At 46.9% G+C, this 60975-nt stretch overlaps 1 protein-coding gene, 1 long non-coding RNA gene and 1 other non-coding gene across 12 annotated transcripts; 1 reads left to right on the forward strand and 2 right to left on the reverse strand.

Moving 5' to 3' along the window:
* Positions 1-2640: 2640 nt before the first annotated feature.
* Positions 2641-22206, reverse strand: LOC131742494 (uncharacterized). 2 transcript variants are annotated; one of them, XR_010838052.1, is made up of 3 exons: positions 22064-22206; positions 5430-5592; positions 2641-3336 (listed from the first exon to the last, which is right to left on the reverse strand). It is a non-coding gene; the product is annotated as an uncharacterized lncRNA (long non-coding RNA). The 2 variants fall into 2 exon arrangements; XR_010838057.1 differs by lacking the exon at positions 22064-22206 and adding an exon at positions 7711-7746.
* A 408-nt stretch (positions 22207-22614) lies between these two features.
* DDX59 (DEAD-box helicase 59) lies at positions 22615-45247 on the forward strand. Of its 9 annotated transcripts, none has more exons than XM_059040192.2 (8): positions 22615-22833; positions 23977-24800; positions 25516-25683; positions 28776-28865; positions 37352-37603; positions 39071-39223; positions 39732-39860; positions 44746-45247. In XM_059040192.2, the coding sequence occupies exons 2-8, from the start codon at positions 23988-23990 to the stop codon at positions 45004-45006; spliced, it is 1866 nt and encodes a 621-aa protein (XP_058896175.1). In that variant the 5' UTR covers positions 22615-22833; positions 23977-23987; the 3' UTR covers positions 45007-45247. The 9 variants fall into 9 exon arrangements, with proteins under 9 accessions (XP_058896175.1, XP_058896234.1, XP_058896212.1 ...); XM_059040209.2 differs by lacking the exon at positions 22615-22833 and adding an exon at positions 23080-23253; XM_067027417.1 differs by lacking the exon at positions 22615-22833 and adding an exon at positions 23235-23740.
* A 12778-nt stretch (positions 45248-58025) lies between these two features.
* TRNAD-GUC (transfer RNA aspartic acid (anticodon GUC)) lies at positions 58026-58098 on the reverse strand. Its single transcript has one exon. It is a non-coding gene; the product is annotated as a tRNA-Asp (tRNA).
* Between the last annotated feature and the right edge of the window lie 2877 nt (positions 58099-60975).

Genomic DNA, 60975 nt, shown 5'->3' on the forward strand with positions numbered 1-60975 from the left:
CCCTCCAGCTGTGACAACCAAAAAAGTCTGCAGACATTGCCAAATGTCCCCTGGGGATAAAATCACCCCAGTTGAGAATGACTGGGTTAAAGGAGTTAAGATATTCAGCACAGGGCGAGAGATAAATTAGGAGTTTGGGGTTAACATGTATATATAGAATAGTTAAAAAACAAGGACCTACTGTATAGCACAGGGAACTATATTCAATATCTTATAATAACCTACAATGGAAAAGAATCTGAAAAAGACTACGTGTATATATACAATTGAAAATATATACAATTGAATATATATACAATTGAAAATATACATATACATCTATATATAAAACGGAATCACTTTGCTGTATACCTGAAACCAACATAACATTGTAGATTAACTACTTCCATTTAAAAATGGTTTTTAAAAAAGAAATCATAAAAAAGATATTCAGCACAAAGCAGAGCTTTTAATACAGGGTTCAAATACATGAAGGGGTCTCACACTGATGTCAGTAGCTTTCTAATTCCACTGAGGACAGAGGAATTTCAACCCAACGGATTTGGATAAAACACAGTTGATTAACTTCTTGTGAGGCTTGTTACGTAACCACATGGGTTACTAAAAAGGACAGGAATTCCCTCCTCTGCCCATTTTTAAAAAAATTAATTAATTTATTTATTTATTTTGGCTGCGTTGGGTCTTCGTTGCTGCCCGCGGGCTTTCTCTAGTTGCGGCGAGCGGGGGCCACTCTTCGTTGCAGTACAAGGGGCCACTCTTCGTTGCAGTACAAGGGCTTCTCTTTGCAGTGGCTTCTCTTGTTGGGGAGCACGGGCTCTAGGCGTGAGGGATTCAGTAGTTGTGGCGCGTGGGCTCAGTAGTTGTGGCTCGCGGGCTGTAGAGTGCAGGCTCAGTAGTTGTGGCGCATGGGCTTAGTTGCTCCGCGGCATGTGGGGGTCTTCCTGGACCAGGGCTCGAACCCGTGTCCCCTGCACTGGCAGGTGGACTCTTAACCGCTGCACCACCAGGGAAGTCCCTGCCCATCTTTAAGATGAGATAAGCCCTTTGTTTCTAAGGTAACTCTGCTGCGGTAGTTCGTTAGAGAAGATGTGATAGAACACCTTTCCGTTCCCCTCTGCCTGTGTCCCTTGATCTGGCACAAGGCAGGAGCCTTGCAGGGTTCGCGCACGTGCTACCAGCACCACCCTGTCGATCAAACGGGCCTTTGCCAAACAGACAATGTGAAGAATGGGTGTTGTTATTATTTTGACCTTATTAGGAAGAACAGAGGAATCCATAAAAGCGTCCTTCAGTGTTTTCTTTTGAAGATACATCTTAAAGGACTTGGAAGAAGTGTATCAGTTCTAAGTTCCACTGGGTATTATCTTACCCTGAATTATTTATTCACTGTAAGTGGTAAGAAGAAGTATTGTTGAAGTCTTTTAAGAACCACAGGGTGAGAACAAGAGGTCTGTGTAAAAGGAGAGTTTGACTTCCTAGAAAAGAAGCTGTTAGAAAGAGGAAGAAATGGCTTGATGCCTTTTAAACTTATTTATCTTCCCACATCGTTCCAGAAAGATTTAAGGCTGAATTCTTGATAATGACGGAGTTTTTAAGCTCTTAAATCTACAGTAATATTCGTTACTGAGCAATGTGTGACAAAGAGTTCTTGCAGCCTGCAATCAGACTAGGGCTTCACATTCTGGCAGGACAGTGTAGAACAACGACGCTTTGTAGATCTCTGCTCTGTAATAGCTCGTTCATGCAAATAGATGAACTAGTCAGATATTTTACTTGGTTTTTAATTATCTTATTAATTATTTTAATTGTTTATCGTGGAATTTTCCATTTAGGAGAGTTAGGAATCATCTCCAATGTATCAGTTCGGATTTTTTTCTATTGCAAGTTACAGAAAACCCACTACAAACTGGTGTGAGGAGGAAAACAAAACAGGGATGGAGAAGAGGATTTCCTGGACCTCGTGGCTAAGAGGCCCCGGTGGAGAGCAGACGCGAAACGCGGCTGGATCCTGGGCTTAAAAAAAGTTCTTTCACTGTCCTGCTCCCCATGGCAAGATGGCGGCAGAATTAAAGGCACCTGCTCTTCTAGCAGCTGGGATGAGTCACGTGCCAATCCCGACACAGTCGCGCTTGTCTAGGGCCTGCGGGGTTCTGAGAGCTTTGGCGATAGGTCGCCAGTGACCCCCGGGCTCCCCCTCAACCAGACGGGCCAAGAGGAAGACCAGATTCCCAAACAAAACCCGGACTGGTGACTGAACGGGTGTCAGTCAGCCAAGAACAAACGTCTTGCACACACGTTCCTTATATGTGAATATTTCAGTGAGACTCAGTTCAGGACGGTTACGCTGCAGCTTGTGATTCCTGCTCACCTGGTGGGAAACTCCTCGGATCCAGGCGTTGTTCAGCAGTCAAAGTGGAGTCACCACGGCCAAGGGCCTCTCACCGCCGTGGCCTCTCCCGTCGCGGAGCACAGGCTCAGCGGCCACGGCTCACGGGCCCAGCCGCTCCGCGGCACGTGGGATCCTCCCGGACCGGGGCGCGAACCCGCGTCCCCCGCATCGGCAGGCGGACTCTCCACCGCTGCGCCGCCAGGGAAGCCCAAGAGAGTGGTTTTAAAACCACTTTTAGGGACTTCCCTGGTGGTCCAGTGGTTAAGACTTTGCCTTCCAACGCAGGAGCTGTGGGTTCGATCCCCCACCCCCTGCACTGGGGGGTGAGCTAAGCTCCCACATGCCTTGTGGCCAACAAACCAAAACATGAAACAGAAGCAATATTGTAACAAATTCAATAAGGACTTAAAAAATGGTCCACGTCAAAACCGAAAAATCTTTAAAAAAATAAAAGCATTTTTAAAGATTTTAGCATACGTTCTTGCTTTCCAACCACTGAAATAAATGTTTCACCTCAACAGAGCATCACGGCGTCTGCGGAAAAGCCCCAGCTGCTAGTCTGGGCTGCTCCAAGGAGCTGATGTTGTCCAATAGGATGGCTGTCCCCTCACTTTCCCTAGACGCCGGGCAGGAATCACTGCCTCGGGGTGGCCATGAGAGCTCTGTCTCCGGGGCACACTGGCTCCTGGGGAGACAGCAGTGAAGCTTCATAACATGTGGCTGAGATCTCCTGCCCCTGGAGGTGTTGGTAGAGGGTGGATGGTTACCTACCAGGGGTGCCGTCGGAGGACCTCTCACCTTGGCTCTCACCTTTATTTGAACAGTGACGCCGTGGCGCGTGGCCCTGGGAGACCAGGAGACGGTCTTGCTGCTTTGGAATCAAAAGCACACCAAAGGGCTTCACTGGTTGGTTTGAAATATTTGCTCTTCTAAACTCTCGTTCATTCCTATTAAGACATACAGAAAAGAAAATTCCAAAGACAAAACAGACAAGAAATCGGAACATCACCACCTTCGCCAGGCCTGCTCCATCCCCCTTGACGAGCATATCACTTGCAATCAACTCTGAAGAGTCAAATGTGGAAAGACCAGGGAGCTCAGTACACACTCACGAAGCCGGTGATATTTGGTTTCTGAGTTTTCCCTTTTTTTTGTATGGTCGCCCCATTTCCAGGGACTTTTAGAAAAATCATCACCTTTGAGTTGTAGATGTTTCACTGACCCCTGCCCTTGGGAAACAAGCTCACGAACTCAGCAAAGTCTGAGAATCTGTGACTGGGGAGGTTTAATGTGCTGACTTGTAAAGGGTGTGAGCTCTGGACGAGAAGGCTGAACGAGAAGGTACGCCTCTTTAATTACAGGATTTACGCCAAGAAAAGTCAAAGACGGTGGGTGGGGTTTGTGACCCTGTCTTTGCCTTAAGTAGAGAAAGCCTTCTTGGTAGCTCTTGAATTTTTTTTTTTTTTTTTTTTTTTTTTTTTTTTTTTTTTGCGGTACGCGGGCCTCTCACTGTTGTGGCCTCTCCCGTTGCGGAGCACAGGCTCCGGACGCACAGGCCTAGCGGCCATGGCTCACGGGCTTAGTTGCTCCGCGGCATGTGGGATCTTCCCGGACCAGGGCTCAAACCCGTGTCCCCTGCATCGGCAGGCGGACTCTCAACCACTGCGCCACCAGGGAAGCCCCTGAATATTTTTTTTTTAACGACCAGTTTGTTTAAGTTAAGAGCCAAATAAGGGTCACGTGTTAACATTCAGTTTCTATGTCTCTTCTAAGCCATGGGTTCCTCCTCTGTTTCAGTCAGGCTCACTTTCTTTCTTTTCCTTGAAATGTATTTGTCATTTTTTCCTGGAAGTTTTCCCACAGTCGGAATCTTGCTAATTGCATGGCACTGATGTTGTTTAAAAGCCTCCCCTGTCTCTTATATTTTCTGTAAATTCGTACATCTAGAGGCTCAATCAGATTTAGGTTCAATTTTTTTGGCGTGGATACTGTGTAAGTGGTTCTGTGTGCTTCCTTCGGGAAGCGTGGAATATCTGTCTGTCTCTGTGTCGCTGGGATTGTTCAGAGGGCTCAGGCCCTGCCAGGCTGACTCATAACACTATAAAGTTCTGTCCATTTTTCACCTAATACTTCTAGCAGCCATCGGTGATCTTTGCTTACACCCGCTATTTCACTGGAGGCTGCAGCCCTGTGATATTTCTGGATCTATGAGACCTGCTTCGCTTCTTAGCTGGAATCTCTCTACAGAGGGAAACCATTTCATCAACTAATGGTTACCCTCAGGTACAGTTTGTACAGGAAGGCCAGACAAGTGTTTGATTCTTTCTTTTCATTTATAAGTTGTTAGAATGATAGGTTGGTTTCTAAAAGAAAAATATGACTTATATCTTCTACTCACAAAACTTCTGAGGCCAGATGTGTGGGATTTTCCGTCCCATTAAGCAATTCTGACACTAACTACCCAAAGTTAGTGCAGACGGGCTAGAGGCACAGTCCCACAAGAGCCTCCCCAGCTTGAGAGGCTAGCTGCAGATCCCGGGTACCTGTACTTCTGACCAACCAGCTATAAATCGGAGATACCCACAACCCCCCCGCCCCCTCAGCTTGATCATTTGCTCTCAGAAGTTAGGGAAGCACTTACTATCACCCATTTATGATAAAGGCCACAACTCAGGAACAGCCAAAGGGACAAGGTGCCCAGGTACGGGGGCAGGGGCGGAGCATCCATGCCCCCCACTCCCAGCACTCTGACGTGCTCACCAACCAGATGCTCTCCAAAACCTGTTGTTCAGGGTTTTTACGGAGGCTTCATTTCTCAGGCGCGATCGATTAAATCATCGGCCATTGGTGACTAAATCCATCTCCAGCCCCTCACCCCTCCCCTGAGGTCAGTGGCTGGCGCTGAAACGTCTGACCCTCTAATCACCCCAGCCTCCCCTCAGTCCCACGCTTAGGGTCTTTTCTAAGTCACCGCGTTAACATAAACTCAGGTGGGGTTGAAAGAGACTGGTTATAAATAAGCAAAGAGGCCTCATTTTACCCGATCACTCAAGAAATTCCAAGTGTTTCAGGAGCTCTGGCCAGGAAGCCAGTGTAGACACCAAATACACATTTCTTATTATGTCACAGTTCCCTGGCATCCTCCGTGGGTGACTCACGATTCCTTCTTTCCTTTTCTTTTTTTTGGTCATTATGAAATCCATCTACATAAAAGATAAACATAAGAAAGGCTAAGTAAAATGATTTATTACATTCCTTTTCCAATTTTTTACATTGTAAAAGGAAATCGATCCCACATCCTACTGTATAACATATTTAAGCTACTACGGTGTCTTAATCCGTTCCAGATGCTCTAACAAAATACCACAGACTGTTGTTCTGTAAACAAAAGAAATTTGTTTCTCATAATTCTGGAGGCTGGGAAGTCCAAGATCAACACCGTGCCAGCAATTCGGTGTCTGGCCAAAGTCCAGTTCCTCATTCATAGACGGTGCCTCCTCACCGTGTCCTCACATGATGGACGGGGCGAGGAAGCTCTGTGGGGCCTCTTGTATGAGAACACTAATCCCATTCATGAGGGCTCCACCTTTGTGACCTAAGCACCTCCCAGTCTCACCTCCTAAGACTACCAAGTTGGGAGTTAAGATTTCAACAGATGAATTTTGGGGCGACACAAACATTCAGATTATAGCATATGTTTTTTTTTTAAGTAACTGAAAGGTAAACTAAATACTGATTTTTTTTACTCACAAGATGAAAATTATAATTATAGACGTACAAATTGATACTTGGCTATTTATAGAAAGCAAGTGAGGTTAAGTTGCAGCAGCCATATTCATAGTGAAATTTTATTTGACTTAGGAAATGTAGCATCTTCACGTTTCTCAAAGTTGAATCCTAATCCAGAAATATCTGTAATGCTTTTTAGGAATAATCCAGGTGGCACACTTATCTAAATCTATTACCTTTCAGAGAAACAAGCTAACCAAGCTTGTGGTGCAAGCTTTTGTACGACCCACTCTTATAAAAAGGAGATACTGGGGCTTCCCTGGTGGTGCAGTGGTCAAGAATCCGCCTGCCGATGCAGGGGACACGGGTTCAATCTCTGCTCCGGGAAGACCCCACATGCCGCGGTGCAACTAAGCCCGTGCGCCACAACTACTGAGCCTGCGCTCTAGAGCCCACGAGCCACAACTACTGAGCCCACGTGCCACAACTACTGAAGCCCACATGCCTAGAGCCCATGCTCCGCAACAAGAGAAGCCACCACAGTGAGAAGCCCCGATGACGCAACGAAGAGTAGCCCCTGCTCGCCACAACTAGAGAAATCCCGTGAACAGCAACGAAGACCCAACGCAGACAAAAATAAATAAATAAATAAAATTTTAGAAATAAATAAATAAATAAAAAGGAGATACTCCAGGTGTAGGAACAAGAAAGTTTAAGGTGGAGAATATTAGGGGCCAGGAACTTCCTTTGGTTCTTATCTTACCCAATGAGAATCTGCAAACAGCTCCTGTTAGCAGCTCTCTCTACTCTGAGAGCCACCAATTACCTTAAACTGGAAAATAAATTCTCATCGTTTAGTTGGTAACTTGGTAGATTATTACATCCTTGTAAATCATTCAAATATTTTTGATGTGCCAAGGCCTACAAAGGTGTTGGTGACAAAAAGGGGGAAATTCAGGGTCTCTACCCTCAAGGAATTACAGCAGGTGAGGCAGACAGGAGACAGGCAGGCAATCTTAGCAAAGGGCTCTGATAAAGCCTCCGTGTGATTCTTTTTCCTCCAAAATAAGTATTACATAATAATCCTGAGTGGAAACGTGTATCTTGTATTTGACAGCATTTCTCTGACGCGCCCCGCCCGCTGGTCTTTTGCTTAAGCAACGTCTCCAAGGGGCACACACACAACTGCATCCTCAGCTCTTTGACACAAATCTGGGCTGTCGTGTAGCAAGCACTTCTGACAGCGGGTCCTAGCCCAGCTGCGGGTCTGCCTGCATCGCCACATAAGGGCTTTCCCTTTTCCACCTTAGAATTCAGGGGCAGGTCACAGCTGCACAGATGTAAACGTTAACTTAAGTGGTCACTGAAAACCAGCGTTGGTTTCCAAGCTTTTTTCCATTTTTTTTTTTAAACTCCAGACCCAGTATTTAAGTGAAATCACCCCTTGGTAGAAAACTGAAGGCTGCTACCCACATTCCCAATTTCCAGGCGCCTCTGCAGAACTCCGGCTGTTTTTCAGAACACGGACTTCAAGGATAAAAATTCAAACATAAGCAAAAACCTTAAACGTGAAATTTCTTGCAAAGGCTTACGTTCATGCTCTTCAAGAACATATATCTTCTTGCTTCACATAATAATAATAATTATTATTATTTCTATTTTATAGTGCTTTTAACTTTCGGAAATGTTTTTCTATGAATTATAGCAGATTTTTGTGGTCTGGTTCCCCCCCCCCTTTAAATGCAGTTTTTTCTAATTTCATGGCCTATGTCTAAGAAGAAAATTTGATATTATTACCTATTCATGGATTTTTCTCACTGTTTAAGCAATGTAGCCTTTTGACTAAGAAGATCTCTTTTAAGCAAGTATGACTTGAAACTTATTTTCCTTAAGCCCAGTTATTATCTGATACTGACCGATCCACCCACCTGCAAAAAAGAATTAATCAACATATTAACATACGCTATAATAAAGATAAAATCTCCAATTCTTTAAAAGACTTTTATATAATCTTTCAGACTATTTATAATCTATTTTAAAACGGTTATTTTAATTCCCACAGTATACGATTATACTATCAAATTGAAATTTAAGATTTTTTTTTTTTTTCAAAACTGTTGCATTTATCACTGTGGAGGGATTACCACCAAATGCTAACTGGTCATGGAGTAAGGGAGGGATGTGCTGAAGTGGATTAAAGTATTCAACCCAATTTGTGAAACCACACTGAATGTATTTCCATCGCAAATTAAGATTTTTAAAGTACAGAGGTTCTTGGGTTGTAGCAAACGATGAAAAGTCAAAAAGGGAAAGGGATTCAGCCTGCAATGAATCACCACACAAGATGAGAAAAGTAGAAACACCCACCAGATTTCATTATTTGATGGAAGAAAAGACACAACGTTCCTCTATTTTACAGTAGAGGACAATTAGAAGATGTAGGAATGGCTTGGTAGAATGGAGCAGTTTTCTTCTGAAGACAGTTATTTAACTTAAGGATGGTCTTAAAGCCAAGAACTTCTGTACTTAATTCTAAGAAGTCCCCTTGCTGAGACAAACCATTTAAACGAATAACCTTCTTTTTTTTTACGACTAGAAACGCTTGTTCGCTGCAGGGGATACAGATGAACGAAAAGATAAAAACCAACATAAGCTCACCTTCCAGGAAGAGCTACTATTAACACTTTAGAAAGCTTTCTTGAGATTCACATACCGTACAATTCACCCGTTTTAAGTGTATAATTAAATATTTTAAGATATAGGTACCGGGTTGTACAACCATCACCACAATATAATTTTACAACATTCCATTACCCCAAAAAGAAACCCATTAGCCATCATTTCTCATTTTCCCTCACCACACAGTTCCCCCCTACTCAGCCCTAGACAACCACTGATCTGCTTCCTGTCTCTGTAAATTTGCTTATTCTGGACCTTTCACGTAAGTGGAATCACGATATGTGGTCTTTTGTGACTGACCTCTTTCACGTAGCTTAATGTTTCCAAGATTCATCCAAATTGTAGCATGTATCAGTACTTAATTTTTTACTGCTGAATAATATTCCAATGTATGGATACGCGCCACTTCTAAAAATCCATTTATAACGCATTGCGTCGTTTCCACGTTCCGGTTGTCGGCAATAATGCTGCTATGGATATTCCTGTACAAGTTTTTGTCTGAACACCTGTTTTTGAGGCTCTTGGAGTGTAGGAGTAGAATTTCTGGTGAAATACATGGTGACTCTATGCTTAACACTTTGAGCAGCTGCCAGACTGTTTTCCAGAATGGCTGTGTACCACCGTACACTCCCACCAGCAATGTAAGAAGGTTCCAGTTTCTCCATATAACACTTTTTACTGTCTGTCATTTTTCTCTTTTAAATAGCAATCCTAGTTGGTGTGAAGTGGTATCTCCTTGTGGTTTTGATTTGTATTTCCCTAATAAATAATGGTATTGAGCGCTTTTTTCTTATGTTTATTGGTTATTTGTATATCTTCTATGAAGAAGTGTCTATTCAAACTGTTTGCCCTTTTAAAACTTGGGTTACTGGGCTTCCCTGGTGGCGCAGTGGTTGAGAATCCGCCTGCCGATGCAGGGGACACGGGTTCGTGCCCCGGTCCGGGAAGATCCCACATGCCGCAGAGCGGCTGGGCCCGTGAGCCATGGCCGCTGAGCCTGTGCGTCCGGAGCCTGTGCTCCGCAACGGGAGAGGCCACAACAGTGAGAGGCCCGCGTACCACAAAAACCCAAAAAAAAAAAAAAAAAAAAAAAAAAAAAAAAAAAAAAAAAAAACTTGGGTTACTTTGGGCTTCCCTGGTGGCACAGTGGTTGGGAGTCCGCCTGCCGATGCAGCGGACACAGGTTCGTGCCCCGGTCTGGGAGGATCCCACGTGCCGCGGAGCGGCTGGGCCCGTGAGCCGTGGCCGCTGAGCCTGCGCGTCCGGAGCCTGTGCTCCGCAACGGGAGAGGCCACGACAGTGAGAGGCCCGCGTACCGCAAAAAAATAATAATAATAAAAAAATAAAAATTGGGTTACTTTTCTTTTTATTGTTGGGTTGTCAGACTTCTTTATATACTCTGGATATAAGGCTCTTGTCAGATATATGAATTACAAATCACTTCTCCCAATCTGTGAGCTGTCTTTTCACTTTCTTGACATCATTTCTAGCACAAAAGTTTTAAACTGATCTATGTTTTTTTTCTTTTGTCCCTTGTGCTTTTGGTGTCATATCTAAGAAGGTTTTGCCTAACCCAAGGTCATGAAGATCACTCCTATGTTTTCTTCTAGGAGTTTTAAAATCTTAGCTCTTACATTTGAGTCTATCCATTTTGAGTGAATTTTTGTGTATGGTGTGAGGCAGGGACCCACTTTCATTTTTTGCATGTGGATATCTGGTCCCACCACCATTTGCTGAAAAGACTATTCTTTCCCCTATTGAATTTTCTTGGCACCCTTATTGAAAAACAGTTGACCATAAATGTAAGGATTTATTTCTGGACTTTCAATTTTATTCCACTGATCTAAATGTCTACTATTAATATTTGCCAAAACTCCTCCCTCTTTTTTTCTGGGTATTTATTAATATTTTTCAAAAACAATTGGATCGTACTAAATACAGTTTTTAACTTTTTTTTAAAGAAATCACTAACATCCTCTCATGTCATTAAATATTCAACATAACTTTTAATGGCTACCTTTAATTCCATTGTACAGATATACAATATTAATTTAATTATCTTTTGGTGACTATTTAGGCTGTTCCCACAACAACATTATAATCAAATGATGTAATAAAAAAATACGCCCCAAATACACCTTATGTGTGTCAGTAATTAGTTTATAAGGAAAAAACCTAGAGTGGGAATTGCTATGTAAGAATATTTTTAAGTCCTTGATACATACAAGAGCTTAAGCATCCCTCAGTATAGACGGAGGTGACTGTTGTGAAACCTTGACTAATTCTGAATTCACATTTTATCATAGACTTACACAAAGAGGGACATCTCAAAACTAATAGTTTTTGATAGCTTGACTTAAAGTCAAATAACCAACTCTTCCCCATGTCTTAAAAATTTCAGTTTAATGTTATTTTCTTCTCCTGTATGAAGTACTGATTTGTTTTGCTGCACTAGGTAAACTGCCACTGAAAGTGAACGTTTCAAATGAAGCAACTGAACGAAACCCCCAAGGTTTGTGGCAGGTGTGCTGAAGTTAACCCCACAGTACAGAATCTAAGTTGGATACGATGCGAAAGGAAGACAGAAGATGGCACACATGTTGGGAGAAAATAGAGAAATTAATAAACTAGTGGTCCCAGTGTGGTTGAAAAATGATCACGGCAGGAAAAGTAGGGCAGGGAAAGCTGGGAGGAAGGAAGATTATTGCCAGATAAAGGAATATCTGAATTGCCGCTCTCAATATGTCCACTGCTGAGAAATTTAGAGTTGCCTTGGAAAAACTTAAGATCTCTTGAGGGGACTTAGCTGGTGGTCCAGTGTTTAAGAACCTGCCTGCCAATGCAGGGGATGTGGCTTCGATCTCTGGCCCGGGAAGATCCGACATGCCGCGGAGCCACCAAGCCTGTGCACCACAACTACTGAGCCCACGTGCCCCAAGTACTGAAGTCCGTGCGCCCTAGAACCCGTGTGCCACAACTACTGAGCCTGTGTGCCGAAACTCCTGAAGCTCGCGTGCCTAGAGCCCATGCTCTGTGACAAGAGAAGCCACAATGAGAAGCCCGCACACCACACAACAAAGAGTAGCCTCTGCTCCCTGCAACTAGAGAAAGCCCGTGCAGCAACGAAGACCCAATGCAGCCAAAAAATAAATAAATATTTTAAAAAGAAAAAAAAAAAAAAGATCTCTTGAGAATATAATGTCCCAGAAACAGGCCTAATCTTGAAAGGGACAGTCCACGCAGCATCTTTCCCTCTGGAAAATGGACGCACACTGGAAGCAGGTTTCTAAGTGTTCCAACGGGCATGGCTCTTGTATGACGTCTTCAGAGTATACCAGCTTTGCAGTGTTTAATCTAATGAAAACTGTATGTACCTCCCTTCGCTAAGGTCTACATATGCAGACTTCATAGTGTAGGGGAGCAAAATTTCCACCCCAAAATGTCTCTTTGGGATATGGATTATTTTGAGCTGAAAACAATCAAGGCCCAAGAGACTCGGGAAGAAACTTTGACCTTCCCCCAGCTGTCTAAAAGAATCTCGATAGAGGGCCTGTTCCCCAGACAGAGCTATCGCCAGAGATCTCTGCAAAGAACACGGGCCGGGTGTGGTGGGGAAGCCGGTAGGGCCTGGAGACCAGAGTCTACTCTGTCCCATTGTGTCTGCTGGCTCAGCAAACACTCGCTCACCAAGCATTTGCTTTTCCATCTCCATGTAAATTGCCTTCCTCCCCCCCTTTGAGGTCCCAAACCACTACCCCCAACTTCCTCTCTTGTCTTTAGTTGAAGACGGTATTTAAGGTGAGGGCTTTGGCCGTTTGGGGGAGTTACTCAGTTTTTGTGGATCTCTCCCATTAAGACATGTTATGAAACTTTGCGTGATTTTCTCCTGTTAACGTTTCATGTCAATTTAATTCTTAGACCAGCCAGAAGAACCTAGAAGGGTAGAGGGAAATCTCTTCCTCCCTGACAATCGCTCAGTACCAGTCTATTTTTTCTAACCATCCAATGACTTTGTAAGTTCAAGTTGTTTTTTTTCTTTGATGTGGACCATTTTTTAAGTCTTTATTGAATTTGTTACAATATTGCTTCTGTTTTATGTTTTGGTTTTTTGGCCGCTGGGCATGTGGGATCTTAGCTCCCTGACCAGGGATCGAACCTGCACCCCCTGCATTGGAAGGCGAAGTCTTAACCACTGGACCGCCAGGGAAGTCCCATAAGTTCAAGTTTTAGGATGAAGTTTTAGATTTGTAACACACACCTACTTTTAAGTAGACATCTCCTAATTTGGCATCCCAGAAGCCTCACTGCCAAGAATTATGTAGTTCTGTGAATACATCTGTGCCAGGAGTTTGGGCGGAGGAATAATATGATTTAACTCTAAGATCACTAACTCTACAATGGGATCAAGATTAGGAGGAAGATGTTTCTAAAATTATTAACAATAAAATACTTATCATGCTATGGTGTGTATTAAATTCATCTCTATAAAAGCTTTAATCTTCCTGCTCTGCTCTATGGTTAGAATAAAGCAACTCGAGTGTCAACCATGGTTCCTTTCTTTCACCCTCCACATCCAGTCAACCAGGGCGAGCTAGTAAATCTACTTCTCATGCATTTCTTGACTCCGCCCACTCCTCTGTATCCCCATGGCCGCTACCTGGGTTCAGGCCACCATCTGCTCCAGCCTGAATTACTGCCTCAGCTTCCTCCCTCATTTTACCCCCAACAATCTTTCCTCCACATTGCAGCGTGAATGAGAAATAAACCACTGCTGCTGTGTGCCGCTGAGACGTGGGGTCACTTGTTACTGCAGCGTAACTTGGCCCAAGCAGATGATACCTAACTTCTTTCAGTTCCTTGGAGGTGCCATACTCTCACTTGGGGCCTTTCCTTCCTCCTCTTTTTCCTGTTTCAATTGTCCCAATTTATCTTTGGCCTTTCAGATCTCGGCTTAGATGTCATTTCCTCTGGAAGGCCTTCTCTTTCTCCCCATGTCTGGTTTGCGTTCCCATCCTACACACTCTTCTGACATTCTGTACGTCCCCTGTCACAGCACTTACTGTGTAATTATCGCCCCACCTCTACTGTGAGACAGAGACTGTTCTTTCTTGTTCATCATTGTATTCCTACGCTTGCCATGTGGTAGATGCCAGAAATCCCTTGAATGAGTAAATCAATTTTTAGAACTTGAAGATTTTGTCATAGTGTTTATGGGGAAAAGTCACCGAAGGCAGAAAGTAGTTGAGTCCAAGTTGTGGTCTGATTCATTGCGATGATACAAGTGAAAAAAATATCCATGGCAGCCAAATGCTACCAACCTGTGCTTTCCTGTCTTCCCCTCGATGTAAGTTATATGGGTTTCCAAGCCTCCCATACTAAAAGAATAAGGAGTAATATATATATATGTATAACTGAATCACTTTGCTGTACAACTGAAACAAACACAACATTGTAAATCAACTATACCCCAATTAAAAAAAAAAAGGAGTAGCTATAAACGAACAGGCGTGAGACTGAAGGTCCCCAGAATCAGAGAACGATAGGCATTATTGTTTCTGTACCTGTCTGAACAGCACATGAGGATAACATACAGGTCAGCTCACATTCTTGCAGCATTTCCGGTTCTAAGACACAGCCTAAGGCAAACTCTTAGCATGGTTACGCAGGATGTACGCATTCCACAGCTCTTGTCCAACTGAGTCACCCTGGATAGTTTCCTGTCCCTCCCTGCCATAAAGCATAAAGCACAAGAGCAATGCATTCATCACGCCATCTGTGATTCCCACGTGAACTACCATAGGTAAGGCTTTCCGCGGTCCCACAATTAAAAGACCATCCGAAAACCACGTCGGTGAAGACTTTTTGTGCAGAAAGCAGGAGTCGCAGCTTAGGTTAATTAGACTGTGCTTGGTGACACCCAAGAGGAAATCTGACTCTGAGCTCATTACTAAAGAGCATACGGCAGGGTAGAGCCACATGTGTGGCCTGAGTGGTTCTGAGGTTGACTTATTAACCCCAGAAGATGAAGGGCTTGATGTTTAACAGTAGGCTTCATGTAGCATGCCTAACTCACGTGCAGAAATGAGTTTAACTCGCTAGGCTATACATTAAGAATGAAACATCCCATATGTAAAAACTGCCTAGTTTTTGAAAAAGAAAAACAGAAGAAAAAGACTGACTAGTTTTCTGAAAGTCATAGTAAGAATAGGCATGTATACAGCAAGGGTCCAAATCTTCTATGAGAAAACTGATGAGTGTCAGGCAGGGCGGGGTTATGCAACACGTATTAGCTTGAGCTATTTCTGAGGTTTCCAAAGGATTAGAAAGTGCTGGGAATGCTAGAAAGGATGGTTAGAACCAGGTCCCTTGATTGAAAGTTAAGGGGACATGGTTTTAGGCCCAATGTAAAGAAGAACTTGTGAACAGAGTCTAAGGGATTTAGGAGACAGACCTAAGCTTCAGTTCCTGCTCTTCCACTACTACCTGTGTGACCTTGGGCAACTTAATTACCTGTTTCTTCATTAGTGCAATTTGGATAAAATACCTACTTTATAAGATTGTACTGAGAATTAAACATGATAATGTTTGTAAAATGCTTTGCACAATGCTGGCTAATTAAATGGTAATTACAATCAAGCAGAGATCTCCAATGAAGAACAGGGCTTCCCTGTAAGGTAAGAAGTTCACTGCCTCTAAAAGTACTTAATAAGTCAATTGGTCACGTGCGGTAAAACAATTCCTCCTGTCTGGGTATGGAGAGTGGCAGGGACTATGATTGGACTCTGGTGAATGCATTCAAATCTAAGATTCTAAGACATATTGATGCTTAATTTTCTTTGTACACACTGATTCTAAAATAAAATGGCCCCCAAATACACAAAACTAAAATTGCTGGAACTACAGGGAAAAATGGACAGATCCACCATTTTAATAAGAGATTGACTGACCTATTTTATCTATTAATGGGTGATAGATAGGCATACTGATAGGCAAATCTGAACATGAACATTAGTAAAGATGTAAAAAGTCTGAACTACCAAGCTTGATTTATTTGATACACACCCCTGCACCTATCTACCTGCTGGTGAAATCAACATTCTTCTTTGATTTAGACTATTTCTAAAAATTGACCATGGAACAGCTCATACAGCAAGCCTCAAGGATCTTTGATTCTTTGGCCACAATGCAACAAATATATATGTACAAAACATAAATATATTTTGAATTAAAAAGTCCTTAAATAACTCATGGTTTAAAGAAGAAATAACAATGGACATTTTAATATACCAGAACTGAATAAAAATACTATGTATCAAAACTTGTGGGATACAGAAAAAGCAGTAATTTGAGGAAAACTTATAGCCTTAGATGTTTATATTAGAAAAACAGAAAGATTAAAGATAAATAGGCTAAACTCATTAACTGAAAAATAGAATAATCTGAAGACAGTAGTAGAGAGAGAAAAAACATAAATCAGTGAAGTGGAAAACAAACTTGCAATAAAGAGGATCAACAAGGTCAAACGTTGATTCTTGGAAAACGTAAAATGAGACAAACTTTCTGGTGAGATGGAATAAGAAAAAAAATGAGAGAGATCAAGTCATTATTAATGAAAAAGAGACATAATATTATAGATAAAACACATTTTAAAAATATAAAATGAAGAACTTTCTGAAAGTAAATATGAAACAGTTGAAAAGAACACTAAAACATATAACTTAGCAACACTGACCCAAGAATTCCTTAAGAAAGGCTGAATAGTTCAATGACTGTGAAAAACAATAAATCTAAAGGTAAAAATCTTTCTACCCACACACAAAAAACTCGACACCCAGATAATTTATAAGGAGTTCTGCCAAACTTTCAGCAGACAGGTCATTTCAATATTATATAATTTATTCCAGAGAATAATGGAGGAAAAAAAAGAAATATTCCCCAATTCATTCTTTGATGGCTGTAAAACCATGGATAGTGTGAGAAAGGAAAATTACAGATCAACTTTACTTATAAACAAAAACTTAAAAATCCTAAACAAAACGTTAACATAAAGTATCAGATATACAAAATATATTATGGCCAAATTAGGCTTATTTCAGGAATGCAAAGGTGTTTAACATTTGAAAAACCTTTAAATTATAAATATAATTCTTCATATTGCTAGATAAGGGGGAAATGCTTTTGCTGATCTCAATAGATTAAAAAAGAGAGGAAAAAAGCATTTGATAAAATCCAATACTCTGGGCTTCCCTGGTGGCACAGTGGTTGAGAATCTGCCTGCTAATGCAGGGGACACGGGTTCGAGCCCTGGTCTGGGAAGATCCCACATGCCGTGGAGCAACTAGGCCCGTGAGCCACAACTACTGAGCCTGCGCATCTGGAGCCTATGCTCCGCAACAAGAGAGGCCGCCATAGTGAGAGGCCCACGCACCACGATGAAGAGTGGCCCCTGCTTGCCACAACTAGAGAAAGCCCTTGCACAGAAACGAAGACCCAACGCAGCCAAAAATAAATAAATAAGTTAATTAATTTTTAAAAAAATCCAATACTCTTTCATGGTGAAACTTTTAGCAAATTCAGAATGAAACAGAACTTCCTTAACTCGATAAAGGGTATTTGAAAAACCTGCAACACACGTCATTCCTAATGAGGAAACGTGTAAATTAAAGTATTTTAAAACCAGGAACTAGACAAGAATGTCTGCTATCATCACATGTATTCAACCCCGTGCTGGAGATGGTAGCCAGCATGATAAGGTAAGAGAAAGAAAAGGAAAGGAAAAACAAAACTGTCATGACTTAAGATGTGACCCTCTAAACAGAAAACTAAAATTAATCTACATATTATTGGAAACATGAAGAGCATTTAGCAAGGTGGCTAAAATATCAATATATGAAAATCAATTTCATTTTTATAAACCAGCAAATAATTCAAAAACATAAGTTTAAGAACTTCCCTGGTGGCGCAGTGGTTGAGAATCCGCTTGCCCATGCAGGGGACAGGAGTTTGATCCCTGGTCCGGGAAGATCCCACATGCCGCAGAGCAACTAAGCCCATGCGCCACAACTACTGAGCCGGCGCTCTAGGGCCTGCGTGCCGCAACTACTGAGTCCATGTGCCACAACTACTGAAGCCCGCACGCCTAGAGCCCATGCTCTGCAACGAGAAGCCACTGCAATGAGAACTAAGAGTAGCCTCCACTCGTCACAACTAGAGAAAGCCCGCACGCAGCAACAAAGACCCAACGCAGCCAAAAAAATAAAAAATAAACAAATAAATAAAAAGTCAGGGCTTCCCTGGTGGCGCAGTGGTTGAGAGTCTGCCTGCCGATGCAGGGGAAGCGGGTTCGTGCCCTGGTCCGGGAAGATCCCACATGCCGCAGAGCGGCTGGGCCTGTGAGCCGTGGCCACCGAGCCTGCGCGTCCGGAGCCTGTGCTCCGCAACGGGAGAGGCCACAACTGTGAGAGGCCCACGTACTGCAAAAAAAAAAAAAAAAAAAAAAAAAAAAAAGTCACCCAAAAGTCTTATTAAAAAAAAAAGTAAGTTTAAGAAACCACTTATGATAATAACATAAACTGTAATGAATGTAGAATAAATCTGACCAAAGATGAGCAAGTATCTCTAGAGAAAATTAGAAATTCTATAGAAATCATTAAAGAAAACCTAAATAACTAGAGATATATAGCAAAATATTACTATAGGAATTTCAATTCTCCCCCCAAATTGACCTACAGAATTAATACATTTCCAATCATAATCACATCAGGACATTTTTGTGGAAATTGACAAGTTGATCGTAAAATGTATATGCAAGAAAAAAGGGCCAAGAATAGCCAAGGCAACCCTGTAGCAAACTTGCTCAACCGGACAGTAAAATGTATAAAGCTATAGTAATTAAGGCAGAAGGGTACTGGCACAGGGACAGAAAACTAGGAAGAGAATAGTGAGTCCAGAAACAGACATTCACACTTTGGAGCCTTGACATATGACCAGAGACAGTACCGCAGGTCACTGGAGAAAGGATTCGAGTCAATATATGGTGTTTGGACAATTGGCTGGCCATCTGGAAAACAGGAAAGGAAAGGAAATGGATCCCTACTTCATACCAGACAAAACCCAATTCCATATGGATTAATGATTTAAATGTAGAAGGCAAAACTTTAAAACTTTCCCCCCCAATTCTAAGAAATACCTTTCAGATAGAGGGTAGACAAGGACTCTGTTTTCTCTTTGATAGACTTTATTTTCTAGAGCAGCTTTAGGTTCACAGCAAAGCTGAGAAGGTACAGAAATGCCCCGTCTACCTGCTGCCCCTACACACGCCCAGCCCCCCCCGTTATCAACGGCCCCCCAACCAGATGGCATGTTTGCTTCAACGAACCTACAGACATGCATCATCACCCAGAGTCCGTGGTTCACATTAGGGTTCACTCCAGTTGTACGTTCCACGGGTTTGCACAAGGGTACGATGACATGTGTACCCTGTGACAGTGTCACACAGAATGGCTGCACTGCCCTAAATGTTCCCTGCGCTTTGCCCATTCATCCCTCCCTCCCCTCAACCCCTGGCAAGACCAGGATTTTTTTAAGACATCAAAGTTTGCTAATTACAGAGGAAAGGATAGGCATATTGAACTACGCTGAACTTAACATTTGTCTAAAGATAGTATAGCAACAAAGAAAGTGCAAAGATCTGGTACCGGACCCCGGCCTGGGGGTGAGGGGGTTGCTCTGAATCAGCGGCCCGCAACCTTTTTGGCGCCAGCGACCGGTTTCGTGGAAGACGATTTTTCCACGGACGGGGGTTGGGGGTGGTGGTGGGGAGATAGGGTTCGGGCGGTAACGTCAGCCATGGGGAGCGCAGATGCCGCTCACCTACTGCCGTGTGGCCCGGGGGTTGGGGACCCCTGGTCTCAGTGACATTATTGGAACAACTGATGACATTTCAATGTGGACTATATATTAGACGTTGGTATCATATCAGTGCTAAATTACCTACATTTGAAAATCGTTCTGTGCCAACATAAGGAAACGTTGTTTTCAGAGGTGCACGCTGCAACTTACTCTCAAATGGTTCAGCAAAAATAATTTACATATTGTCTCTCTTACACACAAATACAGCAAACTGTGAATCTATGTGAAGGGTACACAGGAGTTCGTTGTATTAGTCCTGAAGCTTTTCTGTAAGTTTGATATTTTTTTTTCAAAATAAGAAGTCCAAATTTTAAAAAATATTTGAAAACACACGCTATAAACAGGGAGAAAATATTTGCAACACGTACAACTGACAGAAGATTGGTACCCAGGATGTCTTTTAAAATAAAAACGCTTAGAAGAGGAAAAGAAACATGAACGAACAATCAGCACATGAAAAAATGTTCCACATTATCAGTAATTAGAGAATGCAAATGAAGACCATAATCTTGTACCAATTTACTCTCAGTGGACTAGCAAAAATTAAGAAGTTTGACCGGGAAGAATGTGGAATAACAGGAAAGGGCTGATCCGTGCTGGCGGTAGAGTATAGATTGTTACCAGCACTTTGAAAACATTTTGGCATCATCGTGTAAAGCCACATGTATACCCCATCCCTCTGACCCAGCCCTGCTACTCCTAGGTTCAAATGAGACAAGAGCAAGAGGTGTGCACAGCAAGGCCCTTGCCAGCCTCGTGAGTATCCCGGAGGCAGGCTCAGGCTTCGTCGGGCATGAGCTTATGTAATTGGAGAAAAATCACAACAAACTGCAAATGTGACAAACCCCAGCAAAGTACCATGTTAGTTTTTTTTTTTTGTGGTACGTGGGCCTCTCACTGTTGTGGCCTCTCCCGTTGCGGGGCACAGGCTCCGGACGCGCAGGCTCAGCGGCCACGGCTCACGGGCCCAGCCGCTCCGCGGCACGTGGGATCTTCCCGGACCGGGGCACGAACCCGTGTCCCCTGCATCGGCAGGCGGATTCTCAACCACTGCGCCACCAGGGAAGCCCCCATGTTAGTTTTTAAATTAACTGTCTCACACACCTCTATACCCTCTTCCTTCATTCTTTTGGCTGCATATGCTTAATCCCCTCTTTATATGACAATGATTTCCATAATATCATTTTCCATAGAGAAAATGAGAAGATTGCCCTTCTTCTAACACAGTTTACTGAACATTTTTTTATTATTAACATTTGGGATGTAGAAAACATGTGTCTTCACATCCAGACAGACTCACTGCAGTTCTGTTATAGGGTTGTGACCTACAAACTCAGGGAATCTGACAAGTTTTACTTTGTGTGAGTCTCATCATTCAAGGAAACATGTAAAGTGCATTTATAAACATATAAGCATGACTACATTCCTGACAGGAGAGAACGCCCAGGTCAGAACTGGATCCTTGACTTACAATTTCACACACCTGAGGTTTTTCAGATTAGCTTCCAGCTCCCTACATTTCAAACTAGGTTTCTGCCCCAACACACACATGCGTCAGGTGCTGGATGCCGTGGGACATTCCAATTCTGATATGGCCATCTGTTCATGCACCTTCCTACCCCGGGGCGAAGAGCAAGAGCCTGACATTACAGACTGCACACCTCACACACACTCTCCACTGGACTCAAACGCATCCCTGAGGCAACCCCCCCTTGGCCCAACCCCGAACGCCTGCAGCCAAGCGTCACCCAAGCTGAAAAGGGCTGAAGGAGGGGGCACAGGAATGTAAAGAGAAAGTGGTCCTCGTCCATCGTGGTTTAAACGTCCTCCTTCTGTAGCTTTTACAAAAACATGTGACCATGGGAACACGCTGACAAGGCTCCTCTTTCGGGTCGATGGGAGAGACCCATGCGAGGGGCCCTGAAACTCCAATTTCACTAGCTTCACGGTCAGTTTGCCTCCAATGATAACAAAATACTGGAGACAAGTGTCCACAGAAAAATGGATAAACAACTGGACATAAACGACTTCACAGAAACGAAAATAAATGTTCTAGAGCTTGCTTACACTTAACAGCTTGGGTGAATCAAAGAAACGTTCAACGATAAAAGCAAATCCCACAAGACTGTGTATCATTTGTATAAGCTCAGAAAGAGAAAAGTCAAACAATATATCCTTAGGGAATGCCTCCACCTATAACAAAACGACTAAGAATGTCAAGGAGAGACAAAGTTCAGGACAGGGGTGGTCGAGGGAAGAAGCGAGGGGTAGAACCCGGAAGCGCCCGTATATATGCTCCATGTGGATAATGTGGAGTCACAGGCTTCCGTTTCCTCAGTGTGCTTTAAAACTTACATATTTGCTCAACATGTGATTTCGTGTGCATCCAGTATTAGCCTGAAAGTGCTGAAGTCCTGGAGCCCCGCGTCCCTCCTTCCGGTCCCGCGCTTTCCCCACCACTTCACTGCCAGCGGCTCGTGAACCAGCTCCAGCGAAGTGCGACCCCCCCGGGACCCCCCCGGCACGTGACTGTCCTAGCCGTCGGGTGGGGCGGGTGGAAAGGTCCAGAGTATCTCACGTGCACACTAAACCTGCTCCGTTAATTCCAGTTATTCGCCGGCTAGCAGCAAATCAGAGTTCGAAGCCCACGGGGCCTCACCCACTCCGCGCAACCTCCCCCCCCCCCCCGCCTCCAAGTTCGCCAACCCCTCCACTCCCACCCCCGTCCCCGCCCCTTTCCCGGCGCCTGGACTCTTTTCTTCCAGCCCCGCCCACTCGATTACGCGAACTTTTCCAAGAGGATCTCCACGCCTGCCCCTCCCCACGGAACCCGCCCTTTCCAACCCGTCTCCCGGATTTACAGCCAGGCGGAAGCCGGGAAGGGGGCGTGGAAAACGCGCGGAACTGCCCGCCCCCGCCCCCTCCCTTCCGGCCTCTCTGTCGAGCCCCGCCTTCCCCGCGCGCCGCGGCGCATCCCAAAAGCCGGAGAAGTGGATTCTGCGCTCCGCACGGTTCCCCAGCTGCAGGGTTGCTGCGTGGCCCGGGCTCATCGGCCGGAAGCCCGGCCCAGCGCCTCAAGGGGGAGCCGCCCCGAGAGGGAGCAGACGCGGCCGCAGTCCGCGCGGGTGAGCGTGCCCCTGGCCCCACGGCTCGGGCCTGCCTCCCGTTCTACTCCTCTCGTGCGGGACCCGGGCGCCGGGCCGCGGCGGCGGGACGGGCCCTGCGCAGTCACCTCGCCTTCACTGCCCCCCGCCCTCCGCCCCCCCGGCCTTGTGCCCAGCGCGCCCCGCCCGGGGCATGGCAGCGCCGTGACGTCACGCGCCTCTGCGTGCGGAGCCGCGGTTGGGGGGGCGACGCACGAGAGGGTTGACGTCGGGGGGAGGGACGACGCCCGGGGGGAGGGGAGGGGCGTTGGCGCGAACGGGAGCAGGCTGCAGCCCCGCCCGTTCCGCCTCCGTTCAGTCGCGAGGACCTGCGTTCCGAGCTCCTCCCTCTCGAGTGCAGCCGCCCCTCCCCCACCCCCTTGACCTTTTCGGAGACTTGAGGTAGAAAACTCTAGACCTTCACGTGCAATTTCGTTGGAATTTTTCTGGAAAAATGGAATCTGGCAATGTATCCTAAGAATTTTTGTTTTGAGAAAAATGTTTCTTAGCATATTTGGCAGCTCCCAAGTTAGGTTAAAAGCCTGTTTACCAAACGCTGTCATTTGCAAAAACCTGTTTGGTCGTAACTGGGAAGCGCTTGCACACGCTGAGAAGGTGTGACAAGGTGTGAGCTTCAAGTCCCTCAGCCTCCAGGGGCTGGGTCCCCTGTGAGAACTGAACCTACGCAGGATACAATGCAACAGAACACGCGTGTGTACTTCGCGCCCAGCTCTGACCTTGGAACCTAGTAACTGCTGCACACGTGTTACTAGTGGTGCCTGTGGCTTTGTTTTAAAGACTCCAGTTGTGAAGTAGACCTTTTTCTTTTTGTGTTTTCGTTTGTGAACGTGTAACAGAAGGGTTTACCCCAGAACTTCTGTGATGTCTGGTATGTCAAAGTGCGAGTCAGTCCACAGACAGAGGTCAGTGGTGTGAAGCCGTGTGCAGTGTATGCAGACAGAGCTGTCTTCACCCGGCGGACTTGGGCAGGGGCGGAAGGGAAGCTTGATGGGAGCATCGCCTTCTTCTTTTGAGGCAAAACCCGGGGACAGGATGAACTTACGGTTCTTTATCTGTGACTTTATTGAGGGTAAAATAAATCTCAGTGTATAATTTCTCCCACAGAATATTGAAGGATGTTCGTTCCAAGATCCCTGAAGGTCAAGCGGAATGCTAACGATGATGGTAGAAGTTGTGCAGCCAAGAAAGTCAAACCAGAAGCAGAAGCAGAAGACCCCCAGCTGGGTGCAGGCGGGGATGGTCCAGCCGATGCCTCGGGTGCCAGAGAAGCTGCACTAGTGGCGCATCACGGCGCCCAGCCGTGCCCTGTCCCCAGGCCTGCCAGCCAGGTGCCGGACGGGGGTCTGGCTGGACCCCAGCAGCGGGCGCAGGACAGCGATCTCCTCGAAGAGCCGGTGAAGTCCTTCTCCAAAACGCAGCGCCAGGCCGAGCCCGGGGAACCGGTGTGCGTGGTATGCGGGCGGTACGGAGAGTACATCTGCAACGAGACGGATGAAGATGTGTGTAGCCTGGAGTGTAAAGCAAAGCACCTCCTGCAGGTTAGGGGAGCGGAGGAGCGGTTAGCGCCGGGCGGGCCACAGAAAGCGGGTTCGGAGCCAGTGGCTCCGCGTCCTGCTTCGTATGTCTACACCGAGCACGCCTTCATCTCGAACCTCCGGGAGGACCAGGTTGAAAACCTCAGACGGCAGCTGGGAATCGTGGTTCAAGGGCCAGGCGTCCCCAGGCCCATTATTGACTTTGAGCATTGCGGCTTCCCTGAGGCCTTAAACCTCAACCTGAAGACCTCGGGCTACGAGGTGCCCACCCCCATCCAGATGCAGATGGTCCCCGTGGGGCTTCTGGGCCGAGACGTGCTGGCCAGCGCGGACACCGGCTCTGGCAAGACGGCCGCCTTCCTGCTTCCGGCCATCATGCGAGCTCTCTATCAGGTAAGGCAGAGCTCACCTGCGTCGGGCTCAAGAACAGTCAAGGCGCTCACGAAGTGTCTTCCTCAGCTACGTTAAAATTGCAAACTGAAACCAAGTACTTCGACCTGTAGTGACTGGGACTAAATTTTATTATACTGAACCAGTCTCTTCATTGAAGGTCTAAAAAAATGGCTTTCCTTACCAAGTGTTGTCTTTTTAACAAGTTTTCTATTCAAGGAACGGGCTTTGGGTTTGGGGCGGAAATCCTGCTGACCAGGTGAGCTGTGATTTTTGTGTCAATCTAGCCTGCTTCGATTTTGTGTTTTGAAAAACCCGATACCAAAGTCAGAACACTACTGTAGAGTTTCAGAATACACCAGTAAGCGTGATCTGCGTTTCGTCTTAAAATACCACCTTGCCTTACTCGTTGGTTTATAAGCAGTCCTGCGCATAATTAGTTTAACAGACGTTTTGAGTCATCGTTTGCCAAGTACTAGTTTTCCCGCCTTGATTGAGGCAGACGCGTCTCCCTGGTCCTGATCGTGGTCTTGCGCTGTCTGTCTGTGTCATGTGAGAAATGGGTGCAATGTATGCTGGTTTGGGGGGAGAATTCTGCAGTGGAGCGGGAGGCCGGTGGGCTGATGGGACCACTTGAAAGGAGAGTGCTGGTGGGGCTGCCGTGAGGCTGTGTGCACAGCAGCAGAGCTCACGGCCGGTATGTTTCACGTCTTTGCAGAGCGGGGCGCCATCGGCGCTGGTCCTCACGCCCACGCGGGAGCTGGCCATCCAGATAGAGCGCCAGGCCAAGGAGCTGATGAGCGGCCTGCCCCGGATGAGGACCGCGCTCCTGGTGGGGGGCCTGCCCGCCCCCCCGCAGCTCCATCGCCTGCGCCAGCGCGTTCAGGTGGGCTCCCTGGACTGAACGCCTTTGCACAGGGCCTGAGCAATGCAGCCACTAGGAGGTTTTCGCCCCCTGAGGAGCTTGAGAGTGTGATTTTAGGTGGCCTTTTGAAGTCTTGCCACGTGAGCCTTAATCTTAAAGTTCGTTTTCTGTGGGCAAGGACGGGAGCACAGGTTAGGGAGGTGCCTTTTGCTTTCCCAGCGCTGTCGGATGCTCTCACAGCCGTGACCTCCTTCAATCATTGCGTTTGCTCTGGGAGGCGAGGGTGGCGCAACCGCTCTTGCGCGGTTGAGAAGATGAACCTCCGAAAGGTGGGCCCTGTCCCAGGATCGTGGCTGATACACTTTAGGGTGTGGTTCCTACCGACAAGGACATCGTCCCCCCTCGTCAGCCCCCAGGTATAGACTCGGGAAGTTCACGGCGGCCCGTTGGGGCGCGTTAACATCGGGGTCACGGCCTCCGGCCCCGCTCAGGTTTTGCTAGTTGTGCCGTCAGCTTTTTTTCCATCGAGTTCAGAGTCTTCCGTTGCTTGTAGCTGGCACGTCTCTCTCAGTGTCTTCAGTTTGGAACCGATCTTTCCTTTTTTCTCAGGATCTTGGCACTTTTTAAGGATTATAAGCCGCTTACTTGGAAGAACAGCCCTCAACTGATTAGATTCAAGTTACGTGTCTTGAATCTAGTTCTTTAACAGAACAGCGCAGAAGAGATGCTTTTCTTTTCATTATATCCTTTTAGATGGCACACAGTTTCAACGTGGCCTTTTACTGGTGCTTTTATCTGTCAAGTTAAAACTGTGGAGTTTGTTCGTGCCCTTCGTGTTGAATAAGTATTTTAATGGGAGGTACTTTGAGGTTGTAATTTATTGGGCTCCACCAGACTTTCCACTTGTGTACTTTTTCATATCAGTATGGACTCTTGGTTCCCTGTTTTTGTTTTTTTTTTTTTTTTAATTTTGCGGTACGCGGGCCTCTCACTGCTGTGGCCTCTCCCGTTGCGGAGCACAGGCTCCGGACGCGCAGGCTCAGCGGCCACGGCTCACGGGCCCAGCCGCTCCGCGGCACGTGGGATCCTCCCGGACTGGGGCACGAACCCGCGTCCCCCGCATCGGCAGGCGGATTCTCAACCACTGCGCCACCAGGGAAGCCCCTCCCTGTTTTTTTAATAGGGTTATAATCTGTTTGACCAGTGGAAGCACCTCCCAGTCGGCTTCTGTGTCTTGTTGTTATATCCTTGTCATTCTTTGACTACTTTCTTACCTTCCATCGAGAGAAGATGTTCCGCACTTACCTCGTTCTTTCCTGGCCTCGGCCCTGCAGCTCTCTCCACGGAGCCCTGGCTCCTTTGGCGTGGAGAGTTAGTATTCAGAAACCGAGACCTAGGCTCTGCCTGGGCTCCTTGCTGTTGAGCTGTCATTGCTTCTGGGACCTCCGCCTGCCCGACACCAGGAGTTCATGTTGATACCTCCACTTCTCATTTATCACAAGCTTCCGTTTACGTTTTCTGGTTCCGTGTTGGTAACTCTGACGATGAGAAGCCTGCCATACCTTACCCTTTATGTAGTTATTTATCTGCCCCACCCCCCGGCATGTCCCTCACAGCGATGCCTTCCTCCCTGGACTCTGCCCTGCACGGCCTCACCCCTCCTCGCCCGGCCGCCTGCTGCCCGGGCCAGGACTCACAGACACCTGCCCTCTGGGAGGAAAAGCAACTGAAGCGTCTGTGTGCTCGGCAGAGCTGTCTTTCAGGAGTAAGGACAGCGCCAAGACCTACTCAGATAAACAAAACCGAGCGAGTGTATTGCCAGTGGACCATCTAAAGGAACTTCTGGAGGAAGCCTTTCTGCAGATAAAGAAGATTCCAGAGAGGAAGGTGGGGGGTGGGGTGGAAGGAAGCTGGTGCAAAGTCAGCAGTAAGGGTGTGGGCAAAGCTAAACAAACACAGGCCGAGCGAACAGTGAGCAGGAACAAGCCGCGGTTTCAGAAAAAGGGGGTGAATACCATCCCACGGCGTGTAAGGGCAGGCGAGGTGCAGTCGTGGTAAAGCATCGCCCCGGCTCTTTCAAGAACAAGCTACAAGTATCGATTAACTTTATATTAAGTCATAGATTTCTTGACATTCAAGGCGAAGCACTCGAAGAATGAAAAAGAAGTTGATAAGTTCCAAACCATCAGAGGGGAAAATGGAAGAGAAGGAGTGCACTCAAGTCAGAGTAATTAAAATTGACTGGATATTTGTGGATGTCTGAAGTGCCACGCCAAACCCTGTGTTCTGGGGATACATACCTTTCATCATCCGCGGCGATGTTACCGCTGTGCGGGTGTGGACTGGAAAGTGGGTACACCTGGACGTAGGAGGTCATTTGTAACTCCACCAGTTATCCCGGCACCGTCTCGTTTAATCCCCACGTTACTTTTTAGCATTTCCATCTTACGACGGGAGAACAGAGACTCACCATTATTAAATGTGGAGCCACGGTTCCTGCCGAAGCGTGACTAAAGAGCCCCTACTTTCAAGCACAACTTCAGCTAATGTATTATAAAACTGTTAAGACCCTTGAGTGACCTTAGAGTTCGTTGTACCCAGCCTCGTAATTGAAGAGTGAAATAGCAGGCCCAGAGAGGGCAAGGGGTCTGCACCTGTCGCGGAGCCGGATAGCGGATAGCTCGCAAGGCCCTCCCGGTGTGGCCCCTGCCAGGCTCTCGGGCCTCAGCCGCCGTCTCCCCGCTCCACCCACACCAGCCTCCCCGCCTCCGAGCCTCAGCGGACACGATGCCCGTCCCTCTCCCTGGACCTGCCCGTCGCGCTCACTCCCGCTGCCCCTGCGGGCGTTGGCTGGTGTGTTGGCAGCACTGAGCACGCCCCCCCATTTATCTCGTCCCGTCCTGCTCCTCGTGAGCACGTGCTTGCTGTTTCTTCCTCAGCGGCGTGACTTCCACAAGAGCAGAGACCAGGTCGGACTTACTCATCGTCAAGTTCGGGGTACTTATCCCAGAGTCTGGCGTGCGCTGGCCGCTCAGTGAGTGTAGAATGAGGGAATACGTGAGTGAGTGAACGTGATCGAACTTTTTCTAATTTGCCTTTTCTCTTTCGTTCAGGTTATCATAGCAACTCCTGGGCGACTTCTGGATATAGTGAAGCAGAGCGCTGTAGAGCTTGGCGGTATAAAAATTGTAGTAGTGGATGAAGTAAGTAGTGGTGTTTAAAAACATAGTTCTGTATAACCTGTGGCGAGCGCTTTGTGGTTGTATAATTGCATCGTGTATTCAGGCATTTTCTCTCCCAAAGGAAAACAATTCAGGGATTTTTTTTTTTTTTAATCGGCATTAGTGGTTCTTAAGCTGGTTCCTGTGTAGCGCTGCAGCTAAACTAAAATTAAACCACCACTGTCTTGTCCTAATTGAAAGTGTAAACTTAACAGGTATACTGTACTCTCAAGTATCAAGTTTTTGTAAACATGCTGGATGTCATTTGTCTATGAAAAAAAAGAAAGAAAGAAATCAGTGGCAAATAACTCTGAGCGGGAATTTTGCAAGTAGCTAATGATGCTTAGTTGGAGGAGCTTTTTTATTTTTTTCTACGTGGACACAGGTGTCTGTGGTTGTGATTTTCTGTGTTGCATAGAGCAAATAGGCAGTTTTTAACGATTTTTTTAAAAAATTATTTTTATTTTATTTATTTTACTTTTGGCCGCATTGGGTCTTAGTTGCTGCACACGGGCTTTCTCTGGTTGCGGCGAGCGGGGGCTACTCTTCGTTGCGATGCGCGGGCTTCTCATTGCAGTGGCTTCTCTTGTTGCGGAGCGCGGGCTCTAGGCACGTGGGCTTCAGTAGCTGTGGCTCGCGGGCCCTAGAGCGCAGGCTCAGTAGTTGTGGCGCACGGGCTTTGTTGCTCCGTGGCACGTGGGATCTTCCCGGACCAGGGATCGAACCCTCGTCCCTTGCACTGGCAGGCGGATTCTCAACCGCTGCGCCACCAGGGAAGCCCCAAATAGGCATTTTTATACTTTGGGCTTGCTTAACAAGAAGTGAGTGTGTTATCATCTGGTGAAAATCCATCACGGGCCCGCGGGACGGGGCGCGGCCGTCCTGCCTGCATGCCCCTCCCGCTGGCTGAGACGGGACGGAGGCCTGGGGTTACCCAGCAGTGATTGGTGCTGACCAGTGACCACAGCCAAGACCCAGAACACTGGGCTTTGAGCCTCTACGGCGCCCGCTGGGAAACCCTGGGCAAGTCATCTCATTTTCCAGAGTCGTGGCGCGGAGGAGGAGTGGTCGTGAGAACGTCTCCCCCTGAGAAGTCCCGTATAAATGTAAAATAACGTCCAGTCCTCTAGAAGGTGCTGCCAGCTCAGCGTTTTCCTGGCCCGGCCTTTGGGGACCTGATCTGTTGCGTTGCGTCGTCACGCTTACTGCCACCCTGGACGCGGGGCTGCGTGTCCCCTGTGGATAAGCCCGTGTCCCGAGGGCTCCCGTCCCCGTCTCAGGAGCCTGAGGATGGTCCTGTAGAGAATTTATCCGTGCCCCCTTCTCTTGGGAGCGTTTTTGTCTTCTGACGTTAGCAAGGTTTCCGGGGCGCCCGGGGCTGCGCTCAAGGTGGTGGTGCAGGAGGGCCGCCGTCCGGCAGAAGCGCGCCGGCGCCCTGCTCCTTGGCGTCTGGGGACGTGGCTCCTGTGTGGTCAGGGGAGGGGAGCTGGTCAACAGCACAGTCGGCCACATGCGGAAGCTGAGGTCAGCACAGAGGTGCTCTTTGGGTGCAGGGGACGAGCCCTGGCTGAGATGGGTGGTGTCACAAAGGGCCTTTAAACACCCTCCAAGCCTACCGGGTGCCCTGTTCGCAAAAGCAGGCGAGGTTTGCCCTCCCCCATGCAAGCTGTCAGGAGGACCGTGGGATGTGCTCAGGCTTCAGGAGGAGAAGGGAGGGGGTCAGTACGGTGGCTTCCCAGAGGTCGTGGGACTTGACCCGAGCCTCGGAAGGGGGAAGAGGATTCAGAAGGTTAGAGGGTGCATCCAGGGTCCCAGGTGAAGAGACTGAGGCGAGCCGCCCGCTTGGGGCCGGCGGGAGAGACGGGCCTGCCTCAGGGCCCTGCGGGAGCAGCGGCAGGCGGTGAAGCCGGTGGCCGGCGGGTCGGTTGCAGAGGACCCGGAAGGGAGGGCGCAGGGGAGTCTGGCTGCGACCTGGGGGCGGTGAGGCTTAGGTTCCTGGCCGGGTGTGCCGCGTGGGAGATGGTGGTTTACGGGGTCTGCTGCGGCGTGCGGGGGAGGTCGAGGAGGAAGAAGCCAGCCAGCCAGCAGCCCGGACCAGGGCCGAGGGCCGGGGCCGGGGCCGGGGCCGGGGCGGAGGCAGGCGTCGGGGTTCGCCTGAGGGTCACGGTGGATCATTACGGGTCCTGTGACGACCGGACACCCATGGGACGAAGGGGGTGGGGTGCGCCTTGATTCAGGGCCCGCGGGACGGGATGGGGCTTGGTAGTCGCACCCGAGTTGGCTTTGGAGATGCGGCATTTCTCGCGCGGGCCAGAGGGAGGGGCAGGTTCCGGACCCGTGCGTGAGAGTCCGCGGGTCGCGCGGCTTCTCCGAGGAGGCAGCTGAGGGAGGCGAGGGGTGGGGCCGGGGCTCTGCCTTGTGCAGCTGAGGACAAGCCGGTGAACGGAGAGGTGGTCTGAGAGCCAGCGGGCGCTGGGGACAAATGATGTCCCTGGGGAGGGAGGCCACTGTTCGGGGGCGGGGAGGGCGGGCCGGACGCAGAGTGGCCAGGCCGGAGGGCTAAGACAGTCCTTTGGGGTCAGGAAAGTCTGCGTCACCCTCCGCGTCACCCGTGTCCCGAGGAGTCTCTCCCACCCCCTCCGCCTCCTCTCCCTTCGTTCCGTGACCGTGACCATGACCGTGACCGTGACTCAGAACCTTCCCGCTGGAGCGGCCCCGCAGGCCTCAGGCCCCTGGTCTCTGCTCCGGGCGGGCCGTCCTCCTCCTGCAGCGTGTTCCCCCCGCCCCACCCTGTGGCCAGGCGCCCCGCTGGCGTTTGCCCAGTGGCTGAGCTGGAGGGCCAGAGCTCGTGCTCGGATGCTCTGGCTCCCTGGGCCTGGGCCGGAGCCCGGGAAGGTTTGCGCTGCTCGCCTTCAGGGAGGCTTGGGGCACGCGGACCACGCGCACTGCTGGCGCTCGGTTAGTGCGAATTCCGCGCTGAGGATGAGGAACGCTTATCTAGCTCTCACTTCCACTTGAGGGCTTTTCCCGCGCTAGCCTTTCTTCTTGGTTGTGAGGGTGTGATGGAAAGCGAGGTGAGCTGTGACACAGGCGTGTGCACAAGGTGACGGGACAGAGGCGCCAGAGGAGAGGGGGCCCTCGGGTGGGAGGGGCCTCTGGGGGGGCCTCTAGACTGAGAGCTCAGGAACGGGAGCTGCCACGCGGAGATCCATCGGGAGGAAGGGCTCTAAGCGGGAGGAGGGCCGCCGGCCAAGGAGGACGGGTGAGGACGAGTGGTGAGCGGGGCGGCCCCGGGGAGGGAGACGGGGTTGCAGGAGGGGCAGGGGGAGGCCAGGGGCCGGGCCGGGCGGGGCGGGGCGGGGCGGGCGCCGTCCCGGCGTGATGGGAGGTCTCGGAGGCTTGGGCCGAGGAGGAGCCCCTGTGACACGTTCTCGGGCATCGGTCCGGTTGCCGAGGTGAGCGCCGACGCCAGCAGAGTCTGCGGGGCTGCTGGTGGGTCGGAGGCGGGGTGACGACGATGAGAGACGACAGAGAGGCGCCGGACGTGCCGTCTCCCGAGATGCGTGCTGGAGTGGGACTGGGTCTGGCGGTGGGAGGGACGGTCTGTTTTGAACGTGTTCGGTTCCAGGGGCCTTGAGGTCCAGCTGCGGCCGCGGGGGGGGCAGTGAGTCTCCACCGCCTGAGTCCAGGGAGGAGGTTATGGCCCCGAGTGAGGTTTGGGGCGTCTTGGCCGTGTCCGTGGTGCTCAGAGCCCTGGAACCTGTTGAGCTTCCTGGAGAGAGAGCGTGGGGGGGCCTGGGGCGCAGCCCGCGGGCTCATTGACGCACCGAAATTGTCTGGAAAGGGAGAGCCAGGGAGGGAAGGAAGACGACCGGGGTTTGAGGGAGGGCTGGTCAGGATGTGCCGTGCTGTCACTTCACTGTATCGTGTTGCAGGGATGTGACCGTAGTAAGTTTCCCTTCTGGGCCGTCAGTTCTGGAAAGGTAGGGTCTCCTCCCGCGTCCTCACCGCCGAGCACACAGCACTGAGCTTGGGGTTCCTGACGAAGGTTTGGAGCCAGTGGCCCCCGGTGCACACCCCAGCTCCGGCACATCGTAGGGCACTGTGTCCTGTGCCTCAGTTTCCACATCTGTAAAGCGGGGTCACGACGGCGCCCGCCTCCCACCACGCTCCCTTGAAAGGTGCCCAGCGTCCAGTAAACGCCCATCGAATGGGGACTGTTAGCTACGAGTTAAGGTTTGCTGAGTGGAGTGGATGTTTAGCCTGGGGACCCGCAGGAGTGGAGTTTTGGTGGCAGAGATGGCAGTCAGGTTGTCCGGGATTAAGGACATCACGAGCAATGAAGAAATGCAGGCGACACCAAGAACAGTTCCCAGAAAATTAGGCCAAGTTTGCTGTTTAATTAGGGGACACCTACGTTCACCTCTTACCTTATTAATGCTTACCCTGTATCCAGCTGCTGTCTCCCCCCGGGGACTCTGAGATTTTCAGAGTGGCCTTGTGTCCATTGTGAGTGGCTCTACTATTTGAATCACCTTAAATTTAAGTAGTGCTTTTAATTCTAAGAGGTATTTTAAAGTACATGTTCCCCCACATTTTAATCTGTTAACATTCCTCTAAGGTAGGTAGGAAATAGATTTATAAGTGGAAACTGAGATGTAGAAAGAGCAAGATTTTCCTAGGTCTGATTGATGATGGCTTTCAAAACATACGGTTTATTATTATTATTATTATTATTTTAACCGTACGCAGGCCTCTCATTGTTGTGGCCTCTACCGTTGCGGGGCACAGGCTCCGGACGCACAGGCTCAGCGTCCATGGCTCACGGGCCTAGCCACTCCGCGGCATGTGGGATCCTCCCGGACCGGGGCACGAACCCGCGTCCCCTGCATCAGCAGGCGGACTCTCAACCACCGCGCCACCAGGGAATCCCAAAACATACAGTTTAGATGGGAACCAGTCATGAATATTGTTTAGGTAGGGGTGTGTGTGTGTGTGTGTGTGTGTGTGTGTGTGTGTGTGTGTGTAAATGAAACAAAACTTTCATGAAACAATACTTAGGCTTGTGACATGTGATTTCTCTATTCTCATATGTTTTATTCTGTCCTAGTTTGTGGTTTTAAAAAATGCTATTCATGGCCCATTCTGCAGTTTGAATAACAACTGTATTCTATGAGTAATCCACGTACATTAAAGAGAAGTTAGAGGGACTTCCCTGGTGGCTCAGTGGTTACGAATCCGCCTGCCAATGCAAGGGACACGGGTTCAAGCCCCGGTCCGGGAGGATCCCACATGCCGCGGAGCGGCTAAGCCCGTGCGCCACAACTGCTGAGCCTGCGCTCTGGAGCCCGCGAGCCGCAACTGCTGCGCCCGTGTGGTGCAACTGCTGAAGCTCACGCGCCTGGAGCCCGTGCTCCACAACGGGAGAGGCCACCTTAGTGAGAAGCCCGCGCACGGCAACGCAGAGTAGCCCCCGGGCGCCGCAGCTGGAGGGAGACCGCGTGCAGCAGTGAGGACCCGGCGCGGCCAAAAATAAATAAGTTTAAAAAAAAAAAGAGAGAGGGCTTCCCTGGTGGCGCAGTGGTTGAGAATCCGCCTGCCGATGCAGGAGACACGGGTTCGTGCCCCGGTCCGGGAGGATCCCACGTGCCGCGGAGCGGCTGGGCCCGTGAGCCGTGGCCGCTGAGCCTGTGCGTCCGGAGCCTGTGCTCCGCAACGGGAGAGGCCACAACAGTGAGAGGCCCGCGTACCGCAAAAAAAAAAGAAAGAGAGAGAAGTTAGAAACAGGAGGACAAACACCCACATTCCCATTGACATAACCGTAAATAACCATTGTCATTGTACTTCTTTTTCGTTTTCTCCTGGCCTTGAGAATTCAGACATTATTCTATAGACACTGGGAAACTTTAAAGGATTTTAAGCCTGAGTGTATTATAATCAGACTCATTTTCTCCACGTGGAGAACAGCCTTTAAGCAAGAGGGCTGGTTCCCAGGAGGGAGGGGAGGGCTTGAGCCGGGTGGCGGCTGTGGGCAGGGGGAGGAGGGTCTCCAGACATAGTCATAGCAAGTGGAAAGGAAGTGAAGCCGTGCCGGCGTCTGCGGAGTGGGATATGGTGGGTGAGTTTCGTTTTCTCTACTGTGTTGTGTTTACCAAGTGTTCTACAGTGAGCATGTTCTTACTTCCAGTATTAAAAACAATAATAGTGGGCTTCCCTGGTGGCGCAGTGGTTGAGAATCCGCCTGCCAATACAGGAGACACGGGTTCGTGCCCTGGTCCGGGAAGATCCCACATGCCGCGGAGCAACTAAGCCCGTGAGCCACGGCCGCTAGGCCTGCGCGTCCGGAGCCTGTGCTCCGCAACGGGAGAGGCCACAACAGTGAGAGGCCCGCATACCGAAAAAAGAAAAAAAAAAACAAAAAAAAAACAATAATAGTAATTGCATCTTAAAAAGAGTTAGCCGAAGACTTAAAAATGGCTGTTGAATGTGGCACGTGGGGAGTGATTGATGACCTGGAGGAGCCGGTGAGGGGCGGTAGGTGAGCCCTGGACCGGGGGAGGGCGGGGAGAAGGAGGAGGGAGACCGCAGGGCTGGAGGACTCTTCCAGGAAGTTTGGGTGAGAAGAGAAGCTGAAGGAATTTATTTCTCATGGTCTTATTTTTTCTGAACCAGGAGAAGCAAGGCCATCTACTAAGATGAACGGGGCTTAGTGGGATTGCTGAGGAAATTGGGGGTGTTTGCAGACACACTGGGTGTGTGTTCTCTCTGTCTGCTGGTTAACTGAAACACTGAGAAGGACCATGCTGGTACTATATGCTGTATCTCATTAACCCTCATCACAGCCCCAGGGGGTAGTTACTATTGTCATTTCCATTTATAAAGGGAAAAACTAAGGCTTAAAGCTCTTCATTAACTTGCTTGAGGTCTTAGGTAGAGCCAGGATCAAACCCAGACCATCATGGTAATCTCATATTTTTTAAATGTCATAGAGTGAATAATATTAAAACAAGTGATCAGGGCTTCCCTGGTGGCGCAGTGGTTGAGAGTCCGCCTGCCGATGCAGGGGACGCGGGTTCGTGCCCCGGTCCGGGAGGATCCCACGTGCCGCGGAGCGGCTGGGCCCGTGAGCCGTGGCCGCTGAGCCTGCGCGTCCAGAGCCTGTGCTCCGCATCGGGAGAGGCCACGGCGGTGAGAGGCCCGCGTACCGCAAAAACAAAAACAAGTGATCAAGCTTCAGTCTAACTGACAGCACATTAGTGGACACTAAAACAATTCAATGTCTTATTTTCCAAAATTATAGGCAACCAGATTATATTTGAAAATCAAGATAGCCTTAACTTTTCTTTATTTTAAAATTAAAAACTTAAAATTTTTTTCTCTTTTTCAGCAATACAGTCTTTTTTTTTAACGTTTATTTATTTTGGCTGCGTTGGGTCTTAGTTGCGGCACGTGGGATCTTTTGTTGTAGCGCACAGGCTTCTCTCTAGTAGTGGCACACAGGCTCCAGAGCTTGTAGGCTCCGTAGTTGTGGTGTGCGAGCTCCAGAGCACATGGACTCTGTAGTTGTGGTTCATGGGCTCAGTAGTTGTGGCACATGGCCCCCTGCATCATTTGGTATCTTAGTTCCCAGACCAGGGATTGAACCCTCGTTCCCTGCATTGGAAAGCAGATTCTTAACCACTGGACCACCAGAGAAGTCCCTCATTGTTTTTAAAAACCACCAATGCAGAGGTATATACAGAAGTGAAAACCCCCAAATTCAATTTTTTTTGTTTATTTGAACATATTTTATTATAAATATATGTTTGTGGTTAAAAAAAAAAAAATTCAAGAGCTTCCCTGGCGGTCCAATGGTTAAGACTCTGTGCTTCAAATGCAGGGGGCGCGGGTTCAGTCCCTGGTTGGTGAACTGGAGTCCCACATGCTGCGCGGTGTGGCCAAAAGAAAAGATCAAACTTTGCAAAAAGCTGTAAAATGAAGAATAAAATTGTTCCCCCCCAGCACACAAGTCTTCTCTCCAGAGTTAGCAGTTAACTTTCCTGAGTATATACACAAATGGTCTCATGTTATACGTAGTGTTCTCTGTTTTGCTTCTTTCCTCCTAGCAGGATAAGGAGCTTTCTGGTCGTTTTTCATGCTAGCACCGTGTTGTATGGTATGTATCTACCATAATTTACTTACCAAGTCCCCTCCTGTTGGATATTCAGGCTGTATATGGTGGGGGTTTTTGGCCACTATTACTAATGCCATAATAAAAATCTTTGTATATCGTTGTAAACTTAGTTACACAATATGTAGTTTTATATAAATATATTTGTTTTCCCAGTTAATCCTTTGGCTTTTGACATTGTGGTGTATTTTTCCGTGTAAAGAGTTTTAAATTTTTTACGTTCTTAATTGTATCCTTTTTTTTCCTAGGGTGGCCCTGGGTTTTCACGTAGGACTAACTTTACAATGATTTTGTTCAGGCTGATACCATGTTAAAGATGGGCTTTCAACAGCAAGTGCTTGACGTCTTGGAAAACGTGCCTCATGACTGTCAGACCCTCTTGGCTTCAGCCACGATTCCAGCCAGCATAGAGCAGCTCGCAGGCCAGCTTCTGCGCGACCCCGTGAGAATCGTCGCTGGGGAGAAGAACCTGCCCTGCTCCAACGTGCGCCAGATTGTGTTATGGGTGGAGGAGCCAGCCAAAAAGAAGAAGCTGTTTGAAATCTTGAATGTGAGTGGTAAAGCCGTCAGCCCTGCTTTGTAGATTGCACTTGCATTTTTCACAGTTTTTGGGGTTTTTTTGGCCACACGGTTTGAGGGATCTTAGTTCCCCGACCAGGGATTGAACCCGGGCCTTCCGCAGTGAATGCATGGAGTCCTAAGCACTGGACCGCCAGGGAAGTCTCCACAGTTCTTTTTTTTTTTTTTTAATAAATTTATTTATTATTTTATTTATTTATTTTTGGCTGCATTGGGGTCTTCGTTGCTGCGCGCGGGCTTTCTCTAGTTGCGGTGAGCGGGGGCTACTCTTTGTTGCGGTGTGCAAACTTCTCATCGCAGCGGCTTCTCTTGTTGGAGCACGGGCTCTAGGCATGCGGGCTTCAGTAGTTGTGGCACGCAGGCTCAGTAGTTGTGGCTCGCGGGCTCTAGAGCGCAGGCTCAGTAGTTGTGGCGCACGGGCTTAGTTGCTCCGCGGCGTGTGGGATCTTCCCGGACCAGGGCTCAAACCTGTGTCCCCTGCCTTGGCAGGAGGATTCTTAATCGCTGGGCCACCAGAGAAGCCGTCTCCACAGTTCTTGAGAGGGTGCTTTTTAGATGCAGCTTCAGGGGAACCTGCTATAGATGTTTAATGATAAATTGCTTTGCTTACTTCAGAATTATTTAGGGTTCAAATAAATTTTTATTTGTGAAAACATGCAGTATAGACGCAAGGTTGGTTTTTTTCCCATTATTATAGAAAGATATTTAAATATCAAGGTTATTCCCAAAGAATATTTTTTTGTTTCAAAGATTTTTAGTAGTTTCATATATAAGGTAAAGACAAGTTCTTTCTCGGCTGTTTTGTCCTTGAGAAATAGAATTTTTTTAACAGTAACTGGTTTAAGCAGAAATTTGTTAAGTGGGTGGTATGTACAAGCGTAGCTGTTAAAAAGACAGTATTAAGTTAAGTATGGTTTATTTTGACTTAGGAACAATTTTGGAAATTTTAAATTGCACTTAAAATCATTTCTGCAGTTTTAATGAGGTGATGCAGAAGTGTGAAGGACATACACTGTTTGCCTTCTCTTTGTGCATATTTTAAAGAAGACACATGTTAACAGAATGTGCCTTTTTTCCTTGTTAGCAGTGTTGGTAAACCTATTGATAACTAGCTTATACTAACGCTCTCAGAAAAACGTCCCGTTGTAAATTATGTTACAGCAATAATTTTATTTTATTTTATTTTATTTTATTTTATTTTATTTTTGCGGTATGCGGGCCTCTCACTGTTGTGGCCTCTCCCGTTGCGGAGCACAGGCTCCGGACGCGCAGGCCCAGTGGCCACGGCTCACGGGCTTAGTTGCTCCGCGGCACGTGGGATCTTCCCGGACCGGGGCACGAACCCGTGTCTCCTGCATCGGCAGGCGGACTCTCAACCGCTGCGCCAGCAGGGAAGCCCTACAGCAATAATTTTAAATACGTGTTTTTAATGTTTCAGGATAAGAAACTCTTCAAGCCTCCAGTGTTAGTATTTGTGGACTGCAAACTAGGAGCAGATCTGCTGAGCGAGGCCGTGCAGAAAATCACAGGTCTGAAAAGCACCTCTGTGCACTCGGAAAAGTCGCAGCCGGAGAGGAGAAGCATTCTGAAGGTGACACCCAGCGTTCTGTTTTCTTCTCTTTCCTGCAAATCTGTTTTGCCTCATTTTCAAGAGGTACCGTATTAGCTGCTGTTTTTTAAAGCAGACCTGTTTTTCCGCTGCCCCGGGAACCTGAGGCGGCGCGGGGGGCGCGTTGTCCCTCTTCCTCGGGCTTCTGTGCTTTCGGAGCAGTGAGCTCGTCCCCCGGGGGCCGTCTGCTCGCTAGATTAATCATTCAGAACCTGCCACTCCCGAAATCAGGCCACTTTGGACTGAGGCATAGAGCAGCTCACCTTTGGAAAAGGTTTGCCTGAATAAATTATTAGGAGAAATTGGGGGTTGGGGTCGGAAGGCCTTTAAGCTGCATGTGTCTCTCAGCTGTACTAAGACCTATACTCACCGCGAAGGTATTGCAAGAACGGTGTTGAAGAAAGCGCTGAGGAAAGAAAGGATCATCTGGATGACAGAAAGCCGCTCAAGGCAAATCCTCAGTAATGAATTTTGTTGCTCTCTTGGAAAGGGCTTGCTTGAAGGAGACTATGAAGTCGTGGTGAGCACGGGGTTCCTAGGAAGAGGCCTGGACTTGGTCAGCGTCCAGCTGGTTGTCAATTTCGACATGCCTTCCAGCACGGACGAGTACGTGCACCAGGTAAAGAGATTTCATGTGTTACCGCCGTCTTGCTCATGCATTTCCGTTTGCAGGGCATTGTCGTTATAATGGTAAGTTTAAAAAAAAGCAGGACGTAAAACTGCATGTATTTTTGCTTCTAAAATATGTAAACTAAATTACGTTTTTCAAAACCATACACATGCCTAGAATGCATTAAAAATTAATTGCAAATAAAAAGCTAAAATGTTTCTTAAAAGTAAGTGATTAGCTTTCGGTGTGGCTTAGTTTTCTTTATATTTTTTGTTTTCTTCAGTGAGCATATTAAATGGCTTTTATAAGCAGGAAAAGAGAGCTTTGTTTAAAAAGGTTGTTTTAAGTTGCTGCATCTGGCCAAAATAAAAGCGATCTGCTGAAGTGTTTGTTTTTTTAGGAATCCTGCCTTCATCTCCTCTTCGTGCCCTTATTCGCTCTAGACTTTCACCTTTCAGAGTTTGGTTCCTTTCCTTTGCTGCCAGAGATAACAGCAGCTCTTCTTTCTCGCAGAAATAAAGCCTCTCTGAGCGCCACGTTATCTCACTGACCGCTACCTGTCTTCCTTCGCCGGCATCACTTACAGACTCTTCAAGTAAAGCCTTTCTCTGATGTTCTTAGAATCACCTCTGAATGTCACATTTACTGGAGTCGCCCACTGAAATGCCTGTAGCGCCCTTACTGAGTTGTTGCTTTATTTTTCATAAGACTTAATCTAGCATAGTCTGCTCTCTCTCTCCGTCCTTCTCGCTCGCTCTCTTTTTTCCTTTCTTTCTTTCTTTCTTTTCTTCTTTTGGTACCGCCTCATTTACCCGTGTCTCAGGGATTGGACTGTTCCACAGGAGCTGATTGTTCACGTAACTGAACTTTATTTTCTTCCAAACTCTCAATGTAATGATTTTGGCTGGATGGGGCTTCCCTGGTGGCGCAGTGGTTAAGAATCCGCCTGCCAGTGCGGGGGACTCGGGTTCGAGCCCTGGCCTGGGAAGATCCCACGTGCCGCGGAGCAACTAAGCCCGCGAGCCACAACTACTGAAGCCCGCGCGCCTAGAGCCCGCGCTCCGCAGCAAGAGAAGCCACTGCAACGGGAAGCCCGCGCACCGCAAAGAAGAGTAACCCCCCCCTCGCTGCAACTAGAGAATGCCCGCGCGCAGCAACAAAGACCCGATGCAGCCAAAAATAAATAAATTAATTAATTAATTAAAAAGAAAAAGATAATAATTTCGGCTGGAAATCTGTCTAGAGTATTAAAATACTTAAGAAGCTTCTTTGCTTGTTAAATGGAGCATATGCTGGCTACACGTACGTACCCGTCTCTTGCTCTCCCCAGGTCAGCGGCTGGCGGTGATCACGCCGCAGCCACCATACCACAGGCAGTGCGCCTCGGGGATGCGGACAGGTGCAGGGCCGCGTGCCTCTCCTCAGGGGCCACAGAGCCTCTGCTTTTGCTGTATTTGGGTGTTTTTGTTTGTTTCAGTCCTCAGCGTACACGTACACACGGTAACAAATCACGCACGTAACGAAAGATACAAAATGAAAGGTCAGTCTTTTCAAGGAAGCCCTCCTACCTTTGAGTGGTTCCCCCAGCTAACACTGCAGAAACGGTAAATGCATGCCTGTGTGCATATGTGCAGCTGTGATGTGCGAGCCCTGTCACACCTTCCACAGAAGCGGGGCCATATCATACCCACTCTTCGGCGCCTGCCGCCTTTTTCTGTTTTAAAGGGGAAATATATTTATTTTATTGAAGTGTAGTTCACTAACAGTATTGTGTTAGTTTAGGTCTACAGCACAGCGATTCAGCTCTATGTGTGTGTGTGTGTGTGTGTGTGTGTGTGTGTGTGTATATATAAATAATCTTCAGATTCTTTTCCCTTGTAGGTTATCACCGAGTATTGATTAGAGTTCTGTGTGCTATACAGTGGGTCCTTGTTGTTTATCTGTTTTATGTGCAGTGGGGGGGCGTGTGTCTGTGAATCCCAAACTCCTCATTTATCCCTTGTCCCCCTCCCCCTTTCCCCTTTAGTAACCGTAAGTTTGTTTTCTATGTCTGTGAGTCTCTCTGTTTTGGAAATAAATTCATTTGTAATTTTTTGTTTTGTTTTTTTTTAGATTCCACATATGAGTGATATCATATGACATTTGTCTTTCTCTGACTGACGTCACTTAGAGTGATAATCTCTCTAGGTCCATCCGTGTTGCTGCAAATGGCATGATTTTATTCTTTTTTATGGCTGAGTAATATTCCACTGTGTATTTATACCACATCGTCTTTATGCATTCATCGGCCTGTGCTTTCTTTCTCTATTAAATAGACCTTAGACATTTTCCCTTATCTGCACACACACCAGGTGCCGTTTAATAAGTGTTAATATGCATTGAGTGCTTAGCCTAATGCCAGGCACTGTTCTAAGCTCTTTAAATGTTTTTACTTGTCGAATCTGGCTTGTTCTCTTTTCATGGCTGCATGGGAATGTATTATATGGATGTCCTGTAACTTATTTAACAAATCCTTCACTGCTGAACAATCAGATGTTTCTAGTGTTTCGTTATTAAATAATGCTGCAGTGAACACCTGTATACGCAGCTCCCTGAGCCTCTCCTGCAAGTACATCTGTAAGAGAAATTCCTAGTGGGAGAACTGCTGGGTATTTAAAATTATAGTCAGTATTCCCACGTGTCTGACTTTTAATTTCAGGGGTGGTAAGCTTCTGGAGAAATAACTTTGTATTGTTAACGTTAGCTATCTTTGGCCGGGCTGCGTGGCTTGTGGGATCTTAGTTCCCCAACCAGGGGTTGAACCCAGGCCCACGGCAGTGAAAGCGCCGAGTGCTAACCACTGGACCGCCAGGGAACTTCCTAGCTATTTTTTAGAATTTGGAGACCGTTGCTGTTAATTTTTAACTGCTTTTTATCTCAGTATAACATATCTAGTATAAATTACATCTCAGATGTAATCCACATGCTCTACAATTTGCCCATTTAAAGTGTACAATTCATTGGTTTTTAGTATATTCATAGAGTGGTATGATGGATTTTAGAAAATTTTCATCACCCCCAGAAGAAACCCCTTGCCCCTCAGCAGTGACCCCACTTCCCCATCACACATGCACACACCCTCATTCTCAGGCAACCACAACTGTACTCGGTAGATTTATGTCTTTGGACATTTCATGTAAATGGAATCATACAGTGTGTGGTCTTTTGTGACTTGCTTCTTTCACTCAGCATCATGTTTTCAGGGTCCGCACTGGTTTAGTACTTTATGGACAAACACTATCCCATTGTAAGGATGCGCCATATTTCTCCATCCATTCATCGGTTGCTAGACATTTGGGTTGTTTCCACTTTCTGGCTACTATGAATAATGCTGTGAACACCCAGGGTCATGCTTTTGTGTGGACATATGTTTTCATTTCTGTTGGACATAAACGTAGGAATGGAATTGCTGGGTCCACGTTGAACATCTTGGGGAACCACCAGACTGTTTTCCCATGTAGCTTCATACTTTACATTCCCACCAGCAAAGTGTAAGTGTTGCATTTTCTCCATATCCTCATCAACATTTACATTCTTTTTTTTATTGCAGCCGGGTTCATGGGTACGAAGTGTTTCTCATTTTCCTTCCCCTAATGACTAATGATATTGCACATCATTTCATGTACTCCTTGGCCATTTGTGTCCCTTTGGAGGGATGTCTGCTTAGATCCTTTGCTTTTAAATTGGGTTGTCCTTTTGAGTTGTAAAAGTTCTTTATATGTTCTAGAGACCCTTATCAGAAACATGATTTGCAGATACTTTCTCCCATTCTGTGAGTTGCAGCTATTAATTTTTAGTTTTATTGCGACAACTCAGTAAGGTAAATAAATCAGGTAAAAACAAAAGCTGATACTGAAAAACAGCATCTCCCCCTTATTTCTCCCCCGTCTCATTCTCTGCAGGCCGCCCCTTTCAGCTTTCTTAGAGGTTTCTTCTTTTACAGTGTTAAAAATGTCCTGTATATTGGCGGGAACTATCTATTCATTTAGATAATCTGAGTATACTTTAAGTTCTACATTTCAACTAAGGAGCAGAGATTGACCATGATTGTGTATTTCCCTCCCTTCTGAAGAGTTTCTCGGTATATTTGGAGACACGTTTTGTTCCTTCTCAGGGGTCTCCACAAATTTGTGTCTGTTTAACTGTCAAAAATGAGAAATAACTATGCAAAAATGGACTTGCTTCCGTCTCACATTTCAAGGCACTTAAGTACTATAAAGGAGATACAGTCCTTTTGCTCTTAATGCAGTAGCTTTCAAAAAGTTTCTACCTTGGGCTTTCCTGATGGCGCCGTGGTTGAGAGTCCGCCTGCCGATGCAGGGGACGCGGGTTCGTGCCCCGGTCCGGGAGGATCCCACGTGCCACGGAGCGGCTGGGCCCGTGAGCCACAACTACTGAGCCTGCGCGTCCGGAGCCTGTGCTCCGCAACGGGAGAGGCCGCGACAGTGAGAGGCCCGCGTACCGCAAAAAAAAAAAAAAAAAAAAAAAAAGTTTCTACCTTCACCCACCCACAATAAGAAATCTTTGTCTCATTCCCCCCTGCACATACCTACAAACATGCACACACATGCACACATATGCACGCACACACGTGCATAACTGAAACACAAGTTTCACAGACAATAATCACTTTTATTATTTTTATTTTCTATTTGGGTTGTTTCCTTAACACTATGCTAGTGGCAGCCCGCTAAATTGACTTCACAAGTATATTGAGGCGGGCAACTGAAAACGTGCTCGCTGACCAAATGTGCATCTTAGTGAAGCTTCTGTAAATACTAGTCTTCATTTTCTTTCAAGAGACATTAAGATTCTATGTGAGCATGTGGCAAACGTCCTTTGCATTTCGTTTCAGGTTGGAAGAGTGGGGCGATTAGGTCAGAATGGAACCGCGATTACTTTCATCAATAACAACTCGAGAAGACTCTTCTGGGATATTGCGAAGCGAGTGAAACCCACGGGGTCCCTCCTGCCCCCGCAGTTGTTGAATTCCCCTTACCTTCACGACCAGAAGAGAAAGGAGCAGAAGGGTAAACAGATGCAAAATGGTCTGGTTACGGGGGCTAATCTTATGGACATCATTCGAAGACATGATAAAAGTAATTCTCAGAAGTGATCTGTTGTTCCGCGGTGAATAACTTTCATTGCATATTGTCATTGACATTTCTGTACATTATTCCTGTATGGTTTGGTGAATGTGACATGCACGTGAAACGAAAAGTTGACCTGATGTAAAAAGTTTTAATAGACTATCAGATTTATACAGCAATATTGTATTTTTTTTCCTTTTTAATTTTCATAAATTAAAAACAAAGTGAATGACTAAGTTCAATAAAAATTTATTCTCTCTGGAAAAAGTCCTTTTTTTTTTTTTTTCAATAAATATTCCTCGTAGCTGGTCATCGGAACCAGAAACCCACACAGCCTGACGCACATGGTGGTTCTTCTGTTTTACATCCACTGTGCTGTGTGCACGTTGGCACCTGGATTAGTGTTGAATCAGTGAATATTTTGGAGAAAAGTAAATGGTAAAAAATGAAGAAATGGTCAGTGCTCCTTTTGAAAGAAATGTTAGATACCTGTTTTCTCTCTTCGTTTTCCTTTCAGCTGGATAAACGTAAATTTATTTGACATCTGATGTGGGCTGCTCATCAAATAATGGGCTATGTGAATGTTGTGTTGCAATATATAGTTTTATGTTAAGGCCACTTCGCTAATTCAGTTGATTTATTTAAAAAATAAATTTAAAAAATGTATTCGTGTACTCCACACATCTTTGCCGAGCTCGCGCTGTGTTCTGGACATGTGTTCAGAGCTCAGGACGCGAGTGGAGAGCGTACCTGCCCTCACAGCATACAGACTGCGTCAATAACCAACTTTCAAGTCTGGGAACTTTAACGGAAACAAGATGTATTTCTCACTTACGGCAGGGCTGGCAGCTCTCCTCTGGGTCTGAGTTCTTCCGTCTCTTGGTGGCAGCGGCTTGAACACGTGGCCTCCAGGGTGGGCCTGAGAAGCACGTGCAGGTGCTGGGCCATCTGGGCTCAGGCTTCCAAACCTCAGCTGAGGATTTTAAACACTAGGAGCAAGGATGGGCATTTTGCTTCGATACAGCAATACTTTCATGTCTTTAAAAACCATTAGTATTGGTCTAGCCGGGTTAGTTAGATGGTATGTCAGGTAAATGTTGACACTTAAACCAGCATTGTATCCTCAGCACCCTCCCCGGCGGTGAGGGACCAACGTGGGTAACTAAACGCCAGTGCTTGTGGTCTCCACCCGATGGGAACAGTGGGGTCAGAGTCTCCCCAGAGCGCGCGGGACCCCAGGACTCCCTCCCGCCCCATTTCTGTCTGCCAAGTGCTGAGCGGTATTTCAGGGGGCCCGGCTGCAGCGACCCTTCAGGCCCAGGGCGCTGTCAGAGGCGCAGTGAACATACCGGGCGCTGTCAGCGTGCAGGTGACACTCACCAAGGAAAGGGCAGCTCTTCACGAGACTCAGACGTGTGCATAGATAAAAGCAGCATGACCCGCAAAGCAAGAAGGCTCTGCAAATCAGCGTTTGCAGGGCAACGTATTTAAGCAAAACCCAATACTCTTGGGTTGTCACGTCACCTCCCTGGTCGGCCTAACGCGCGGGCACCCTGGCTTCTGCCCCCGCCGCTGGTCACTCGATGCTGTGTCTGTGTCACCGTCTTCCGGCCACGCGTGCTGCGCGCTCCCCGCTCCGGGTTTTGTGTTGCAGGGGGCGCGCGGGCCGCGCTCTTGGAGACTCACCTCTCGCGGGAGCGGGCGGAGGAGGCAGCGGTGGGAAGGGAGCCGCGACTCACAGGCTTGTCCCGCGGACCGGACATCGGTGCTGGGCCGAGCACGGCTCCCCCGCTCCTCTTCCTGGTCCTTCCTGCTTCTCCGTATCTCAGCCTCTCACTCCTTGAGATCCTGGCAGCCCCTTGCACCTCTCCCAGCTCCCCTCTGCAAGGCAGCGGGTTCCTCCCTTACTATATCAATAATGTACAGACCAGAAATCAAAACTTGTTTTCATTGGCACCAGTGTTGCTAATATCTTTTTCCCAATTAAAGATGTGTTATTTTTTTTAAAAAGCTACCGTCTCTCATTTCGTGAAAGAAAGAACGTGAGATCTAGAACAAGCCGGAAGGACATGCTCTCTGAACGAGAGCCACTTCTTCCCAAGAAGGGGGAGACGGCAACCTTACACCGACGGGCCATATGATAAAGTTTTATCATAAGTTTTATCATAAGTAACAGATGTTCGTGACGAATTACTATACAGTTTGAATTTTTAATTAGCTGAAATAACTAGTCGTGTGTGCTCTCAGACATTTGTTTTGCTCTTCTGCTAATTGTGTTACATGACAGAGGTACAGAATTCACTCTTTAACTGCTTTATTGCCAGATGGAAGCAGACATCTTTTGTGAGTCAAACACCTTAATGAAATTATAAGCGGCTTTTAGACTCTGCAGTGTGCAGTGCCATTTTATGAGATACTTTCAATGGCATTCTATTCATATTTCTAATACCAAGCACATTTTTCAAATCAGAATTCTTTTTCCAAAAGCCCAAGTTGTGTGTGTGTGTTTTCATAACATCTTTATGAAGAACATTGCCACATACTTACACTGTGACTCTCGCTGATGAATTTAATAGATCTGAGTGGGCTCCACGAAGTGTCATATTTTCTGATAAAACAATACTATTTTCGGTCGGCAGGCAGAGTGTCATTCAGGTTGTGCCCTCCTTTGGGATTAATGTCAGCACAGCCCTTATTGCCTTGTTATATTTTCTGCTTCACACAGTCAACACAAATTTCGCTCCACAAACTAGGTAGGTATCCAGAGGCGACAGGTCATGCAAGGTGACTTTACTGGCAGCCACGTGTAAACCGACTCCGGGCAGATGGGACTCTTTCGGTGTCTCCCAGGCGCACTCAGAGTGACCCCAGAGGCACTAGGGCCACAGTGTGAAGACCAACCAATGATAATTAAGGAAACACACGTCTCTTGTTTGGCTGTGGGCGGGAGGACCTATTTTAAACGGCCCATGTGGTGTTTGGGGACAGAATTACAAATAAAGTCAGTATAAGACAAATGTTTACTTTTTGGGTGTGTTGACAGTCATTTGTAAAATGTTTACAAACAGTGATTTTATTTTATTTTTTTTTCCCGGTACGCAGGCCTCTCACTGCTGTGGCCTCTCCCGTTGCGGAGCACAGGCTCCGGACGCGCAGGCTCGGCGGCCACGGCTCACGGGCCCAGCCGCTCCGCAGCACGTGGGATCCTCCCGGACCGGGGCACGAACCCGCGTCCCCTGCATCGGCAGGCGGACTCTCAACAGCTGCGCCACCAGGGAAGCCCTCAAACGGTGATTTTAAACTTTGAATTTTAGCTTTCCAAAAAGTTTGCAGATCCTTCTTTTTCTCACTTCATCTCAGCAAGATGAAAACTTGGCAGAGCCTTTTGCACATTTTTTTCATTAGAGGAAATTAATTGTATCTCTAATCTTTAGCTTTTCTCCTCTGTAAGATGAGAAAAGGATTGCTTTAGACTTCTCTGAGGTCTTCCCAAATCTACCATGTTCTGTGCTCCCTGCTTTTAAATCTCTCCGTCTGGAATATGCTTCAGAATCGCACAGGGTGGAGGAGTCTGGAGGAAACTAGTTTGGCCAGGAATTGGTCATTATTGAAGCCAGTGCTGGGGGCGTGGAAATTCATTATTATTTGGTCTACATCTGGTGTGTCTGAAATACTATATTCCATAAGAAAAGCATACATATATGTATATATATATATAATCTGCAATCCTATCCTTTTATTGGTGCCCGAGTTATAGATCTTCAACTCTCCACTGAGCCTTTGTCTCAAACTGGACCCGTCTAGAGCCAAACTGACCACCTTTCTTGCAAAAAGCCAGTTTCCCTCTTTCCAATTTCCCTGTTGCCTGCGGTGCAACTGCCCCCTATGCTGAAGGTCGGGGAGCCATCCACAGAGAACAGACTTGTGGTTGCCAAGGGGGCAGGGGTGGGGGAGGGATGGACTGGGAGGTTGGGGTCAGCAGATGCAAGCTATTACATATAGAATGGATGGACAGCAGGTCCTACTGTAGAACACATGGAACTATATTCAATAACCTGGGATAAACCATATTGGAAAAGAATATTAAAAAATATATAGGGCTTCCCTGGTGGTGCAGTGGTTAAGAACCTGCCTGCCAACTCAGGGGACACGGGTTTGAGCCCTGGTCCGGGAAGATCCCACATGCTGCGGAGCAACTAAGCCCGTGCGCCACAACTACTGAGACTGTGCTCTAGAGCCTGCGAGCCACAACTACTGAACCCACGTGTCATAACTACTGAAGCCCACGCGCCTAGAGACGGTGCTCCGCAACAAGAGAAGCCACCGCAATGAGAAGCCCACGCGCTGCAACCAAGAGAAGACCCCACTCGCCGCAACTAGAGAAAGCCCGCGCGCAGCAACGAAGACCCAATGCAGCCAAAAGTAAATAAATAAATTTATTTTCTTAAAAATGAATATACATATATAACAGAGTCACTTTGCTGTACAACAGAAATTAACACAACTTTGTAAATCAATGATACTTCAATTAAAAAGACAGATCAGGGAGTCATCTTCAGCCCATTTCTCTCCCCGTAGCCTCTACGTTATCAGCTTAGTCACCAAGTCCTTCTGGTTTTCATTCAAATGTCCAGGTTCTTACGCTGCTACGGAAGCCCGGGACTCCATCACCTCGACTCAAATTCTACTAGCTGCTTCCAAACTGGCTTGTTAATTCTAGGACCCCTGTCACTCAGGATCTCTCCGATCCAGAGCAGGAGAATATTGTTAGAGGACAATTTCACTACTTCTCTGATGTTTCCTTGCTCAGAAGCCTTCGGCACGCTCTTGACAGCGACAGCAGACCTGAGTCCTTTCGGCAGGAGTCCAGATGGCTCCTCCGCCAGAGCGCACGGTACAGCATTCTCCCCGCGGCTCCGCAGCCCGAACCAGCTGCTCTGCACGGGGACAGCACTGAATGTCACAGCCTGGAGATGAAACGAGGACACCTCACCGCGGCTACAATTAGCAGCCGGCCGCCAGGAACTGATGTGTCACCGGTGTCACTCTCCCGGCACAAGTAAAGGAAAGCCAAGAATCTGCTAACACGAGGGCAACTTAACGAGGGAGGGAATGTTTTCGCATTTTTTCCCTTAAATCCTGGTGATACTTTCATTGGGATTACAGACAACTGTAAATGCTTGGAGTCAGGGAATAATAAGAAAGTGAGTTCTGAAATCAGGGCAGCATTTTAGAGCTGACAAAGCTGCTATGATTTGAGGTAGGCAACTGAGTGCATTTAATTGAATGTGGTGCTTTGTGGGGAGGAGATGAAGGCGTCGGTAAACAATTGTTACGACTTTTGAGATGTTTCGCACAATTAGAGTAGTTTGACTTTTATGAATGCAAAAATATAAAAGATGCAGGAAATTTGTAATTGAAAGTAGCATCTTACATATGTGTGTGTGTGTGCCATGCACGCGCGCACACACACACACACACACACACACACGGAAAGTACCTTTGGAAGAATAGTAGGAAGGGAAATGTGTAGCCTATGAGGAGAGAGCCGGGAGATTTTCACTATATGTCCTTTTAATATAACGCGCAGGGTTTCCCTGGCGGTCCGGTGGTTACGACTCCACAATTCCACTGCAGGGGGCGCCGGTTCAATCCCTGGTGGGGGAACTAAGATCCCACACGCCAGCCACGCTGTGCAGCCTAAAAAAAAAAAAAAAAAGCACAATATGGGAAAAGAATCTGAAAAAGAGTGGCTATATGTATATGCATAACGGCTTCACTTTGCTGTACAGCAGAAAGTAACGCAACGTTGTAAAGCAACTCTACTCCAATATAAAAATTTTTAAAAAGAATACAAACTACTAGATATAAAATAAGTAAGTTACAAGGAAGTAATGTACAGCAAATGGAATATAGCCAATATTTTATAGTAACTCTATATGGAGTATAATCTATAAAATATCGAATCACTATGTTGTACATCTGAAACTATTGATAATATGATGTTGTAAGTTAACTATACTTGAATTTAAAAAATAGTGTTCAAAAAATAAAATAATGCACAGATTTCATATTTATTTATGGGTAAATGGTTCCTAAATTTCCTTTTAATTCTTTCAGATTTGGGGGTGGAGGGGAAGTGTGGAGTTTGTGTGTTTGTAAGTAGCAGACCTGGCTGCTGTGGTTAAACGCGGAACACGTCTGGGCGGGACGGGAGGCTGTTAAAGCCGAGTGCAGGGCACTGAGCGGGGCAGGGCGTCAGCCCAGGGCCCCCAGACCGGCAGGCAGCCCCACTGGGTCAAAACCTGTGCTGACGGATCATTAAAGCCGGGGTGGGGTAGAGGGAGGCACCTGCAGGGCGTTGGGGGGACAGTGCAGAGAGAGGGAGCGCCCCTCCACTGCCTGGTTTATCTCTCAAGGAAAAACCTCCCCCCTTCTAGAAATGGAAGCAGAAATGAAACCAGCTGGAGCCGAGAGCGGCGGCAGGGCAGCGAGCCTGCAATTGACAGAAAACGCGGTCTACGAATGCGGACTCCGTCTCCTGTCCTTCCGCCACCAAGGTGCAGGGTGCGCAGAGAGAGGAGCACAGCCCGGAGGGTGCAGAGCAGGCACCCTCCCTCAGACTGGTGCCCAGCACCCTGGCCAGGCCGGCCCCTGTGCCATCCTGATGACCCCGTGCTGGGTACCTGTCACACAAAGGGAGGACTGAGTTCATGGTGTCCTCGGGTAAGAAGCCGAGTTCACGGCTGAGCCAGCGAGCGAGGAAGGAGTATCCGCTGCCACATTCCAGGAATGGGCCAGATTTTACTAAAGATTCAAACAGTTTAGGGAAACGGGCAGAAACGAGGCTAATGAAATTCAGCCTCGCAAAGCTGGAAGGTCAGCCATTCAAGCAGAGTCCATAATACATTTAAATGGAGCCTTAACGGGGAGAACTGCTGAAAATAATGAGGAAAGAGCCCGAGGGCAAAATAATATCATCCAGAGTCTAGTTGCCAACGGGATTTCCTTCCAGAGCAGCCAAGGCACTGGGGCTCTGCATAAAGGCACTTCTCACGCCTCATTTAGAATCTGGGGGGCAGGCCTGGGCTTGCAGCTACTCAGAAAAGGGCTTAACACGAGGCGGCGACTTGTGTTAAAAGGGGAACAGGAGAAACAAGAGGGAAGGCTGGCCTGCAGCTCAGGAACCTGCATTTTCACCCTCTTCCCAAGCTGAGCACAGAACCTTTACCCTTTAGCTCAGGTGTCGTGAGTTTCTGAGAGGGGTTTTCCCCCAATTCTTTTCACGATTTTGTCCTCACTCTTTTGCTGACTTGGTTCTTCTCTCTGTTGTGTGTTTCTGCAGCAGAGCTTCTAAATCAATTGCAGGGAGAGAGCTGGGGACTGGAACCAAGAAGAAGGAAATGGAACGATTTTGAAATGAGCATTAATTGAGCAGAGACAGGTACCTATGAGCCGTGAGCAAAAGCTATGGATACAAATTCCTGAAATCTGAAACAGCCTCAAACTACAGACCCACCGGGAGCAGGACCAACAAAAGCCCAGGCAGATGAGGTGAGAGACCATGGAGTGGGCAGCTGGAGATTGGAGCTGTGGAACTCTGTCCCCTTGGCCCAGCTAGAATGCCCTTACCCTGTGATTGACGATATACATTTTTTTTTTTTTTTTTTCCAGTATGCGGGCCTCTCACTGTTGTGGCCTCTCCCGTTGCGGAGCACAGGCTCCGGACGTGCAGGCCTAGCGGCCATGGCTCACGGGCTTAGTTGCTCCGCGGCATGTGGGATCTTCCCGGACCAGGGCACGAACCCGTGTCTCCTGCATCGGCAGGCGGATTCTCAACCACTGCGTCACCAGGGAAGCCCCCGAAATACATTTTGAACCCACATCCTAAGACCCTGCTCTGTTATTCCTGTATGCAATGAGAGAGAGAGAGAGAGAGAGAGAGAGGGAGAGAGAGAGAGGATCCCCTACACCGGCACTGTCCAATATTATGGCTCTTAGGCACTTAAAATGCGGTGGGTCCTGGAAGTGTAAGATACACACTTGGGTTCTGAATAAAGAACATAAAGTCTCTTATTAATAATTTTTATGTTGTCCATCGACAGATGAATGGATAAGGAAGATGTGGTACACATACATATATGTACACAATGGAATATTACTCAACCATAAAAAAGGATGACATCTTGCCATTTGCAGCAACTTGGATGGACTTGGAGGGCATTATGCTAAGTCAGACAGCGAAAGACAAACAGTGTATAATATCACTTATATGGGGAATCTAAAAAATACAACAAACTAGTGAATATAACAAAAAAGAAACAGACCCCACAGATACAGAGAACAAACCAGTGGAGAGAGGGAGGGGGCAGGGGCAAGACAGAGGTAGGGGATTAAGAGGCCAAACTACTATGTGTAAAATAAATAAGCTACAAGGATGTATTGGGCAGCACAGGGGATGTAGCCAATATTTTATAGCAACAATAAATGGAGAGTGATCTTTAAAAACTGTGATTCAGGGGCTTCCCTGGTGGCGCAGCGGTTGAGAGTCCGCCTGCCGATGCAGGGGACGCGGGTTCGCGTCCCGGTCCAGGAGGATCCCACGTGCCGCGGAGCGGCTGGGCCCATGAGCCGTGGCCGCTGAGCCTGCGCGTCCGGAGCCTGTGCTCCGCAACAGGTGAGGCCACAGCAGCTAGAGGCCCGCATACCGCAAAAAAAACCCCAAAAAACAAACAAACAAAAAAACAAAAAAAACCTGTGATTCACTATGTTGTACACCTGAAATGTATATAATATTGTAAATCAACTCTACCTCAGTTTAATAAATTTATGTTGATTATGTATTGAAATGATATTTCTGATATGTTGGGTTACATGAAGTATATTATTGAAATGAATTAACCGTTTCCTTTCCTTTTCTTAATACGGCTACTACAGGATTTACAGTTCCCGCGTGGCTGGCGTGCTGGACGGCCCTCCTTTCGACTTTCAACTAGTGGAGCCAGTTCCTAGGACTGCAGTTTGCACTCCACCTTGTTAAGTTCAGGAGACTGGGTGCAAACTGATCAGCCAGAAGCTCGTTTTCACTTTCTTTTTTCAGGAAAATGATGTCAAACCGCTCAGGCCTGACTGTTGTCAATTGGGGTGGACGTTTGGAGCCAATGAACAGTTGTGGTACAGAAATTTAATTAATAATATTGGAGACATGCAGCTGGGAGCCATAGAGGACACAGTGGAGAAGTCTACTTTTGTGGGCATTATTTCACATCATTTCATATGAATTAAACCCACAAAGTGCACACAAACCTTCACCATGGCTCTGTTATCACAGAGGACAGAAAATTCCATCATTATTCATCTCTGTGCTGCAGGAAACTGAGAAACATTAATCCAAACAGAACACTACACTCTCTGTTGAGCCCCAGACCATTAGATCCGAAAAAAAAAAAAAAATGCAGAACTCTTTCTGCTGGAGGATTTCTGTTTTTCCTGAGTGAGTCAGAGAACGGACTGTGGTTTAAACCAAAAAAAAAAAAACACGAAACAGAAAAAAAAAAAATGAAGCCTTCTGTAAGTGGGTAAAGGCATGTGGACGGGTATGGAATGAATGATTCATGAAGCTGTGAGACTGACAAGCCTGCCTTTTCTCCCACTGAAAAGCCTGGCGTGATGTCTAATTCTTGCCATCCAGGTGGCCTCTTGTTTGACAGCTGCCCTTTGAAATCCACAGATAAGAGAAGCAGTCACTCCGCACAACCTTTTTTATGCTGTTTTTTAAATGAGAAAACTCATTTATGTGAACACACGCTGAAAAGGGGTTATAAAAACAGCTAAATTTGTATCAGTTTAGATTATTCTAGATACTCCTAGTATTACAATTTAACAATAAAAGCTACGCCATTCTAAACGATTTGGGGCTTAAGATGGACCACTGAGTGATTTATACACATTCAACGTCCTTCCTGAGACCATCTTTTTAAACTTGTTGAAAGTTAAGTGACACAAAATCTTTCATTCTCCCCTTTGGAAAAATAGCTCCAATTCTACTTGGAAGAGTCCGCACCATTTTTAACAGGATGTCAGAAACGACCTTGGGCCATGTTGGCAAAGCACAGAGGGGAGAAGACACCTGATCGAAGGTCAAACTTGGCCTGTTTTTTTAAAAAATGTTCTTCCTAAGCGAGCCCCAGAGCTCCCTTTATGTAGAAATAGGTTACCCAGTAGACTCTGGGGTTGACAACGGTTCTAAATCTTACTAATCTTCTCTGGAATGAAACCAGCAGGATTCAAAGAGAAAAGAGTGGCTGGACTAATCCCTGAGTTCTTTTTGTATTAAAAAAAAAAAAAAAAAAGGATTACTCACTTAATGTCATTGTTGCTTTCAAAATTCCTGGCAGTGTTGCTAAATGTGTTTATAGCTTCTGAAACTGACCATAAAGGGTTCCATCAGCGTCACCAAAACACACAAGCCTGCTGTATGCCTGCTCCCCAGACTGCTGGTCTAACATGCACTAGAATTTAGAAAGAAAATAGAAAATATGACAGATTTGAAACTACCCTTATGTTTCTTTAACACTTGTGCTTATCACAGTGCCACAGGAATGTGAGAATTAGAAACAATCTTGGTAAAAACAACAGGTCAGGGCAGTGATGCAGGGCACCAGCAATGGCGCCCCATTTCCTGAATTCTGAACTTGGCTCTGTGACTTAATAGGCTGATAAGATCAGGCAAGTTATTGAACCACTTGGAAACTCAGTTTACCTCACCTGTAAAACAGCAATAATCACAATAATAGTGCCTGCCTTACAGGGTTATGGAAATTCAATGAGATAATGTACGCATCTTACGTGAAGAAGAGACTCAGGAATTGCTGGTTTATTGGATAATTTAATCCAGTCATTGAGTTTCCCAGGTGAGGAAGCTACACACGGAGACCCCGCCTCAGTCCCCTCCACTGAGCCTCGACGGAGCTCGGCTCTGGTCACTCCTCCTCCACGTCCCATCTGGGCTTTAACATTAATCCCCACGGCCCTGTTTGGTTACGGACCCCAAAATGCAGCCAGATACAAACACCTACACACTCAGAAAATAATCCTCATTTGAATAATTTAAAAATTATGAAGTTGTGTAAATTGTAATAGATTTGTATCCTAAGAGACCATGAATTAGCATGAGTTAATCATTTTCCTTTAAATCTTAACATAATAGGAGGATTCAAATGCGCTTGCTTTACTTCTGAACACTTTCTACATGTTTTCTTTTGGTCTGTCTCCCTCTGGTGGATTAAGAAAATACTTCCTTTCATTTTCAGAATAACCATGCATTTTTGGGAACAGGTTTTGCTCAAGTTAAGAGTTTGTCTGTTGTCAGCCTGGTTCATGTTGTGGAACTTCTAGAAAACTATCATCCCTGGATGGGAATCTCTGCAGGGTCTCAGATTCAGGGAGGGCACCTGCTCCCTGACACTAAGAAGCTCATGCAAAGACACAGAGCTGTATTCAGAGAATGACGTGTGGTTTGAATGTCTGAGAATAAAGTACAAGAGATTAGGGGTGAAGGGCGATGGTAAGAGATGAAGTAGAAGGTTGAGCAGGCACCAAATCATTGGGCTTTTAAAGTTATGTTTGAATTTTATTTTGTAGGTAATGGGAGTTGCATTAGTTAGGATGAGGCTGCAAAACCAAGAAGCCCAAATAAGTAGCTTTTAAAACAAAAGGGTTATTTCTGTCTCTGTAAAAGAAGTCAGGAAGTAGGCAGTCCAGGGTTTCACACAGAGCTCCCTGTCATCAGGGATCCAGGCTCCTTCCAAAAAGTCCTACTCCATCCCTAGGGTGTGGCCTTTGTCCTCATGGTCCAAAATAGCTGCCAGAGATCCAGCCGTCACTTGCATTTATCCAATTGGACATCTACGTTGGCACTTCAATCTCAACTTTCCCAGAAAATACGCTGATTCCTACCCCCAAACCAGTTCTTCTGTTTTGTTCTTTAGCTTCCATTTCACTAGAGGAAAGAGCAGTGAAATGAGGCTGAGAGGGAGGTGCAGGAGACTCTGAAGCTGACGAGAGAGAGTTCAGAAGACAGCAGCAGAGTGATTTAAAGGGGAGCAGTGACCAGTCATCTAACTGCTGCCCAGAGCTCAAGCTGCACGTGCTCTGCAGGTTGACTTTTATTCGAGGTGCCAGGGAGGCTGGTGACCTTGGTGATGACGTGTCTCCACTTGTTTTGCAGAGCAGAGCCCCGTTCAGTGTTGAAGCTCGTGGCGGCCCTGACCAATGCGGCCTCCATCACATGAACCCAATGTGCGGATACCCCCCGCCCAACACCTACCCGCCCCTCCGTAAGGTAACCTAGACGTGAAGAGATAGAACAGCAGCCAGAGGCCTCCGAGAGGAGGGCTGGGGCCATCTTTAAAAATCTTCTTTTTCATATGCGAGAGATGCTGAGGGTAGAGGGGAGTTGGGGACGTGCTGCAGGGAGGTCCCCGGGGAGATGTGGAAGCTGCATCCAGGACGCGGGTGTGGCACTGGCCCTAAGGAGCAGGGAGGACACCTGTTTCTCTGAGGCCAGACCTCAACAAGGGCTTAAATGGGGCTTCCCTGGTGGCGCAGTGGTTGAGAATCCGCCTGCCGATGCGGGGGACGCGGGTTCGTGCCCCGGTCCGGGAAGAACCCACGTGCCGTGGAGCGGCTGGGCCCGTGAGCCATGGCCGCTGAGCCTGCGCGTCCGGAGCCTGTGCTCCGCAAGGGGAGAGGCCACAGCAGTGAGAGGCCCGCGTACCGCAAAAAAAAAAACAAAAAAACAAAAAAACAAAAAAAACAAGGGCTTAAATGAAGAAAAGTTTGCAGCTGGTGGCAAATGAGGTCACAATCTAAGACAAAAATATCACCAGTAGAGCTACCTTAGATGACGAAAGCCACAGTTGCTTCTTAGTTCCCATTTATGGAGGCCTTTTGTTCCGTGCAATGTGTGTGCAATTTTCAATTTTCATACACATTATCTTTTTTTTTTTTTTTTTTTTTGGCCTTGTGGCTTGTGGGATCTTAGTTCTCTGACCAGGGATCGAACCCGGGCCCATGGCGGTGACAGCGCCGGGTCCTAACCACTGGACCACCAGGGAATCCCCCACATTATCTATTTTAATTCTCACAAATATCTAAGTTAACTATATACAGTCAAAACGTATATCAATTAAAATTTACATGCAATAATGTGTCGCATCTTTCAGATGTTTTCGCGTGCATTATCTAGTTTGATTTTTCTAGATATTGTTGACGATATCCCCTCATTTTACAGGTCAAGAAGCCAAGGCTCAGAGAGGTAAAGTAACCTGAGTGCCAAGCAGATTGTAGGACTTCAGATTCCCAAAGGAGGCGTTATTTTAATGAGTCAAATCTGAAAACAGGTTTGAACTATAGGGCATTTTAAAGAGCTGCTGTGTCACCAGTAAGGAAGCATTCCCTTTGCCTGAACTGGAGGGCAGAGCTCTGACACCACCAGTGTCGTGTGGGTGTTGGAGGGGCTGCACGTCCTCAAAGTCGGGCAGCGGGCCAGGACAAGACGCCCCGAGATTTCATTTCATTTCATTTCGAGATGAAATGAGATTCCTTCAGGATGCTCGCCTTGGAATCTTGTGTGACTGAATCTGAACTTTCTACATTTCTTTTTCTTTTTTGCAGTTCAACAGTATTTTATTTTTATTTTCTTAAATTGAAGTGTAGTTGATTTACAATATCATGTTAGTTTCAGGTGTATAGATTCCTTTTTCTTGTCTTCCATCAAAAAGCACAGACCATCTGAAGTTCTAATAAATTTTAATCAGGGCTTCCCTGGGCTTCCCTGGTGGCGCAGTGGTTGAGAGTCCGCCTGCCGATGCGGGGGACGCGGGTTCACGCCCCGGTCCGGGAGGATCCCACATGCTGCGGAGTGGCTGGGCCCGTGAGCCGTGGCCGCTGAGCCTGCGCGTCCGGAGCCTGTGCTCAGCGACGGGAGAGGCCACAACAGCGAGAGGACCGCGTACCGCAAAAAAAAACCCTGAAAACTTTAATCATATTAAAGCAAAATGGAGATTAGCTCTGCCCACCCCCTTGGAGATCATTTGTCACTGCTTTCTCCTGATTTTTAATAGACTCCAGTGAGTCCAGTACAAAAGGACTCGCTGTTTCATCTTGTGGTTATTTCTAGGGATTAAATCATAACCCTCAGCCTTCATAAACTAAGATGTGTCATGAGAGAGAGCCTGTAAATGCACGACCGCGGTTTGTCAGCACTGGCCAGGGCTCTGCAGCATTTTGGAGAGTGGTTTTAGGTGATGCAATTGAGTAGCTTACAGTTATGGAGCGTAATCCTGTGCCCGGCTCGCTGCTAAGCGCTTTGCATGCACTAATTTAATCCTCATGACAACCCTTTAGGGTAGGTGGCATTAACATCTGCAATTCCCAGATGAGGAAGCTGAGGTCCCCAGAAGTGACTTTCCCTGCTGGTCAGCTGTGGGCAGGATCTGAAGAGAGAAGCACCATGTCAGTGTAATATATAAAAGACCCAGATCCCTCTTGTGTCTCCCGGAGGTGGCTCCCAGGTGGCCCTTGATCCTGTGGAGTATTATCCCTGTGGCTGGAATTGAATCGGGAGCTTCGTACAGAACAAGAAGAGGGAAGCGTGGCTAGCGACCTGTGAAGGTCCTCTGTGCTAGGCACTGGGGAGACAGGGTGACATAGACGAGGCCCCTCTCCATCTTGGGCTCACAGTCTGGGGCGGTGTCTGGTCTTTAGGCCACACACTGTCTGCTTCTAGTTAATTCGTAATTGTAACTTTAATGACACTTAATTGTTGTAATAGAATTTATTTATTTTTTCCTCATTTTTAACCATTTAAAGCATTCTCTCATGGTTGGCCATTGAGAGCTTTTCCAGTTTGGGGCCTACAAACTTATAGGATGCCACTGAAATATTTTCTAAGAATAAAGTTTTGTAGTGCAGTAACTAGGTCAAAGAATATGAATCTCTTTACAATTCTTTCAATACATTATCATAGTGCTTTCTAGAGGGGTTTGATATTTACTCAACAAATATTTATGAAGCATCTCTTATATATTAGGCCTTCACTAAGCGGTAGGGATACACTGTGAGCGGGTGTGGTCCTTGCCCTCAAAAAGGTTACCAGCTGCTGTCACTAGAAATGTGTACTTTAAATTCTGATGCAAAATCACTAGCATCAAAATTTTAAAAAACATTTTTTTCACTTGTACCTTTTTTTTTTTACACTTGCATTTAATGGCTGGGTTTTACATTCTGTTTTTATCTGAATTATTTTTGTGTGTCTATGAATTCTTTATTGCATGAAGTCCCTTCACCCATTTTTACATTTTATTTATTTTCTTATTCTATTTATGAACTTATTTGCCTTATAACATTGAAAGAGATCTTTACATCTTGTCTCACTTAATGTATTTTTCTAGTTAGTTTACTACATTTTATTTTTGTTATTTTGAACTATACTTAAGTTAAAATTTTTATGTATTTGTCAGTCTTCCTTGCCATATCTTCTTTTGCTTCTAGACTTGATCATTTTCCCATATATCTGATAAATACAGTATTTTTTTCTGATAGTTGCTCTATAATTTTAATAAATTTTAGCATGATTTTTGAAGTGAGCTTTAGAATGAGTACTTTATCATCCACTCAATTTTTCTATATAGTTGGAGTCCATTTTGGTTTCTCTATCCTACTGAATACATTTCCATTATCTGCACTTTTTGCTGTTTAAAAAATATAGTTGCTTTATAATATTTGCTGGACTAGAGTCCCTCTCACAGATCTGGTTATTTTTCAGCATGTATTTTTATTGTTTTTTCATGCTTCAAAATCTTATTGTAATATTTATAGAAAGTAAGTTATATCTCACGACGTGGACTTTGGAATTCTAGTTACACCGCCTGCTAGTTGCCTGATTTTTCACAAGTTTAACTCTAGACCTCAGTCCCTCATCTGTAAACTGG

Source organism: Kogia breviceps, chromosome 1 (assembly GCF_026419965.1).
Source record: "Kogia breviceps isolate mKogBre1 chromosome 1, mKogBre1 haplotype 1, whole genome shotgun sequence".
Classification (NCBI taxonomy): domain Eukaryota; kingdom Metazoa; phylum Chordata; class Mammalia; order Artiodactyla; family Physeteridae; genus Kogia; species Kogia breviceps.

Excerpts from the sequence above, each read along its gene's own strand:
- DDX59 (XM_059040192.2), top strand. The coding sequence starts at position 23,988 with ATGTTCGTTCCAAGATCCCTGAAGGTCAAGCGGAATGCTAACGATGAT. Across the intron at positions 24,801-25,515 it reads TCATGCGAGCTCTCTATCAG|AGCGGGGCGCCATCGGCGCT; the intron begins GTAAGGCAGAGC and ends ACGTCTTTGCAG. Across the intron at positions 39,861-44,745 it reads CGGACGAGTACGTGCACCAG|GTTGGAAGAGTGGGGCGATT; the intron begins GTAAAGAGATTT and ends ATTTCGTTTCAG.